The following is a 68,252-nucleotide window of genomic DNA, read 5'->3' as shown; positions in this document are numbered from 1 at the left end:
TCTCCAGTATTTTTCTAAGTTGGTATATAATAAAGGAAGGCAGTAAAGTCAGTTAACATTTAACAGTTAACATTTAACATTTCTGCTCCTTTAACATTTCTTTGGATGTTCCCACCCAGATAAAAACTTCATGGCTCTTTTGCTATTTCAATAGGCTAAATATACCCTTTTAAAAATCATTGTTTTTCACAATCTTTTACAATCTCATGTACAAATCTAAGACAGAAACGTTTTAACATTTATGAAATAAATAAACATTTATAAAACCAACATCGTTACACTGGCCTTTTGCATAGATCTTCAATGTTTTCATGATATATATGATTTCTTTGTGGATACATAGGATTATAATATCTCCTCACCCCACTGAGTAACATAAAGACATATTTGTATGACACTGTCATCTAGCAGACTCAAACAGAAAGAATTTATTCTTACAGGAAGAACTGCAGTGGGTTTTAGAGTAGCAGGAATTTTGGCTATATTTTAAAATAAAACTATATTAGCATATCACATTGTGGTGTGAGTCATCTAAGTTTCTGTGTCATGGGGAAGAAGGGATCATTTAAAGTCTGCAGTGTTAATTGTGGTGTTTACAATGCCATTTAAACATCACTTGACACTGAAATTCTTTAGAAAACAATTTCTGGAAGGCAAGGAACTCAATCTCTCATGGAGGAATTCTAGAGCTGTTGTTTCTGGTTCCCCCTGGCACAGGAACAGCTCTGCTTCTGGCACTTCATCAGACTATTTTCTATGCTATTTGGGTATGGGCTTCATTTACATTGCAGTTACATGAGTGATAAGAGAAGGAACACTTGGCAAAGTGCAGCAGTGAGTGACCTGTCTGAACAGTTCATGTGAGCTCTGGTTCATTTACTTCCTCTGTCTGGGGATTTATCAGTAGGCAGAGCAGGTATGTGTGAAAGTTGTTCAGGCTCAAACGTTTATAGGCTGGGTGTCATGGTGTTGGGGGTTTTTGTGTTTGGGTTTTTTGATCTGTAGTGATAAAACAGAAGGAAATGCTCTGAGATGAGCCAAAAGAAGCTTCTGTCTTCCTTAAGCATAGTATCTTCACTCCTCCATGCCCTAGCTGGGCTAGCTACCAAGAAGAGTACAGTCACAGCTCTGTTTGGGTTTCATGTTGGTGGTCAGCCTGAAGGCGCTTTAAGAGATTCCAGTTTACTTCTCACTAAGTCTTAAGAAGACACACAAAATCAGTTAGTTACTGCTGCTTAGCTGAGAAGCAGCTAATTTCAGCAGAGGAAAGATAATTTTTTGAAACACAAACACATTTTTTTTTTGTGATTGTGAGCATTTCTCTCAGCTATTTATACCAGAATTACCTAAGGAAATACAGCTGTGCCCTTCTTCTTATGTATGCAGTCTAAATCAAATCCTTTGTGTCTATTTTATCTTCCTAATTTTTTTTTCTGTATTTTTTCCTACTAGACATGGAAATAATGGAAGCCCCAGGCTTTCTGAACATATCCCAGTAGGAAATGAGTTGGAAGAACTGAAAGAAAAGCTAATCATTAAAGCTGTAGCAAGCAGTGTGATTTTATATTTAGAAGCCACATTTTTATTTTTGAGCATATGATTCTTCCTGTTCAGCTCTTTCATCCCACTGAAAGGTTTTATTTATATGGCAAATTCTTTTAGAGTCTTTGGATTGATAGGAAATGGAAGACTATTAAAAATGCTTTTTAACATCAGAACTTCTACTGTTCTGAAATTAATTTGCTCTTATTTTCAGAGATTGATGTGATTGTCTTATTATTGGCCATTAGCATGGCCTGCCATCTACCGTTGCTTCTAAAGTGGCTTACACGGCTTTCAAGGCATCTGACTGAGTGCTGGACTGAGAAATTGTGTGAACTGTACTTTGAAAGCCTGCTTTCAGCAGGGTAATTTACTGCTTGTTAGGATGGAATGTCAAGATAAGTTATCTTTGCTTATCATCCTTTCAGACTGTACTCTGCCACAAGGGAACAAATAAAGTGACTCCACCATTTATATTCCAAATGGCATCTATTTATTCAATCTCACAGTTCCCTAATGATTAAGTGAAGCTATTTAAATCAGAACAGAATGTCTCTCTTTTAATATGGGAGCACTGCTTGTCCATCAGGTAGGCATGCTCTAACAGAAAGAAAAATCTATTTTCCTGTTGAAGCTGTTTAGATGTCCTGACATGATGAAGGAAATGATTTTTTAACGCTGCATCTTTTGTACTGGCCAGAGGTAACAGGATCTCTTTCCTCAAGAGTCTCATGGGTGCTGCTGTGAGACTTGTCACTCAAGCTTCATTGACAAGAAGATCTGATTGAATTAAGTCAGTTACCACATTTCTAGCAGTTTGAGGAGAAGTTTTTGCTACATCTTAATGAGAGCATCTTTACAGGCTTTGGAAAGGAGTTAAATTGCAAGTGTCTACACATGAATGATTTCAATTTTCCTAAAGCTGAAGTCCTGTTTAGGTCTTCTGTGAATACGCTGTGTGTGCTCCAGAGTTAAATTCTAATCCACCACCTACTGTCATGAGAAGGTAAAATCCAACGCAGAGTATTGGGCCTGAGGAAGGGCATTCTCTGCTCATACCATTCTCAGGTGAAGACAGTTCAGATATTCCAGTAGTGCCGTTTCACTTTCTACAGGCAACGAGTTACACAGCCAGCATGGCGCACCCAACAGAGCAGGAATAGGATGAGTCAGTGTTTGTGCACCGATTTCTAATCCACTGAAAGGAGTTTATGTGTCAATGTTGCAGATTTTAGCATATGTTTGATACACTTATTTTGTGTTTCTGATGGTGCATATTTGATCCACCTGTATGTATTTGCTCCATTCTAAAAAGCTTTTGGATGGACATGTCGACAGTTCACTGTGCAGGGTAGTATATTGTTGAGACAAGGATGTTGCCTGTGGATGTAATGAACCTATACATATTGAAATACCCACATTTGAATATAGATTTATAAATATTGATTACAGAGTTTAATTTCAGCTGTGTATGGGGGTTGCCACGTCCAAATAGCTGACACTAGCAGTGCTTGCACTAATTCATAAAGGACATTTGCCATTTTCTGAGAGATTATTTGGTTGGAGACTGTGACATTCTTGGTGGGAATACCCATAACCTCTGCTGGCTTGAGCAAATATTTGAGGAGAATTAGATTACATGCTGTCAGGTTTATGATGTCAGTGCCTCTAGTCTGGTGCCTCTACAGGGAAATGGTCCAGAGAGGAGACACAGGAACAACACTGCTGTCGAGGGACACTCAGATGAATTTGATACATTTAGGGAATTTTTCCAGTGCCTCCTGATTTGGAAGTCCTTGGAACTTCTGAGAATGGTATAGCTGCAAATTTGGTAAAAGAGCTGCTCAGTGGTTGCTGTAAGAAGTTAAATTATCAAAACCCAAGAAAATTGCATAACAAATTTACAAACTAGGCAGCCAAGATAGAAAGCAGAGGGAAAGAGACTGTGTTAGCACTGAACCTCCTAACACATGATGAGTATGGCCAGAATTTATTCTAATCTAACACCTTGTTTTTCTTTATATTAAAACATTGTTCGATAAAAGAAGAGGGAAAAACTCATCTCCTAGTCACTGTCTTGATCCCCATAACAGCATATCTGTTCTGCTTTCTAGGGCAGCATGACCTGCATAAGAGCAATCAGCGCTGTTAAGCACTGCTGCAACAGAATAGCAGTTGCCTGAAACTGACAGAGGCATGACAGTATGGGGTGAGCTGACAGTGTCTTTCACTCATTTTTGGGACTGATCCCTTATTTTCCAGTTAACTTTAGAGCATTTTTAATCTTTTTTTACAAGATAACAGTTCCTCATAAAAATTCACACAACCACTATAAAAATTCTTTGAATATTTCAATTATGATTAATAGTTTGGTTTTATCAGTATTCAGTAATATACATTTTTTGAGAACTCTATAGAGATTTTAATTTCAAATACAGTATCTCATGAACACCCCTTATATTTGTTCTAACAGTACAATGAAGAGAGAGGGATTTATTTCTAATTTTTGGCTGTATGAAGTTGCTGAAAGAATACAGTTCATTAAACTTGAAATGTTTGGCAATACTGAGTACAGCTTGATGTTTTTGAATATAAAATCCTTTTCTGCCACAATCTGTGTAGAAAATAAATCTACCAGGTAAGAAGAGAGAAACAGAAAAAAAGAATGAAAAGGGAAAGAGAAAGAGGGAGGGATATTTTTCTTAGGGTTACATTATGTTTAGTCTTTTGAATGACCATAGTGTGTGTTAGATTTTAAATTCTTATCTTTGGTTCTGCTATGTTTTACATGATGTCCATACAAAGACGTAAAAGGATTAGCTTAGCTGTTGTATGCATTACAATATGCTTCATTTAAGGTAGAGAAGACCTCATCTGAATAACTGCACAGCAATAGGGCAGATGAATTTCAGTGCCATAAGGGCTGTTAATGCTTTTGGTTTGAAAAAAGAAAGACTCTCTCTAAGGATACAGAGTGATTGTCTCTGAATCAGTTGTTTTGATACATTTGATGCATTTGATACCTAGAATTATCACAGCGAGTGCTCTAAAACCATCAGAGAATGTCAAAAAGGCCTCACATTAAATATTATTAGGGAAGAAGTCATTGTGCCACTGAGTAAATGGTTTTATTTTCTAGTCTTGGGAGGAAAGACTGAGACCTAATGACTGCTGATTGGTTTCTTAATCAGATACTGAAGTCCCATCACAGGCATTCACTTCCCTCTTATAACAGTTTTACAGCAAACCCCCCAAAATAATTGCCTTGTTTCTTATTTATTTATTCTACTTAGAATTAGTCTTTATTATGTCTTGCTATTATTCTAAGCAGATTGCAAGAATAATTAATGTAGTGAACAGGATTTAAAAGTTAACTTTCCAGCATATCCCTTATACCACGTCCTGCCCTTACACTGATGGCATCTATGTTAACATCTGCCCTCTACTTCCAAATTTAGTTCATAGATATAAAATTTTGGGAAGGCCTTTCTTGCAGTAAAAGTCAATATGTTCAAAGGCAAGACTGCCTGTGTATGGATCAGATGAAAGATTTACCTTGTTAAGTGTCTTTCCAGTGATAAAGGTCACCAGCTGTTAAGTAAATAAGACCCTATCAAGTTGTCTGCAGCCCTCAACAGACCACCCTGAAGATGAGCAGTATACAGATTTACTTGCTTCCTGAGCACAGAATCAGACAGGTTCTTCCCAAATTCAGCCTCAGCCCAGACTGCCTGCAAATTGTAACCCTTCCAGCAGGAGTGGCCAGGGACTTTCATGGAAGGACCCTGTGTCACTGGACTATCTGATGTCATGACCTGCAGGACAGGTAGCCACTGCACAGAGCATCAGACACGTATATGGCGCTAGTAAGGATAGCCTAGGAGTGCTGTAGAGCAAAATCCCCTCTCTGTTGACACCATGTCATGACGTACCCTGTGACAGACAACAGACAGCAGCAGTTAATTTGGCTCTCACGCCATATGTGGTGCTGGCTGTTCCTCACAGCAGAATGTCTGTAGCCTCATGATCCAAGGTGACAAACTCATTAACCTTTCAGGATAAATTGGCTTTGTTCCACCTTCTTTGTTGCTGTACCAGAGGCAGATGACTTCAGCAGCTGTGGCGTCTGCACCTGCCAGCACATCCTGCAAGAAGGCAGGCAGTTGTGCACCCAGTATTTGTCATCACAGAGAAATGCTGGTAAGTGGAATTTATCTGTGTGACTCAGCAATGCAGAGTTTACAGCTTGTCCTGTACATCAGGCATGTGATCTTATCTCCTTTGGGTACCACCAAGCTTTGGGAGTTCTGGCCTGGTTTAAATGTTAAACCCACCACCTTTCATTATATTCAGAATACAAGTGGGAGCTGACCCAGGGCACAGGGGCCAAACACTTGCAGTGGAAAGCATCTGTTCATATATGACCAGTCAGACAAAGGCTTTGCTGATGAAAGAATGCACAAATTTCAAAAATTACGTTGATTATAAGAAGACCCTCTGTGGAGATATTCCAGCGGCAAGAAACTGAAAGCTTCTAAATTGCTTATTTTTTTGCTCATGTTCTTAATAAACTGTAGAAGCACTACCTTAGGCTACTGGATGGAAACAAGGCAACATTAGTATTTTAAAATAGATTTGCACAATTGTATACTTTAAGGCATAATTATGGAGAGCTTGTTTTGTTTGTAGGTATCAAAGTCTGTTATCCTATCTAGCCTGTCAGCCATGGGAGGTACTTTTGGTTTCTCCAAATACATAATAAAAATAAACAGAATACAAGCAGGATCCTCTGTAATACAATTTTGACCTTTCCACAAATGAGATGAAGAAACATTATCTTTTTGAGAGCCTCTGTGTAGAGAATAAAAAGCTTTTGAAAATGGCTGATATTCACACTGTCATGAAGTGTTGATTGAAATACAAGTTTCTAGAATGGTCTGTACAAGTTTCTAGTTACTGAACATGTAATGACCCAAATGGCATATTCATTAGATGACAAATGTCATGGGAATGTTTCTGGGGAGAAGCATCTGCCCTCCTGACACAAATTGCCTCTCCATTGCAAACAACGCAGACCCAGGCCATCCCTCCAACTCTCTGGTCAAAACTGTCCACTCAAAGGGTCTTGGAAATCACCAAGCATGTGAGGTGATGACGAAGGAGAAGGCAGTTGTAGCAACTCCAGGCCCACATTTGTGAGACCAGGTGTTACATACAGCGGGTGGCACCACAGCGTGCACAAGGCACTGAAGGAGGAAAGGGTGTCTCAGATGGATACCACAGGCAGTAAATATCTAGGACCAAGACTGCTTGGAAATTTGTTTATAATTAAATTTTACACATTGTGTTGGATTTCATACTGTTACAAAGACACTGTCTAGTTCATAACTGGCAGTTTATTTAGGCTTTGGCTCACCTTTATATATTTGTTGATCAACAATCAGTTATTTCTGTAATGTGTTGCCTGTGACCCATTAGTTATGAAGAAATGAATTACTATATCCTACCAAAAAATTTCATTGCCTTATCATAAAACACAGAATCATTCATCAAACTATTATATGGGTCCCCATGAGTCAAAACTCACAGAGATTTATAATTAAATGGATAGAAAACACAGATAAAGCCTTTTGTCAATAAGTACCCATAAATTAGTCAGGCACAATATACTCCCTGCGTATTAGAGAAAGTCTCTTTCTCCCAGGCACCTTTATGCTATTAAAAGAATTATGTAACATGTAAAGTAGTCAAGTTAGCAATGCGTGTCTGGTGAGTGAGGCCAGGATGGTGGGGCAGTCTGGTGTTCCCAATGTTGTTGCAGTTCTGCCCATGCACAGCAGTACCATGCCCATGCTGGTGCCCCAGCTTGTTTAGGGAAGCATTCGCTGCTCGGCTCCAGGACGCTGCGCAGAGCCTGGCTTGCAGCAGCCTTGCAGGGGTGGCTGGCGCCCAATGGCCTCATCAACCTCTGCCTGGCCTTCAGCTTGCTCCATGCACCCACTGCATCCCAACGTACTTAACAGCCAAAGGAATTTTTTTTTGATACAAAGCTCTGGTGGCTGGTCTCTGATTCAGATCCCAGGCCTGCCTTTCTAGCGCATAAGGTGTCCAGAGAAGCTGTTTCTCCAGATTTCTCTCTCTATTTTCTTTGGACTTCCCCTTTTTGTCCTACCTTTCTGACATGCAGACACATGCCAAGAAGATCCTCCCCTTACTTTCTGCACCTGCAAGAGCTCACAGTTATATCCTTACATCCGTGCAAACACAGGGATGGATAGGAAGTTGTGGGTGAAACCAAGGAAGGTCTGGGCCAGAGACAAGCTGTGAGGGATGGACATACTGCAGTTGATGAGGGAGTGATCTATGGTAGCAGAACACTCTGCTTAGGCAGTTGTGTAGGAAATTCAGTGAGAAAGTGTGTAGGGATAGAGAAGAATGTCAGCTGCCCACTGGGAGCTCATTCCTCCTTTTGCCTGTATGGCACAATTCTGGGTCTGAAAAATCTTTACTCTGTTGAGGAACCAGCCAGTAAAATGACAGTGGTACCTTTTCTGCTTAATAGAAGAACCTAGGAACTGATGCTTTTAAAACTGAACTGTTACAAACAGGAAAAACTACCAAGATTGCCAATTCAGACTCCTGATAATTAAGAAATACCAGAATGGCAGAAAAAGTCTCTACAGCATCTTGGATATATATGCATTATACTGTACCTTCATTTCCTCTTTATAAATCATTTTCTCATAGGACCTTTATGAGACTGACTGTGGCGACAGGGTATATCTTAAGGATTAACTAGGATTGTGTAGTGAAGGTGACTGCCATTTATTATCCCTGCCTTCGACACTACAGGAGCAAAATGGTCTGTACAGATCATAAAAAGGGATTTCAGAATAGGAAAGACTGATGTCTGAATTGAGTACTTAAACGTTGCCTCAAACTGGGTTTGGACGCAGAGTTCCTGCAGTTCTCTAATGCAGGAGTAATTTGAAATAAGTTTTCATCCGCAAGTGGTCACTAACTGTGTCATGTTAATTTCTGAGTTTCCATGTGAATTGTTAGGGTTCGATTTGTGGGAGTATTGATATTTCAGAGCCATGACTGATGCTGGTAGGAGCTGTGCTTTAAATATGTGAAGTGCTAGGAAGTGCAAGGTATTTTCAAAGATGAGGTACAAACCTTTCAAATTGTGCATCCACAATTAACAGGTGCTTTCAAATTTAATCTCATATTAATCCTCTTTCCCCAAAATACCCACAGTTCCATTTCTCCATCTTGAACTGACCTGCTGTACAGATTAATGCTGGTGCCACACCCTAACAATACAGGAAAAGAAATTCCATGAAAAAAGTATATTTTGTAACCATAGGAGGTTTTGAATAATGTACTGTAAATAAGACATGGAGGCCCTATTCAGCAATTAAATGAAGCAACAGTGTTCTAGATCCTAAATTCAGAGATGGTAGTTTACTCTGACCTCCAGTGTAGCACAGGTCAGTTCTTCCCTGAATTGGGTTTAGTTTAACTACAGCACCTCTTTTAAAAAGTTAGCAAATCTCCATTTAAATATTTGTAGTATGAACAAACTATCATTATTTTGTTAAATTATTGGAGTGATTAATTTTCATAGTACTAATACATTCCGTTTCTACTTCGGAATGTCTCTGCTTTCAACTTCCAGGCACTTGATCTTTTTGTGTTTGTGCTTTTGAGACTGAAGAGCCGTCAATTATCGAATTTCTATTCCTCCTAGAGGTAATTAGAAGCTGTGATCAAGACATCCTTTAGCCTTTTTGTTAAGATAAATAGTCTGAACTTCAGTTTTCCACCATGGCAGTTTCCCCAATCCTTTGATCTTTCTCCTGGTTCACCTCTGAACCAGAGAGACCTAATTTATTCCTTTTTCAGCTGTGGGTGCTGGGACTGTGAACAGCATCTCAGAAGGAGACTTGTTAGTCCCAGGTTGCATAACCTTTCTAACAGTTTTTGGTATTATTCTGCTCATTCATCATCTGATTGGCATTTTGTTTTGCTGTTATACCCTTTTTGTACTGCACAAGGAGCTAATCTGCATTTGACTGACACAATGCCCCAGTCATTTCAATTACTGTTCCCAACACAGTGTCTCATTATGTTTGGAATTCCTGAATATTGTTGAATTACAATTATCTGTATTGATGCCTATGTCATTTTTTTGCAGCAGCTTATCAATTAGTTTGTTTCCGTGTATCCTCTTCATGACTGACATGCACACTTTGATCAGAATGGATTCTCTCATTTCTTCCAGAGCATTAATAAAAATCCAAAGGCCAAGAACTGACCCTAACATGGTCTTAAGAATACATGCCCTTAATGAGACCTCACTGTTTACAAATGTGTTTTGCAACCTGTCAACAGCTTTTAAAAATTCATTTTCCGTGTACCACACTGCTTTTGTTTTAATTATCAAAATGTTGTATAGTGCCAAGGATTATGACTTTTCCACACAGCCTCTATTCCCTTTCTCAGTCACTGAGTGTGAGGTCATTAATCATGCATGAAGTGAAGGAGGCATCTGATGGGAAAAAAAGTATGTGATCTTTTAATTAAAGAGTGTGTCAAAATGCATTGAAGACAGGTGAATTAAAGATACTCAAGCCATCATAAACCCCACATATCTTAACTTATGCTGGATTTTAGGTCCTAATTTTTCTAATATGAAGGGCTTCTGTGTCTGTGTGAGTGTCGGGGTTTTGACGCTCACTAAGCGCCAGGCACCCATGACACTATTCACTTACCTTCCTGTGCTGTAGGTGAGCAGAGGAGGGAGAATTAAAAGCTTCATGAGTTTACATAAGGATTAGGGGAAAAACACTTTAAGGCAAAACAGGTTCAAAACTTAAACAGCATAAAGAAAATTTATTAATAATAGAACTTAAAGTTAAAAAAAAAGTAATGAGAACTAAAATAAACCTTTAGAACACTTTTCTTTCCCAGTCCTTCCCTCTTTCCACTGACCCCGCAGGGAGACAAAACATGGGTTTTGGTCAGTCTTTCACTTCTTAAAAAAAGATCTTTCTTTGGTACGCTTAAGGAAAATAGTTTCTTTCTTCTACTGTGCCGTGGGATCCTTCCCATGGGAGATAGCTCTCTGCGAACTTTTCCAGCATGATTTTAACTTTCACAAACAGCAGTCCCACCCAAACCTGCTATAACGTTGAGTCCCTCCTATGAATGGTGCAGTTTTCCCACAACTGCCCGATGTGGGTCATTTTAGTTCATGTGGTTTAGTCTTTTAAGGATGAGCTGTTCTAGTTTGGAAGCAAGGGTTTTCTTTCTTTATCTCTTGTAGCAAGGGTCCTCTCTCTTTGTTCGAGTTCCTCACTAGATTACAGCTTTTCAGGATCCACATGCTCCAGGATGAGCACTCTTCCTCGTGGGATGCCCGTGGATCTCTGCACGTCCCCATGAACCTCATGAATTACAGGGAAACAGTTTGTTGTATTATAGTCCTGACCATGGCTTGCAGGAGAATCTCAGCTCCAGTGCTTGGAGCACCTCCTCCCTCTGCTTCTTTTCACAGAACTCAGTGCTGCCATGTTGGCTCTCCTCACGTGTCCTCACTTCTTCCTTTTCCCTGACTCTGAAGAAAATTGTTGTCCATAGGGATTATTGTTCTCAAGTTCTATCAACTGAAAAGTTCTTACAGATCTTCGCTGCGCTGAAAAGGTTGATCTCGTCTGTGTTCTGTGTTGGGGAATTGTTTGTCACATTTTCATTGGTGGCCACCTGGCTCTGCCTTAGGAAGGCCCTGGCCGTGTGTCCCCCAGCGGCCCCCACTGGGTTGGGCCCTGGTGGCCACCTCACCATCCCTTGAAAGAAGGAAGAGAGCTTCCCATTGTTTTTCCTTTCTTAAATATGTCATCACAGAGGCGTTACCAACTTGTCTAATTGGGCTGGTAACCTGCCCATCATCAGAGCCTTCACTGGTTGGCTCTGTGTTGGACATAGTAGAAACTTTGAGCAGCTTGCTCCTGCCCACCAAAAACTAGGCTGTTTTTAAACTAGGACAGTGAGGGACAGTTTTGATATCGTTTTAAATATTTACTGATTAGGATAGCCCTCCTTCACTCAAATATAAGTGTAAATGTATAAAATAAATTGCAATGAACTGCATTCCCTGAATGCATGTTTCTTGCTGCTCATTAGAGAGAGAGAGAGAACATATAATCAGCTCAGATGTAAATGTGGATGTAAACTGTCCAAGGTTAGATGAGATGAATCCCAAAAAAAGCCCATAGAATTCCATAATGATTCTTGCTTTTCTCTTCTGATAATGAAGTCTATAAACAAATTCAATTTTATGGAAACTAAGAAAGAATTCTGAATGTTTTGTTTTACTAAACAATGTTTTATTTGTTAATCCAGCAGCTATTTAACAACTGGATTAGCTAATTAATTACTGTTCATTTTAACTACAACATTAACTGATAACCTCCCTTGCACACTGTATAGCCCCAGGAGAGGTGTGCCTGGAGAGCTCAAGCTCACTTTGATCTGGGAACTTGGGTCAAAGAAAAGAATGAACAGGTTAAAAAAATGTTTAGGAAAAAAATCTAAAGGCCACAGAATATGTGCTTTCCCAATTTTCCTAAAATAACTCAAAAGAATTCTTGAGGCAGAGATTAAAAAAAAATTGTAACTGAATATATATATCTTTGTCTTATCTGTGGGGATAATTTCCTTTCTCTAGCAGGGTTTCTGTTTTCAGTAGCTTGATTAAGGGACAATATCTCATGTGATTAAATGATCCGGGCACATTTGCATATGAATGCTAGATGGCATGGCATAGAAACTGATTAGGCCTCATCTATATCACATGCCTGGAAATTAATGCTAATAGCACTTAAGATATTAAGGTTTGGATTAAACTTGGCCAGAGAAAATGAAGTGTAAAAGAACTTTGCTAAACATTTTGGAACTTCACAGATATTTTTCCCCCTTTTAATCTGGGTGTGAAAGTTTCTTCTTCTCAGCTATTGCTAATTTACACATTCTTACCAATAATAGTCTTCTAACCACATACACAGTCTACAAATGATTTGAAGAAGATAACTGTTTATGATGGAAGACTCTGTGAACATGTGTCTGACTTTACCATTTGTGTGTTTAGATAAGGCAGGCAGTAGGAGTGAGAGCTTTCGACAACTTTTCATCTTCAGAAACACAAGGGAAAGTAAGCAATAATTTTCAAGCCTAGGCAAGAAATGCTTGGGAGTTATATTAAATCTTTGATAGTGTGATCATTTGTGTCTGACTTAAACTCTTATTATTTTACTTATACTAGAATAGTCCTAGCAGCTGATCCTGAGATGCTGTCAGTGGTGTGTACCATATGCCCTCAAGGTGCCCTGAGAGTTTGACATTTGAAAAGTCACTAGACAGGCTTCAGAAGTAAGTGCTCAAATCATGAATAAGGTAAAATAGAAACATCTTTTAACTGAAATTAATAAAATAAATTAAATTTCAGATGATTCTCAGCAGTGACCAAATTTTACCTCTGCAGTCTGGCTCATGGTAAGGACATCCTGTCTTCACTGAAATGAGTAGGACCTCTGTGACCTCTAAGGATCACCTTCTAAAGTCCAGTCTTGTGTAAAAGGCATGGCAGCCAATGACAAATTAAACATGGCCTGAGGTCAAAACACTGCATCTCATCCAGCAGTTGAGGTACAAGCCTGACATTCATTCCTCTTTCTGAATGAGCTGAAACCCTGGATGCAAACATTTACATGTGAAAAGTTCAAATGCAGACAAAACTCAGCTGCTCATTAATTCTGAGGTTTCCTCATTTTCTAGCAGAATAATTTTTGCAGCTCAGCATACATGTACCATATGTAACATTCCAGTGCTGAAATGCACTGGGCAGAAGACGAACAGAAGTTGATACAGACTGTGGGGAAAGATTATTTAAGTTTTAATTAATGCGTGCCTAGACACTGATGTTGCAGTGAAGAAGAAAATGCCTGAAATATCTTTACTTAAAGCCTTAATATCTTTAAGTTAATGCCTTCTTTGTGGAACAGAAGGCACTAACAATATTTTTATAGCAGCACTTGAGTTATTTGGAGCAAAGAAATGTATGTTATTTATTTATTTTATCCAGCTTCTGCAAGGTATATCTGCTGTAATGATGTTTAAAGTTTAATTTAGTTTTGCAGATTTTTTTCTCCCTGTTTTATTAAACCTCAGTGACTTTTTAAGAAAAATGCAGTGTTAGATGTTAATGTAACAGGAATTAATCTGGTATCCACCATAATAAAATAAATACCCTTTTTAATACCCTAAAAGGTAACAAAGATTAATGTAGTTAAAGTTGATGTATTTTATGAACATTCTTTTCATTTTAAAGTATTACCTAGCCAAAGTTTTTTATAACATAAATGAGGTTCTCATCCTGCAATGTCACCAACTGCCAAAATGTAGAAAATTCTTGCTATACTTACAGTGTTATAGAAAGGAAGTGTTCCCCCAAACATTCATCTCCTCCTTTGAAACTCATCTGGTGCTCCTTTGGCCATGAAGTAATTTACAAATACTCCACTGGAGCAGGGAAAACCTTTCAAGAGCACTTTCCTACTCAGTAGCCTTTCTTTGGGTTACCCACTGAAAGCATGTGGGCTGCCGAGATGAGTAAAGCAAGGCCTCCTTGAACTGACTTTGTGCCATGAGACCATGCTCTCACTTGGACCACCACTGTGTTGTAGCTCTGTTTGCAGATTACACAAGCAAAGGCTCTGAGCAGATTTCCCCTTGCTTGCTCCCTCTTGATAACAGGATGGTGGGGGAACAGAAAAAGCTAGTACGGTATAAGATTATGACTGGGGTTTTGGACATGCAGCAACATGCTCCCTGCCATGTGACAGAACACACTCTATAGCCGTATTTTCCTCTTCTTAGTTCTGACAATACCATTTCCCTTGGCTATACAACAATGTATTTTTTATTTAAATTTTAAATTTCATTTTGGTGCTGTTATTTGCAATAACATAGGTTCTCTCCTCTCCTTAAATACACCCAGATTTGAGGGCTCTGCTCGTCAGCATTAAATAGTTATTCATGGTGCTAAAGATATTGCTGGGAAACACACGGGAACTGTGAGCCTGTGCTGCCTTCCAGGACTACTGCAAATACAAAACTGTGGAGCTCGCTGCTGGCACCAGTGAGTACATGTGTACTGCCATGACCAGGTCTAGATTCTGCTGAACACACAGCCATCCAGGGATTCAGTAGGAATTCACCTAGGGATTTAAATACAAAGAAGAACAAGTTCTGTCCTTTGAAATGACTAACACAAGTCAGGCTTGGAAAATGACAGCAACCTGTGTGGGAGCTGTTCTCTGTGACAGGGTTTGTTTTCTGTACATTGGCTCCTTAGTTTCTGCTGTTGCACACCGAAGTTCCATCTGGGAAGCTGAATTCATGCAGTAGTTGGGAGAGTGCTGTAGCCAGGTGGGATCTGGTGTTGTTCTGCCTGGCCAGTTGTTCATTTCCCTTAGCAAAGAGGTCCTCACTCCCTGAGGAATTTCATATGGTTGTCCTAGGAAAACAGACCTTACATTTGGGGAAAAAGCTGTGCTTGTTCCAGTCTTTGAATTCAAGGTAGTGTCAAACACAGCATGTCACATGTGGAAGGGAGATGCCTTCAGATTGAGTAGTTGCCTTAAAACAGACTGAATTAAAATAATAGCCCTCTTTGTTCTGTTACATCACACTCAGAATGCAAACCCTTTGTATATATTTGGATGAGTAGTACTTGCTGCAGAGTCCTGGTGCAAGCTGTGCTGTTCCCTGTGTCTTCTTACCTTGTAGCAGTATTCAGCATTTTGTGGTGCCTTTTGTCATGGCACTGCCATGACACAAGGCTCCTTTATGATCTGCATCATGATCTGCATTCATAAAGGGCAATAGAATCATAAATTCATACAATCATAGAATCATTTAAGTTGGAAAACACTTCTAAGATCATCAAATCCAGCTGTTAACCCAGCACTGCCAAGTCCATCTCTAAAGCGTGTCCCTAAGTGCCACATCTACATGTCTTTAAAATAGCTCTAGCGTTGGTGACCACCATTTCTCTGGGCAGTCTGTTCCAATGCTTGATAATCCTTTTGGTGAAGAAATTTTTCATAACATCCAATCTAAACCTCCCTGGTGCAACTTGAGGCTATTTCCTCTTTTCCTATTGCTTGTTATTTGCAGAGATCTTCGTGTGAAACTGGGAAGTTCACTTTTTGTGTGTGTGATTTTCCTAAAACTGTAGCATAACTAGGACACTGCAGACCAATGGTAGATTGGCAAAGCTGAAGCAATCATTCCCACAGCTCAGTGGCAGGGCATGAATTCAGACATCCCTCTGGCTTCAAATGGACAGCAGCAACTGTGCGGAATGCCAGGGTCAGTATATTTTTCAGAATTCTGAGGAGGGTTGAGGATCCAGAAATATATCGTGTTTAACCCAAACACAGCATTTTCTACATTTTCCTGAAAACTTGAGATTTGGAGGGAATTAGTAGCAACTGACAGTAGATTGTATACATTGTTCTTATACTTTTGTATAACTCCCTTTGTATAGTTGTATACTGCTTTTCTAACTGAAGCACTAATCAAATGAGAATACTGCAACTGAAGCTTCTGAAATAAACATATTTATATATATGTATGGGAAAAGACAGTTTCTGGTGGATAGATAATGAGAAAATGGGAAGGTTTCACAGCAGAAATTCAGATAGTGTGTTTCAGTGTGCCACCTTCCTGTGACCCTTCTTTCTCTTTCCCTCTTTCTTCTCTCCTGCTCATTGTCAAGCAAAGTCATCTGAACAAACAAAGCAGGGACTTGCAACTTGTCAGAGCTAATGAAGGAACTCCAAACAAGGAAACTTGCTCACTTTTCCCAAGTCCATCAACTGGTTTAAAAAACGTAGTGTCTCTCCCTCCAAAACCTTCTCAAATGACACATGCAATTAAAAAAAAAAAAGTAGTATTCTTTGACTAAAATATGTCATGTGGTGAACCTGGAGCTCAATTATATTTGTGTGTACTATATCCTGTCTCTCATCATGGCTGCTGTGACTTTTAAGGGATGCCAACCCACCTCATAAAAGTTCTTCTGACGTCCTCAGCATCTACTGCCTACCTCTGTTGTTTCTGGTATTTGAATGAGAGGGAGAGGACTGACATCATCGCAGGAGGCTGGAAATATGCAGACATTTGTGAGAGAGAGTCCCATTCATCTTGCACCAGCAATTCCCAATGGTCTCATCCTTTTCTTCCAGAGGCAAAATTATCTCAGCAAAGCAATGGAAGCTCTTGGAAGCTTCAACAGTCATGCTGAAAAAGATAAAAAGAAAAATGTTTTGTCGATTCTCATATTGGATAATTTTTTTTTTGTTGGAAGGGCTATGAGAACTTACCTGCATATCTAGGATCTCTGTGTGACTAAGTTTCAATAGCAATTCTGTGAATAAGTAAGTTTCAATAATAGTTATATCAATTATGATGGCATAACGAAATAGCACAAATCATTTATAGTTAAAGCAGCAAGATTTTGGTTTCATAAAAGTATAATAGTAATTTCTGTCTTGTTTTAACTCTGTGCTATGCCAGAAGTAAACTATGAAGTAGGTGTTTATTCATCACCATCAAACTGAGCCCTTAAGGAGGTGATATTAAAAATACCTGGCTTCAGGCCATGAGTTATACGCTCTTTCCCTGAGTCCTGTGATTGACTATGGGCATAGACCTCAGAGTCACAAAAAGTGGCCTCAGATTATTCATTTTTGTTGACTGAACATACTGTATTCACTAGGAAGTAAAGAAAATGAGTTGCAAAGAGTTACATCAGGCAAAGGTGGTGTCCAGTGAAAAGCAGCAAAAATCCCTCTGAAATAATTCCTGTATAAAAGCTATGTTTCAGAAACAGGCTCAGCATTTTTTATGACTGAGGAAAAGAGCAGATAAAAGTCTTTCCATAGATACATGATAATGATACTGAAGGAAAACATTCTTGTGGGAAAACTTGTGGTCTCTGTAAATCACTGTATTAGATGTGGAATTAGCTGCTTGTAGGCAATAATGTTGTTCCTTTAGCAAGTACCAAATACCAGTAGGATGTAATTTGCACAACATGTCCCTATAATAATTCAGCTACTGGGAAGGGGGAACAAAAATAAAGGGCTTGATCCATACCTTTATATTTAAGAGTGCCACAACTGACACATCAGGGAATATGCTTGGGAAAAACAGGCTGGTGTCTGCCTTGAAATCTTCAGAGACCCACTCAATGGTTTCAGCTACTGTGGGGTGCTATCTGCACTGGGGACTGACACACATCCTTATCAACCCCTTCCCCTTGCTTGAGAAACACTGTTTTAGGTAATGCAGGCATGAATGATACACCAGCTCTTTCAAATTGAGGATTAGAAAGTTCTCTCCTGCCTTCAGGAAACAAATACTGATCCTTATGGTACACCTGAGACACCAGAGAGTAATATGTGGTAGGGAGGAAAAGCAAGTAATGGTAGTCTGGGGACAAAATGGAAATTTAGTGATTCACAGATGCAGCTTTCCTTAGAACAAAACAAAACATTTTATTGATTTCTCCATCTTTTAAAAGTAGTTCTGTTGAATTACATTATTCACAGGGCAACAGAAAATGTGCATTCTGAAATTCAATAGTAAATAAGATCAGGAAAGTTGAAGCTGTTATTCTGACCTCATTGCTCTTTGGCATCTCATTATGGATTTCAAAGCTGTACAGAGAAAGTATGCATACAAAAACGTGAAAAAAAAAGAGGGAAAAAGTAAACAAAGAAACAATTACCACAAAAGGAGGAGTGTAGCGTTTTGTACAGGCTACATAAAGCATCGTATACTGGTAGAATAATTTTCTGAATTCAGCTTTATATTAGCTAGAAATATAATTGGAGAATGAAGTGGGAGAATTTGTGGCACATTTGATTTCTACTGTCTTGAAGCATGGACTGCTCTCTGAAAATCCGGAATTCAGTCTCCAGCTCTCTGCTCAGGTGAATCTTGTTTTTATCACTGCATCTGTGATGTGCTGTTCATGACATCAGGTGTACATTTATACAGCTGCAGCTCCATATCACTAGTAACGTTGACCAAAAGCTGATACCACATTCACATAAGCAGATTTTAAATATGTTCTGGGCTTGATTGACATTTATGATAAGAGTGGACTACTGAAGTGGTTGCCTTTTTATTGAGTTTGCACGGCAAGGTTTTAGTACTGCAGGGCCACAGAGGTGGCTTCTGTGAGAAGACACCAGGAACTGCCCCATGTCAGCAGGCTCCAAGATGGACCTACTGCTGGCCAAAGCCAAGCCCATTAGCAATGTTGGTAGAACCTCTGTGATAACATATTTAAGAAAGAGTAAAAAACTGCTGAGCAAGAGCTGTGATGAAAAGAAGCGAGGAAAAATGAGAAAAACAGTTCTGCAGACATCAAGGTGGAGGAGGTGCTCCAGGCACTGGAGCAGAGATTCCCCTGCAGCCCGTGATGAAGACCATGGTTAGGCCCCTCTCCAGTCTGTGGAAGTCCGCAGTGGAGCAGAGATCCACATGCAGCCTGTGGAGGACTTCATGCCAGACCAGGCAGATATGCCATGCAGGAAGATGCAGTGAAGCTTCCTGGCAGGGGACCCATGGTGGAGAACTCTGTTCCTGAAGAACTGACCCTGTGGAAAGGGATCCATGCTGAAGTGGTTCTTGAATAACTGCAGTCTGAGGGACAGACCCAAGCTGGAGTAGCTCATGCAGGACTGTGTTCAGTGGGAAGCCCCCAGTGATGGAGTAGGGTAAGGGTGTGAGGAGGAAGGAGCAGCAGAGGCAGCATGTGATAAACTAACTGCAACCCCTATTCCTTGTCTGCCTGTGCCACTGTGGCAAAGCAGATAGACAAATTGGGAGTGAAGTCGAGCCCAGGAAGAAGGGAGGGGTGGGGGAAAGAGATTTTTAGATTTATTCTTATTTCTCAATATCCTACTCTGTCATTACCTGACAATAAATTAAATTAATCTTCCCCAAGCTGAGTCTGTTTTGCCCATGGTGGTAATTGGTGAGCAATCTCCCTGTCCTTATCTCAGCACACAGGCTTTCCATTATATTTTCTCTCCCTGTCCTGCTAAAGAGGGGGAGTGAGAAAGTGACTTGGTGGTCATCTGGTGGCCAGCCAAGGTCTACCCAGTTTGCCTGTAGGGCCCTTCTCCCCTTGCTTTATCATTAGCATCCCCTGTACAAGGCAGTGCAGTACCCTACCACATATTCTCACCGCAGCTTTGCTAAAGTCAGCCCTGCCAATTCCCATCATCACAGAAGCAAGGAGCCACCAGCCACCATTAAAGGTGTAAGTTGGAGGAACATGGTGGTAGTCGTGCACAATACTCTCATGGCTAATATCTGGAACTTATGTAGGGCCTGAAGTTAATAAAATTTTGCCTTTATAAAATTGTGAGAATTTGGTTCCCAGTGGCTCATTTGCCACTTTAAATGCAGGCAAATCTAAGGCTGTCTGATTTCAAGCTATTATCAAGCTCTTACCTCCATTTGGCCTTATGCCTAATTTATCTTTACAAAATAGTTGTTTTGGCCAAATTATTTTGTAACTTGATTATGCATAAGTACTATCCTCTGAAAAAAAGAGAAAAGAGAAAAAAGTACCATATGGTGACTCATTCCCATGCCTTTTTCATGTTTTCATGGGAATGATGCAGCAGAAAAAAGGTGCCAGAACCTCATCAAAAGGGTGTGTAGAAGTATTTGTTAAGGGTCACTTTACTGCATTGCAAAATGCTTGAAATGTGGACACATTTAGCACTGCCACAACACTCCTCAATGTATACTGAGATCACTGAGCAGAGTAACCTGTCATTTATTACAGACACAAGAAAGCTGCTACATTTCAAATCTTGTTCTCTTGTAGCTCATTTACATTGAAATTGCCTTTCAACATCACACTATCGGTTATATTTATGTCATCCATTGACAGGTAAAATGTTCTTTGGGGAAAAGAGATACAGCAACAGAGAAAACAGCACTTCATGACAGAAAATTGTAGGGGGTTTTTTGTGCCCACAGTTGTATGAAAAACACATGACATTCAAGGAGACTGTGAGAAGGACAGGGCAGTTTGAAACTAGGGTCAAACGTCTTAAAGTCCTGCATGTCTACCTTTGCAGCCTTTGAAAATGTCAGATCCACGTGGAGTATTATCTACTCTGAAGAGGAATCATTTCTGCTTGTAGTAGCTTTTTTAAAGAGGTGGGACTAGATGCGTGACCACTGCAAAGTAGGAGATTGCCACTGAATACAGAGACAGTGGGAAGATAAGGACAGGCCCCTTAGAATATTGTACAGGAAGAACTGAAAGAATTTTTCTGGCTGTTTGAATGACAGGTAACAGAGAAGCTCAGACTGCAGGGTTTGTGGTGTAAGAATCGGCTATTTCCTTGATATGCTCTGCCTTTTGGACTGATGTTCAAATAGTACTGTAAATGATGACTGTGATGAATGCTGACTTTTCTCTGGCACTTACTCTGCACTGTAAGTCATCATTAAAATACATAGCTTGAAATAAAAATATTTCAATGCATTATTTGCATTTTCAATGCACTATTTCAGTATTTCAAAAGCCTTTCTCTTCAACAATTAAAAATAATAAACAGAGCTTTTACATGAGGTGATCTCTGCTTTCTTATATAGCAGATTGTCTTACTCATTTCACAGCAAGTGCTTCATTTCCTCTGCTAACATTGCCTTTGTAGATCACCTTAAGGTTTGACCTTCGTCCTACCTCCCAAGTATGTTTTATGTATGTCTGGAGCTAGCATGAACAACAGTATTTGGGAGTAAAGCTGGGTCTCAGTTCTCATACAAGGATTGTTGTTAGAGTGGTTTTTCCAAATTGCTCTGCTGTGATTATTTTTATTTTAGTTGCTCAGCCTTTGCATTGAGGCAGTGCAGGGAAATGTGGCAATTCCTGTCCGGTTAGTCGGCTTTGGGTCCATGAACTGACCACATTGCTGTTTATCTGTCCCTGAGTAGTGTGTGGATGATAAATATGTGAACATATTCTCCTAGTCTTTTCATTTGATTGAGATAAAACACCAATAAGGATGCATTTCAAAATTATTTGGTGAGTGAGTGCTAGTGAGGACATACCCATGTTAAAGGTCAGTATTTCCAGCATGTCTGGACAGAGGTGGTGAGATGAATTCTATAGAAAAAGATGACAGGGGTCTGGAAAATTGCACATCCTGGAGGAACAGCTGTTCCACTTCCCACATCTAAGATGATGTCGTCCCCCGTGACCTTGTCCAAGGAAAAGAAAAACAGCAAAATGCCTCTTTGCAATGTTATCATAGAATCATTGAATGGTGTGGGTTGGAAGGGACCTTTAAAGTTCAGCTACAGCAACTAGTTAAAGGCTCAGGCAGAAATGAAGCCCCTTGCATCTTAGCAGGCTGCTCCATGACAGCAGGAGTTTCCTAAGTGGTCAAAAGGTTTGCATTTAATCTCAAGGAAGCAAGTTTGAAGCTACACGTAGCAACATATATTAGCATAAAATTTTGGTAATGTTTGTAGTACTTCAGAAATAAGAATAACATAGCTCTTTGACCCATCTCAGTACCTCTCCAGTGTATCAATAATGTCCTGTTTTCTCAAGTATTTTTGAAAATGGGCTGTTTCCTTGTATCAGACAATACCTTCCTAAAACCAGGAGATGGAGCCCTGCAGCCAAAGCGTATCACCAATTGCTGAGTCTGCAACCAGAATACTTTTTAATCGCATTTGAGGAGAACATGTATCAGTTCTGCTTCCTTGTGATAAGACTCCATGTGTGCTATCACTCAGCAGATTTGTGGCTACTGAGTAGGGAAATGGTCTGATGGGCTTCTGTCTTCAGAAGAGGTCCAGCAAATGGAAGACAGAAGGCTGCAAATAGTCTGTTCAATTTTATACACGTGGCTAGTGATGGTGCTAATAAATTCTTCGGTAATGTTAATGGGGCTGAGATGAAACTGTGTGCTACATGAGAGAAGGGAGCAGAGCAATTCTGCAGTGTCAGGACAGCAGGGGGCCCTGGGCTCACCTCCCTTGGCACCTGCCACTCCAAGGGTTCATCCCATCATGGGATGCCTGAGGGGGCATCACACAGCAGCAGGGGCATGGCGCAGCTGGGCTCAGAGAACCTTCCTTGTCATCCCCAGGGCTTCAGGGGCTCTGAACCTAGCCACCTGCTGCTGAAGGCTCTGCTCTCATATGGTATTTATATTGGGCCGTGCCGTGACAGTTTAATCCATTAACAGGGCAATGAGGAGGGGGAGACTGCCTGTGAGCACCTGGCATGGCCTAAAAGCCCTCTGTGTACTCAGTGCTTGATTTACGCAGCTTGTCAAATTCTGCCAAAGCTGGCCACTTCCCTTTTCATGTTATTAGTCAGTTATTAACAAAGACAGTGCTTAGCAACTTAATTCAGCAACATTAGCCACGATCTTCCTGGAATACAGATGTCTAAGTTCCACCTGCCACCTACGCTGCTTGATTTCAGCACAAGCCATGCACCTCAGTGGAGTCTGCTGCCTACCTGGTGGGACAAGCAGGGGGGCTGTTCATGGTGAATATATACCTATAAAAGCACATGCTCAAGCAATGCAGGAAGACTGTTCACTTCATTGCATACACACATGCAAAAGAATATGAGTCTTGCAAAACCATTTGCTTCCCTGGACTACAAACATATGCAAAAAATGCAGAGCGGGGAAAACCGTTCACTGCAGTTATTTTACTTTGTTTTGGCAACACAATACGCTGGATGCTGGCTGGCTCTCTTGCCAGTCCAGACAAGTGCAGGGCTGCTGGAACAGCACAGAGCAGCATTTCCAATGCCAGTGACCTGCAACTAATTCTGTGGGGGTGATTTCAGGGCAAAGGAGGGAAAGGACAGCCCCAGTGTCAAACTCCAACTGGCAAGATTTCAGCTTGAGATTTTCCTTATTTCAGTAAAGTCTTGGATTCATAAGTTTAGAAGTACACTTTGAAGATTATGCTGCTATTGGATAATTCATCAATTCGTCAGACATACTGATTTCCTGAATGCCAGTTTCCACTGTGGTATAAACAGAAAACAGTGAAAAGTAGATTAAAAAATGAGAGTTTGAGCTGTGATGCCTCCAAAACCCAGAACTGGAGCCTTGTGAGCTTGATGGCAATGAGCACATTCTGAAGCTTTTCTAACATGTTAAGAAGGGACTCAACTGCCCTAACTGCACTAGGGTTTCCAGCTCCTGCAATGCTCACTGGCACAGTATGGATAAAAGGATCTGTGGTGCAGAAATTCTTCTCAAAATCACTCTTTTAAAGGGCAATGAAATGTTACACTATGTCTCCTGGTTCCCATGCTGGGTATGGAGAGCATCAGATGGCACTGATTGGCTGCACTTCTCCACACCCTGTTACCCTCTTCTGCAGCCAGTGAAGAGGGCACATGGCACAGGGAAAAGAAAAAGGATGCCATCCATCCATCATTGTTAATTAAGATATCAATTTCTTGCCTCTATGTGAATGAAAGATGTTTTAGAAATTTATGGTACCCGTTGTGCACAGAATCAGACTTGATTTTGTCATTTGGTTTTGACAATTTAACCTAAATTTACAGCCTGTAAAGGGCACTTCCCCTGCAGAGTCCTTGTGAAAGACACCCTAAATTTTGAAACTGATTCTTCTAATGAATTTTGGGTGTGGAATTGTCTCAAAAAACAATGCTTAAAAGCAATCAGGACATCAGCCTTCACATAACAACTTGTACTGTCTGGCTGTAGAATAATTAACTCAATAATTGGCTCATGACTGCAAATGCCAGAATGACATCTAGAAATGACAAAGTGTTTGCGGGGCTCCCTAGATAACTGTTAGAAACCAGGAGGAGTTTGTCCTCCTATTCCCTGTTTATTTTGGTGTTAGAGACACCAGCCAGAAGGATAAAAGTACCCTCACAAAAAACCCTAACACAGGCTGTTATGTGTAAACAGTAAATATTTATTGCAGGTAGAGGTTGAGAGCATCTCTCAAAAAGTGCATTTATCATATGTTTAGTGCGGTTTGGGTTGTGAAAAGTAATATCTCTTATTGGGTCATTGTAGACATCTGGGTAAAAAAGATGAACTTTTGGCATACAAGACCTTTTTTATTTGACTGTTCCTAAGTTTTGATGTGTCCTTAAGGAAAAAATAGCAGCTTATCTTCTAAAAATAGATATATACTGTATGAAATATGTACTCTAACATATTGAAACAACCTAGCCTCCTCCACCACTGAGAGCACATTTCATGGAAATACTAAAAGTGAGAGGATGCTTTCATTTTCTGTATTTGTTGGGGCTTGTGTCAGATGACTTAAACCTGCCTTGCCAAATGTGGGGTGTTTCTATTAGAAATAATTGGTCCATAAATGCAGCTTCAGAGCATATGGATTTCTTTGGAGAGTGACAGAAGTTCACTGAAATTCACTGTTTTGCAACTGAATAATTAAAACTTGTGCTTTGAAATGATGATCTTGTCATCAGCCAAGAGAAAAAAAATGACATATTAGTTAGTTGATACTATGATCAAATGCTTTTCTGTTGCTATTTATAAAGTGACTCTAGCCCTCACTTGAATGTTATCAGGGAGGATAAAAAGAAAGGCCTGACACCCCCCTTGTGATTCCCACAGCTTCTGAACGAACAAAAATTTCCCTTTGCCTGCCTTGCTGTATTTTCAGCACGAGCACATTATGTTGAAGTGAAGAGCTTTCAGATGGAAGTTGTGGATTTAATGTATTTAGCTGCAATGAACTCTGTTCAAACAAACACAGGCAGTGAATAATGCTGTGCCATGAGGTGTTATGGATTATCCCTAATGTACTGAGAACAAAGCTCTCCTCCTTTTGCTAGGTGGTCTTTGGACATCAATTACCAGCTATTTTGCTTCATATTTCAGAATGAACTGAACACGGCTCTTTACCATCTCTCTTTGAAAGCCCTACAAAAATCTCTGAAATTATTTTCTACTCAAAATCATATTTAAATTGGATAAATTTCAGTGTATAAAAGATAGGTTTTCTGTACCGCACTATCAGTGATATTACTGGTTCTAACTTTCTTGGCCAAATTCCTCCATACATCTTTCTGAATTACTAACGTCTGTATTTACATGCATTAGTTAAAATAAAACCTGAGCATGAATATTTTCATGTACTATTTCTGAAAGGAGCGTGCTAGGAAATAAAATGCAAACTAATGTAGCTAGTACGTGATGCTAACAATAGCACTCTGTGACTTTTCAGAGTACTCTGAAGGAAGATGCAAGCCTCCAGCTGAGTTCAAGGTGAGAGTTGATATTAGACAGGATTTTCATCTTCAGGGACTCATTTTTATTAGTTGACATTGATTTTTCTGAGAGAAAAAGGAAGGCATATTCTGGCCAATAATAATTCAGCCCAACAAAATTGATTATTTATGCGAAGACACTGCTGGGAACTGAAGTAAGGAGTCCAAAGAAAGGTAAGATGAAGAATGAATAGCTATGGATGTGGCCCTGGGTAGCTATATGTGGTCCCATTATGGAAGGACAAGTGCATGTGTTTGATGGTGGGTGAAAGTTTATCTGGGGTTGATTGGAATTACTAATTTTAAAAAGTCTTTCCTTATTATTCCATTCACAGTAAAGGTCAGTCTAAATTTTCTACTGACACAAATTTGGGCCAAGGATATTTGTAAAAAAATATTTTTGAAATTTTATTCAGTTTCTTTGTTCCTAAAAAATTTTCCCCATACCCCTACTTCACTTCTGTTGCTGCTGTGGCTACTGGGCAGGAAGCAACTGGTCCCAAGGACAGCTGAAGAGCTTGTCCTGCTGATAAGTCTCTCAGCTGAGTGAAGTTCCAGTGAGACTGGGTTAGATGAGTTGCCTCGGGTAGCTCTTAGAAAAGCAATGAGTATGGAAATCCTCCTCAAAGCTTGTGGGGCTGAATGCCCAGCCCTGCATCTGAGAAGGAGCTGCTGCTGCCTCACTGATTTCTCCTGTGACACATTTGTGCTGAAAACAGACAGCTCTGAAAGCAGATGTTCCAGGGGACTAGTCCTTCACCATTAAGGTTAATTTCTAGGACACTGTTTGTTATTCTGTTGGGTAGTAGGGACTGTGAGAGAGCATCCAAATTGAAGGTCTGTCCCTTTGTATGACAAATGCTTCAGGGTGTTTAATCTGTTCATGTAAAGACTTAAAAACCCTAAATCACATGTATCTGGTGGCTTGATACTGTGCAAGGGATGGGATATTTAGCAGCTCTTGCTAAATAGTACTTGTGTACCTTGAGGAATAATGTACTCTGTTTTGGAAAACTCTGCTAGTGGAAATGTGGGGTTTTTTCGTAATTATAAGAATAAAAACAATCTATCTACTGTGCATTAGATGACAGGATTCAGAACAACATTTTTTGTCGATAACCAGTGTGGTACACATGGTGTAATTGTTATCGGTAATTTTATTGATATATTAACTCTACTTTTGTTGATTTCCTTCTTAGTTTCATTTGATTTATTAACATTGCTGAGGCACTTACTGTAGTATGAAGAAAAATGTGTCAAGTGATATGTGCCTAGGATTGATATTTAGCTAAGTTTTCTTTTAAAAGAGAGGAAAGGAAAGAAATCTCTACTTCTTTTGCTTGTCCCAGCCTGCAATACTGATCCTCTGAGTTTGGGAGAACACACAGATAACAAAGTTTGCCAGTTATACTTTCACAAATCTACTGGCAAATTATAAAGGCACATATAGAGATTAGGATGGTTTAGTTAATTGCCTTTTATATGTTTTTTTATTTTATCTACCCTTTATTGAGTTCAATAGCTGTTAGATTAGAGATTTCATATTTGGAATTATTTCCTCCCAAACTGCTTGGATATTTTTTTGAGATCTTTTTATGTATGTAGTCTGGAAATATTTTTATTGTTTTAAGGTAGGACTTAAAGGTCTCACTGATGATTAGGCACTGAAGAGTCTGCCTGCATTGATTTCAAAGCCCCAGAAGATCATTTTGTCATCCATCAAATGTAGGTGTTAAGGGACAACAAAATTTCCAACAGGAAGCACATGGAACAGTCAGAATAATTTTGCTGTGCTCTGAAAGTAAATGACATAAGGCTAACATCTTGAGGCTGAAACAAATTAAACATGTCATTGCTTGATAAAATATGCTAATGGTGTATTTCAGAAATTAAAATTATTGTTTCTCATTTCTATTTGATTGTACTATTTCATCTTCTTGTGGCTGGAGTCTTCTTTGAATCATATGATCGATAAGGCTAAATAAAAAGAAGTGTCCCTGTGGACCACATATTGAAACAAAAAAAATTCAAAAGAGGGTTTTTGTTGGTACCCACTATGTTTCCCATTAGGTGTCATCAGTTAGTGGTTGACTAGACAGGGTCTAGACTAGAGGTTATATGTATAGAGAAGGGATTACACATACATATTTCAACATTAGCCCACAAACCATTACACAGTTAAAAAAATACGTTTCATACCTTTTACCTCCTAAAAACATTACTGAATAATGAAACATCATGTCCTTCTACTTTGCCTGTAACTTTTATAAAACGTTAGTAGGAAACATTTTTGCAAATTATGAAAACCTAGCATATATGAAAATTTTTATGTTTATGTTTGTATGTTAGAGAGCATAAAATATTTTAAAAGCTTAAACTTTTACTTTACCAGTACGCCTTTGTCCAGTTTTAAAGTCCATTTTGAAAATGACTTCTCCAAAGAGAATATACATCATAATTGGATTTGCCCTGTCAATTACAAGCTGACTTTCTTAAAGCCGACATTGGCAAAAAGTTGATAACTAAATACACCAACTTAGTGAAACCACAGGTTAGCACTTATTCTGCAGGTCAATGATAAAAGTAATTTGATCTTAAAATACTGGGAGTCTCATGCACAATAAAGAATGATGAAACAAGATCTTTCACATATGAAGTAGGATGGTGTAAATTTTATGCACCCCATGATTAAATGCACAAAAATCCCATGTACATACAGACCTCGTCTTGGACTACCAGTCTTAGGTGACCTTTCCTGAAACACTCAAAATGACATTTAAAGTGCAGATGGTATAAATAACCCCTTCTGTTTACTAAACTTGCTTAGTTTTCTTGTAAACCTGGAGTTTATATCCAGTCTGCAGCTGAAGCCCAGAGAGACTCCCTGATAACTGGAAAACCATGCTGAGAAGGCAAAGGAGAGGAGAGAGAAAACTGTGTCATTTTTTGGCTCCCAGTTACAGATGTGACTTGCATAGGAAAGATATGATAGAAGAAGGAGGAACATCTGTGGTTCAGAGGGATTTGTAGGAATAGGGCAAGGCTCAAAATTTCCCCATTGCTAGTGATGCCATGATGATTTTTTTGCCTTTTCTTTTAAACCCCTTTTACACCCTTTTACAACTTCTGTATTCTTAGTGCCTTTTCCCTACATTCTTGGACTTGTTTGTCAAGCTGAGAGACTAAACATTTTAGAAGCTTCGTAGCTAGGGATCAGTGTGCCCCAGACCCCAAGGTCCTCTCCAGAACACATTCTGTAAACCAAGATAGAACCATCCAGGGGAAGGTTCCTTGGGGAGGGGGGCTCGTTCAAGCCTCTCATTGGGGAATCTTTGATAGATCTGCTAATTAGTAAAACCTTTAACGTTATACCAGATCTTTTGGGGTCACCCCCAAAATGCATTGAGGTGGGCATTGAGGTGCACTTGACCTGGATGTGTGCACCTAAGGATCCTTAAAACAAATACCAAGGTAAAATCCCTTTTTCCCTTCTAACCATGTTTGCCTCTTGATTTTAGGACCAGGAAAAGGCATTACTAGCACTGTCCACACAGTGGAAGCAGCTGGAGGGTCTTTGCACCCAGACAAATGCCAGGGCAGACACCCAGGACTTTCATCTGTCACAACTCAAATATTTTTGACTTTAGCTGTTTTGAGCAATTGCTTGCAACTACCCCTGGGTCTGGCTGATAAATCTTGGAGATGTTTCTCAGTGAGAGACTGGTAAGGGTAGGCTCTTCCCTCTTCTCTCTGTTTCCAGCAAAAAATAACTTTCACCATTTCCACAACATCAATTCCAAGTGATTTTTAGTGAAGTAGGTGAAAAAAGGCAGCAGGCATATTTTTAAAATACCATTTAAACCCCCCAACCCAACAAACAAGCCTAGAACTGTACACTGCTGTTGTATTTTGCCATTCTGCTTGTAAGAAATATTGAACACTTGCATGGTTGCAGACACTGTCCTGTTATTGGACTTGATGTTCTCATTGCTGTGGTTTTCTAGCACTGAGAAACACTTACAAGTTGTCCTGGAGGAGGACCAGGTGTCTAGTGTAGATATAGGCTCAGCTAATCCACGGGGGCACATATCTCCAGATGGTTTTCAATGGGCAGAAGCAGCTTATCCAAGGTCAAAATGCCAAGAGCTGTCACTGTCAGCAGTCAGCCAGGGAGCTGGGCTGGTGGACATAAACCTCCTTTGGAGTCTGAGTTGCAGCCAGTTTGTGGTCAAGCACAGCAAATGAGCTTTGGAACATCTTTACCAACACTTCTCTTGCTTCAGAGAACCTTAATCAAGGAAGAGATGTGATTTTCCTCTGTGCAATAGAGTTGTTAATGCTTGATTATATATTCTGAAAGATGAGGACTTCAGTTGAATTGTCTGTTCAATGAAACAAGGAAAATAAATGGACACAATAGAGCAGGTGCCAAGATAACCAAACTAAGTCTGATGACTTCCAGCCTTTGTGAAAAAGTTGTATCTGTTGCTTGCACAAAAAAAAATCTGCAAATCCTTCCTTCAACTAGCAACAGTATGGCTGAAATGAAGTAGTGGTTCTCATTAGAAGAAAGCTGTTCAGTTTCTTAGAATATTCTTTATACATATTTATGGCAGAAATCCAGTCACATGCATAAAAAAATGCTGACAAGAGAAGAATCAAACATTATAATATGTTGCAAAATCAGACTTGTGCTTGTAAAATTTGATGAGAAATTTAGTTATAAATTTAAGTGGAGCAAGAAGTAGATCTTACAAACCCTGCTGAGAAGATCTGCATAATTTCTAATGTAGTGGTTATCATAAAATCATAGAATTGTTGAATCATAGAATATTTGTGTGTGCAAAGGATCTTCAAGATCATCTACTCAAACTTCCTGCTGTGGGCAGGGGCATCCTTCATTAGACCAGGTTGCTCAGAGCCCCATCCAACCTGGCCCTGAACACTGCCAGGGGTAGGGTATCCACAACTTCTCTGGCAACCCCTTCCAGTGCCTCACCACCCTCACAGTCAAGAATTTCGTCCTAATATCTAAGCTAAATCTACTCTCTTTCAGTTTGAAGTCATTCCCATTTGTCCTGTCACTCCAGACCCCCATAACAAGTTCCTCTCCAGCTCTCTTGTAGCTCCACTTAGGTACTGGAAGGGGCTCTGAAATCTTCCCAGGGCCTTCTCCTCTCCAGACTGAACAACCCCAGCTCTCTCAGCCTGTCTTCATAGCAGTGCTCCAGCCCTCTGATCATCTTCATGACCCCACCCTGGGCCAACTCCAGCAGATCCCCGTCCTTCTTATGTTGGAGGACACAGAAAACAGTATTCCAGGTGGGGTCTCACAAAATCAGAGTAGAGATGTATCTAAACTTCTTCACAAAGGAAAACAGGTTAATTTTAAGTAGTATATTGAGAATCAGCTCAATATATGACTTCAGTGATTTATTATTTAACCATTATTACTCAGAAACACGTCAGAGATAATGAGGCGTTTTCATGTTCAAATAATCTTTTAATCACATTTTTCAAGCATAGTCCGCTATCTTTTCCTTACGGGCATACTTGAATCAAATTAAGAAGCTGTCAGAACTGTGTACAATTTGCTTAGTGCAGAATTATCTAAAAACTGTATGTTACTAAACTCAAAAGACACAGATACCATGTTCTGGTACAAGTGTCATCTATTCAAAAACAGAACATTAAAGCTGGACCAAACAGTGAGATGTAGAGCCATGTTTTACAGGGCTTTCTTTTCCTGTAGAAATTGAAGAAAAACCATAAATAAAGCACCTAAATCAATACTTCTGCAAAAAAATTAAGTCTGAAAAAGCAGAAAAATGGTGGGTTATCTTTGTTTGCTTGGGTTTCTGAGACAATAGGTTACAATATAATAATATTTGCAAATTCCCCCAATCAAATACTATTATGTTCAGAAAACAGAACTGGTAATCTTTCCTGAATGGTTTGAAAGCTAAGATCATCAGGCAGTCTCTTTATTCAACAGCTGAAGCTTTATGAAGACTATATGATATTGCTGAAAGAGTGAAGATGCTACCTCCAGCAATGAGTCCCTTAAAATAATAACTAAAAAAGCCACAATAATAATTTGGCATGATCTGGTTTTGTGCAATTCTGTGTTTATTTTCTTGCACTAGGAATAAAATCTTGTAACTCTGGGGTAGCTTTCTATCCATTGTAGTTTTTATTCTCACCTGTGCTGATGATGATTTAAAAGTCCAATGCATCTTAAAATTATGTATATTTTATTATATATATGTTTTGCCACAAAAATCCAATAATCAGTGTTAGGTCCGATTTGACACTTAGGCTGGAATAGTCAATAGTCCTTAAAGACTTACTCTTAACTCACACATCTATCAGTCCAAACTTTGAAAATACTGGCTGTAAAAATGTATTCTCTTCAAAATATTGGTGAATGAAAGAGGGGGAAAAAGTAAACTAGAAATTTATGTGCTTCCTTTGGAAAAAGAGAAAAAAATTGCCACATGAAAAGATTACAGCTGCAATGAAACAATAGAGTAATTTCAAATTTTAAAAGAGAAATTAAGGGGCATTGTGATGGGACAAAAAATAGAAAACAATATTCAGCAGCACAGTTTTGCACAAATGTTCCTTGGCAGCCTGTGTTTTTACTTTTGCTAGCAAAAGTAGAATACAGAGTTCAGCAACTGTGATTTTTTAGATACTGGCATAAACTATTGCTATTGAGTACTACTTCAAAGACACTGAACTTCAAAGTTATAGATTTTCAGCGCCCATTCTGGCATCCTTCTTCTGCACCATCTTCTGCTCTTTGCTTGTTCTGTTTTTGAAATAAAAAATAATTCAAAAGTAAAAGGTGGGAAAAGAATCTTCAAAATGTTGCTGTTCAGATGAATTTGCAGTTCTCTTGACAGCCCAGACATAAAGTCTAGAGACAGTACTTTGCTGTTTTAAGACAGTATTTTGTAGCTCTTTGAAGGCTCTTAGTCCAATCTGATTAGCAGAGTTAGTTAGAGAGGATAAAAACATAGCATGCGTGAGTACTGAGAGACCCTTAATTTTCCTTGATGAGCACGTAAACTGCTCTTCCTGTGTGCCAGAAACTCTTGCATAACTTGTCCTTTGCGGACTGTGGTCCCTATAAAGCAGCTGGAATGGGATACAGATGCAAAGATATGATCAGATGCAAACACATAAGATGATAAAGTAGAAACATGAAAGCAGAGAGGACCATAACACTGATATTTCTGTGGCTAAATACAAGTGTCTTCTGCTAGTCAATAAACATGTGAAATCCCAGACATCTGCTCTGTCCTTACCTCCAAGGAGAAATGCAAACTACTGCAGCCCTTACTTCCCCTACATCTACTTCTGTATATGCAAACATTTGTACTTTAGTACCAAATGTCACAGGAAACTCAGAATACTGTGGCACGGGAAAAAATGGGGACCTAGGTGTTTCTAATGCCTCAAATCCTCCTGTCCCTACAGATCAATGGAGTATAACCTAACTGATATGTGGGTTTATTATACCAATACGTACCTCATAAAGGATTGTTGCAACATGGCAAAAACTAGAGTACACTACGAGCTATCTAAGCACCAACGTGTCTGTAAGTTTCTGAGTGAATGTTAAGATCCTGGCCTTAAAATCACATAAGAACAATAATCCCACCAGTATGAATGGGATTTTGAAAAAACCTCAACATAAAAAGGATAGAAATAAAATTGTTTGAGGTATTTTTGCACTTAGATGGTTATAATGAAGAGGAATATTTTAGTACCTGAGAAGGATTATCATTATGCTTTGTGCTAAGATCCACAAGGCTATTAATTAGGGTACTTCAGTCTGTTTACAGCTTGAGATGAAAATGACCTGCCAGTCATTATCAGCCATTGTCAGAATTTGTCAGCTGTTGCCTCCTGCATCCACTGTGGCTACCAGCTTTATCTACCTCTGCTGCTACACAAGCTTTCTGAGTAAAATGCCAAAATGTATTAATAATATTTAAATTAATATTTAGCCCAATATTTTGTTTAATGCTAGCCCAAATCCTGAAACTGCAGGACATTTTAAAAAAAAAAACATTGTCCCCACACCTTTCTTCTTCTTTTCCATGAGGACTATGTGTTGGCAAAGGCCATAAAAGCTCTAGGAGCAGAGCCAGGCTTATGGCAAAGCTTACGAAAGCTTATGGCAAAAGAGAAGAGGCTTTGCATCTCCATCCCATGTTGGAGGTTGAGGTGCTCTACATGCTCCACAGCCTGACTATGCAGCTTCCCCTTCTGCATCCAGTCTGGAAGACACCAGTTTTGGTAAGCAAGGATGGAACCAACTGGGTTAGTGGGGACATACCCACCCAACGGGGTACAACCAGCTCTGAGATAGACAGCTCTATTTCCCTGAGAGGGAATAAATCAAGAACAAAGGCTTGGGAAGATCATGCCTGAGGCCAGGTGCTGTGGCCACATCTTACTGCTCAGGCACCAAGTCAGCTGAAGGAGAGCATGAGGCCCTGGAAGGTCCAGCCTGTGGCAGGGAATACAACAAAGGCATTGAATTAAGCTCAATCCTCCTACTGCCAGCTGCACCACAGATATTGCTGTATCTGGGATTCCCCTGCTTGTATATTGTGGTGACACCTCTGGGAAAGTTCAGTCTAACTTTCTTCTCATGAGTAAAGGATCAGCAGCTCAGAACTGGAGATACAAACCATTGAATGTAAGTAATGTAAAAGTAAAGTAAAGTAAAACAAGAACAACAGGACAAAACAGAAGATAGAATATACTCTCTCTAACCAGTCTGGTGATTGAAAAAATCTGCTTAAGAAATCTGCAGAGGCTGCAATCAAGCTGTGGCTATATATACCTCCATTTTGAGAAATTGTTTTAGAAGAATGGAGTTTTCTGTCTTTAATTTTCTCAAGATATTAAAGTGTTGTGCTGTTGTCCTAGTTCCTGCAAGACACTGCTGCAAACTTAATGCTCCCAGTATTGGAAATTGCCCAGGCTTAAGTAAAATTAGTCAGTAAGGAATGTTGTAGACCATTTGTCTTTTTCTGACCCTCTCTAGGCCCTCATTTTGTGAGATTGAAAGATTTCTCAGAGTGCATTAGCTGAACCATATCTTGAAATTATGAAGTACCCACCTTCCTTGTGCTCATGACTTTTTATTTCAAAGAGGAGAACTTGTCTAGTTGTAGAGGCTCTTCTAGGTATCTAGGTGTCTAGGTGTAATTCATCACCTGAAAAAGGGAAAAAGATATAAGGAAATGTAAGCTTTTAAATTTTTAGATATGTGTTCTCACATATTTTCGCAAGTGAAATAAATTTGAGTAATTGGTAATACAAGTTTGATCCATCCCATCAAAAAAAAAAAAGAAAAAAAAAGAAGAAAAGAGCATGACTTGGGGGCTTCTTGAGAGAAAAATAAAGAATAAAAAGAGGATCATTTTTATTTCTGCTGCAGCTATGAGGACAAGCTACTCTAAGCTGCTTTAGTGGAGTAGGGAAGACAGTCAAAAGTCAGGCAATTTGCTAGCGATCCTTCCTGGCTTCTGCTAGGTACCACAGAAGATTACATAGGTCAGATGATAATTTAGATCAATCCATGAGCTGAAATGTAGACAATTACTCCAACAGCACTGTTAGTAATTATTCTGCATTGTGCACAATCTGACAGCAACTCTCCCAGACACCCCCATCTTCACAGTGCTAGGTACTCCCAAGGAAAAAACCAGAAAAGCCAGCTCTGGTTTGAACAAAGAGCTTGCTGGTAATTTCTGAGCTTATCAAGAATCATGGAAACTTCAGGAAAGGCCACAAGATGTGCAAAATAATCTACCATTTATTTGTTGTTGGGACTTAACAGCCTGCTCCATACATTTTCTGCAGCTCTGAAAAACTGAGGACAGAGGAAGTAAAGTGCATCTGAACATTCAAAAGGACACATTAATTGATACATCAAATCAATTAAATACTACCCCAAAGCCCTTTATCTGGGCTGTACCTTGGGCTTAGAGCAGTTTCCAGTTAAAAGCATGAAGTGAACACTGACAGCCCGCTCCCCACAGTGAGCACAGTGCCCTACGTGGTTGGCTCTGAAGAGAAACACAGGCTGGGATCTGGCAGATGGAGGTTTGGATGAATTTGTTGATACGAAGAACTTGTTAAACTGTGCCCCAAGAGAATGAGCACCTTTCCACTAGATATATTCACTATTATATCTAGACAGTAGTGAAGCTCTGGGTATCCCTGCCTGCAGGCATCATCACCACTGGAAGGATCTTTTGGTTTTGTTCAGTCTCCCTACTAGAGAAAGGGTGACTCTAATTAACCTTAGACTCTAAATACTAAAAAACAAACAAATAAACAAAACCTCAAACAAACAAAATTTTAAAAATATAAATTAGTTGAGATCCCATACAATCATAAGAGCCTTCTAAAGTCCATAAGGGTTTGTTTCTGCCACAGGATTTTTAAAAAGTCTCTAAGACAGAAACAGTCTGAGGTTTATGTGTACTGCCATGAATGCCCAGTGGTCTAGTAGAGCTCCTGGATGGTTTTATCTTTAAGAGATATGGTTTGCTCTGACATTCACAGTGGAAAGGTCAAGTGTCTGTCCTGCAAGCACAGTCCCACTGGATACAAAACTTAGAGTACAAATTGCAGTTTTATTTGATCCAAGCACGGATGCAGGTGAGTCAGAGTATCAATGAGGAGAGACAGTATGTAGTTTGACTGTTTGCTGCATTTATTTCTGACATTCAAAAGGTGATAGCTTATCTTCTTACAAGGGCCTACTTGTAATCATAATTCAATAAGAAAAGGGAAAGCACCAACCCCATTATTTGTATTTGCTACAAATATCTTGGCCCAAGTTAACAAAATAGTCAGTTGGATATACAATTTTTCAAATATTAGTATTCACAAATATTAATATTACAATTTCTAAGTACTGTGTGGGATATGGTAGGGCTTCTCTCTATAATTAGACAAGAAAACAGCCATAACAGCTGACACATAGATAGCAATACTTAGTCGTGGTTTTAAATTTAAGTAATCTAAGTAGTTAGATTGAATGGAATTAATGGGCTGGTGCTTATCAAAATAAATAAGGCTTAAATTTTGAGTTATCTTACAGTGTGCAGACAGTATTTGTTGACTTGTGTAGCCACTGAAAATCTAAGCTGCTACAGCTACAGCTACTAGAGAAAGGAAACTTCTGAAGGGTTCAAGTTGCAGTCAATATCAAAGGCTCAGGAAAAGCACCTGAGCCACTACAAAAGAAATTAGTTACTTCACTGAGTACAGGAGTAAGGATTCTGAATGTGACTGTCTGCACCTGCCTTTATCACCACAACCAAGAAAAAGAGGGATAATGAAACTTAGCCTAATCACAAATAAGGGTGCAGACAGCACTCTTGTGATACCCTGAAAAGATATAAGTTACAGTCTTTAACAAACATTGCAGTTTATTTCAGCTTAAAGGTCAGAATAAAGGGTGTATATTTCAGGGAAGAGAGAATATACTCTTTCAAATGTCTTCCATTGCTCTATGCTGCAAGATACAATAATCTTGCTGCTCAGTATGAGCCTTCTCATATTTTTTTAGACAAATCAGTGAATGGTAAGAAAACTTTATACTTTTTAGTACTGCTTACTGCCCTTTAAAAAGAGGAGGTGATATATTAGCAAACTGCCTGTGTGTTGACTGTTCAATACTACACAGCTTTTTGGTGATTGATGGCACAGGGAGCAGGTTCTTTGGGCAAATGAGGAAAATTTTCCTGTACTAAGTAACAGTAAGAATTTATAGTGGATCAGTTTGACTGTAGTATGTATGTATGCTATACAGAAATGAAATTACCGTATTCTATTTCCAATGCAAAAGCCAAATTAATTCAGTTTACCTTATTTCATATTAAAAGAACAGTCTCCCAACAGGATTTGGTTTCGTTAAATCAGCATATTCTAAAAATTGATTCTGATCAACTTTGAATATCTTCAAAACCCTTTCTTACTAATGAGTAGGTGTATAAAAACATTGAATTGTATTCAATGTATCAAAATCAATAGTGAAATCTCTCTAAGTAATTAAAAGCAAGAAGTGTTTATCTTAAAATCATATTGGATGTAGGAATATACAGGTAGCAAATGTTGTACCAGTTCAGCTGCTACCTTCAGCAGAGTTTAGGCCACCACTGCCTCAATGACTGAATGTGAAGAAACTTGGTTTACTGATAAAATCTCTCATATGACTGTGCCACTCACAGTCTGTGGAATAAAACTGCTTTTTCATTTGCTCCCTGGTGGTGTCTGACCTCCGCCCATGGCCTGGAGAGAAGCAAATATGGTGACCTGTTTGCTGCCTGCCAACCAGTTCATTGACAATTGAACTGTGCAGGGAAGTTCTTCCCATAAAGGACGAATAATTCTTTTTTTTAATCCATTTTCTCTGAGGTTTCCTTAGACACCTGCTAATCTTGCTTTACATGTCACTGTGTCTTTGCCAGCCCCTTGACCTGGCCTTCTTGCACAGCCTGACAGGAGAGGAAAGTGTTTGGCCATGGGGACTGCTGCTCTGCAGGGTCAAATAGGCTCTACCACTGCCTTGCATATGTTGCATTAATGTATTTGCTTTGGCTCTCTGCATATAATTCAGGATCAGCACAGAAAACAGCTACTTAATATCACCTTTTTTGCTGTTTTTTGAGAGTAACTTAAGAGAAGTTTCCTACTTTATCCAAATTAATGCAGAAGTCCCTATAGTCATTTTTCTCAGTGTTTACTTCATGGCTCACAGTCTGATTGATATTTCTGCCCTACGAACTTACTCGTAAAGACCGATTACTATTGCATACTATTTTGCTCACAGTAAAATAATGTATCACCTGCTTTTAAGAATACTTTGTTTAGGTTGCACCCTGGTGGTTTTGTTCTTGCTGCTTAAACTTCTCCTTTGGGTGTAATATTTCTGGACTAAACTGAGTAACCTTTTCATAGTTCTAATAAAATTTGAAAATACAGAGAAATGACTTACAGCTAGAAGGTCCCAAGTGTTTTCCTTCTACTGTGGTGTCTGAGTCCATCATAGCTGTCAGTCTGCGAGATCAACAGCATCACAATTATGTTACTGGTTTCCTAAAAGAGATACTTATAAAATAAATTATCTGCTGGGGAAAAGGTAACCAATGCAAACCCTTTGATCAAAATTAACACTTTCCAGTTCATACTTAAAAAGTTATTTTCATATTTTGATCAGGAAAACTTTGAATTGGAAAGAGTATTGGGACACTTACCTTTTAACTGATTTTGAATTCTAATAATTTCTGGCCGAACTGTAGAGGTTTCATACTGCTTTCTGCTAAGGTATGGACCCCTTCCAGAGACATGTGTCCTGGTTTTATTTCTCCAAGACTCACTTGTTCTGACATGATCTTCAGAAGTATGACCATGTCAACAAGTTTGACTTGCATTCAGTATATGGGATGGGATACTTTTATACTTTGCACCGAATGCAAAGTTCAACGTTTTTATTAAAGCAGAAAAATTGTCAAGACAATAAGAGAGTTTAAGGAGTTTCAGTCACCAGGATTTTCTGAAGTCATCTGCCTTTGTACTCTTCTGGGAGCTGCAACCTATGGCTGCAGTTTGAGAATAAAGCAGGATTGTTCCTCATCTGTGTGGCTCAGGAAGACACTTCAAATACCTTGCCTCAACATTTGGGTTATAATGATGATTGATCCCTATTATTTGCTCGTCTTGCTGAGTCACATGCTGCAGCTCTACAAGAAAGAAGTCTTCAGATACTGGGAAGGTAACTGGATTTTAATTTTTCAGAATGTTTTCTGAATTTTTTTCTGTTGGTACCCATGCTTTGCCAGGCTTTACATAGCCCCATTTTGTAGTCCTGTGTGAAGAAGATGGCAGCTCATAGGTAATGACTCCTGTTAAATGGCTGAGCCTTCACTGGGAAGCTGAGATTACAGAGAGATTAAAGCCAACCAAGTGAAGAAAGAGGGGAGGGAAGTTCTCCCTCATGATGAGTAGGGGACCAAACTGTTGCTGCTCTAACAGTGTTTGGTTGCTACCCTCTTTCTGGAGAACTGTGTCTTCTTCACTGACATTGCAAGGGGTTTCACCATAACTGTTCCTTGTTTTTCCAAGAAGACAGTAGGTTTGCTCCAGTGCATACTTTGCTGGGCAATGGGCTCTGCTCCCTCTGCTGCAGAGGCTGGATGACCCTGCGGACATCCAGATGTTGAATGCAGTGCCCCAAACACAGCATCAATGCTGTAGAGATGCTCAGTCACAGAGAAGCTCAGTGGAGCTGTTAAACTGGTAGAAACTCCAGACAGATTGTTTTTTGGCAAAGCTACCCCCTTAACATGTACTTTTGCTTGTGGCTGCTGAAGTCTCCAAGTTCTTAATTATTTGTTATTTCTTTCCTCCTCAGAAGAGTTCTTCAGAGCATTACACGCAATAGGTTTTTCCCGTTGATTCTGTTCAAACTCAGAAGCAATCAGAATGTAGTAATCAAATTTACTGACTGCCAGGCAACATAGAATTCTGCAGTCAAGTAAAGGTTATAGCAGTCTCTATATACAGCAAGTACTCTAATACTATCATTTCTTTTATAACTTCTGGATGAACTGAACTTCAAGAACTTGTTTAAAAGTGATGAATGCTTGATTCCTTTGGGTATCACACCGTGGCACAACTAGTCCAAATGATGTTATTAGTCCAAGTTTCGTTCTTTTTTATATCAGTGTATTTTAATGCAAATAGTTTTTTCGGAGTGTCTCAGAAGACTTAACTGTGCATGTCTATAAACCAAAAGAATAGCACTGCATGCTGTTTTGTAAAAGAGGCTTGGACCAGAGGTTAAAGTTAGCCATAAGGAGATCAGTTTGGTGGTTGGATTGAAGGTATTTTAACAGAAATCTTGTTGTGAAAACTAGGCAGGTGATACAGAAATTAAGGAGGGGACATGGAAGGTTTTATGGTTTTACTCTTTCAGCAACCACTCGGTGTACATACAAGGCATAAGCAACTGACACAAAACAAACCAGGGTTATTTGAATTTGAAGATGGAGATTTTTGTTTATTACAAACAGAACTAACTAGATGTTTTACATAAGACAATTCACATCAAGTATTGGAAGTCTTTCCTATCATGATTTTTGATGAAGTATCGAGAAGTATAATAAATATTTATACTTAGACACAGCAAATTTTAGAATTATCTGTGCTTCAGGGCTGACTGAATGAGAATAGAGTAATATTATAAATGTCTGTTTCTAAAAATAGTCATGTGTCTTAATGATTCCTCTTGCAAAATATCTTCATCCTCCCTTACAAGGTCTTCAAACATTTTAACTTGTAAATGATAATAGATATAACTATGTTCTTGCAAGGACAGTTCAATAAAACAACCTATGAAGTCTCACAGAGCTGGTCATCCACAGTAACTTTTATGATGGAAAGATTTATCATATGTCTAAGTAGTCATCCCTTTCTATTTTGTATGTTTTACCTCCTCCTAAAACAAGAAGTACATACTTGATATGTATAGATAGTGACATTGTAGCAGCACCAGGTAATAGGTAGCAGCCTGTGAACATACTGACTTTGTAAATGCTAATAAGAAACAGCCTGGTGCCAGCATAAATAGGGTGATGAGGAGGAGAAGGAAAAGAAGAAGGAGAAGAAAGAGAAATAGGAGGAAGAAGAGGAGAAGGATGATGATTATGATGGGCAAGTTTATCAAGTTGTAGGCTTTGCTTTCTTTTCTCCTGTGCATTACAGACAAAGCAGATTCTCCTCCTTTGGTGGCATGGATTTGGAGGTAGGGTCTTGGCTTATTAAGGTTATAAATGGTTTATAAAGAGATAAGCAGTGATTAATAATTGTTGATAGCAAGCTGTGAATTTCAGCAGTATGTTTTATGCACCTTAGTGGAAAATGGTTAAAGTCTGCAATAGTCAGCCTTTCGGCCAAGAAAGTATCAACATTTTTGAGTAGCAGAAAATGCACATGCCCTTTTATGTTCCCACTGTGGCAGGAGCAGGACCATGAATGTGGGCATATGCTGGTCCATCCAGTGGAGCAGGGCTGCCACCCTTCCCTGGGGCTCTGGGCAGCTACAGGACCGAGGCTGTCTTGCAGAGCTGGGTTTGCAGTATGGGTTTTTTATGTGCTGCCTACACCAGGGAGGGAGGGTGTCTGGGGAGAGGCAGCTAGCACCCAGCAACATTCACATTTTTCTCCTGGTCCCCATCCATCCCGGGAGACCTCCGGGAGTGAGCAGGATGGATGCTAGACTTGCAGAATTCCCTGTCAACAGCAGCCCAGGTTGAGACACTGACTCTTCATGAATCCTTTGGGATTTCCAGTGAAATTTATTGCTGCTGATTATTCCCTAAACCAGACAGATTGTTTGCTTACTATTCTTTAGAACCAATTGTAAATACACATAAAAATAAAAACTTAAATATGACCCTTAGTTGCTACAGCATTGTCTTCCTATTCCCACAATATATAATACATTAATCAGATCAGTCTGCTATATTATGATTCATAAAATCACCTGTCAAAATGAATGCAGAGATAATACTTTTTGGTTATTACACTTGTTTTTTTTAATTAGATTTTCTACAATGATTGTAAGGCCAGTTTAGACAGGATTTTGAGCAACCTGATTTAGTGGGAGGTGTCCCTGCTCACAGCACTGGGGGTTGGAACTAGATGATCTTTAAGGTGCCTTCCAGTTCAAACTATTCTATGATTTTATGGCTCAGATAAATACAGTGTGGCTTCTAGTCCTTGCTGCTAACTATACTAAGATCCTAATATTCTTTTACATGAAGACAATTCTTAGAGTGGGTAGTCAAAATAATCTTAAGTGATATTTTCATATATAAGCAGAAGCTTCAAAAAGTTTTTACAGAATAGCTCCTGAAATGGTATAATGAATAATTCAATGAAAACTGTAGCATAAAACAAAGAGGTATCTGTACTACCTGATGAATTACTGATTTGAGTCTAACAAGAACTACTTTGCTATAAATCAGAATGAAAGTGTCAGCACTGTAAAATTTAATTTTGAAATAAACATCTGGATTTTAACTGTGCACAGAGGCTCCACTAGGCACAGTTCACTTTTGTGGCAGCATTGAGCTTGGTTCTGGGAATGTGAATTACAGCACAGGATCCTTATCAAATGGGTGGATTCTGCACCGAGTGTCTAGACATGAGACCCATTAGCTGTATTTCAAAGAAAGAGAAAACATTAAGTGCCAGTATCTAGCAGATTATGGATGAAAATATTTTTATGTAAGTGTCTGAAATTTAACTTTCATATAGAAAATTTCCACCCAGAAATACATTAGAGACTATGCTTAAATTTAATTTACTTGTATTACTCAATTTAAGCCCACAAAACTAAACACTTATTTACATTTTCTTCTGAAAAAGAAACTCTAATTTTTGCCTTTTTCCATGCCATCTATGGTTTCTCAAAATATACTTGTTTTTCTGCCTGTTGGTGATACTTATATCCAAACACAGACCTGACTACAAAACTACCTCTGTGGCTATTACACATAAAACCGAAACTGGTTATTTCAAATCTATCTTTGGCTTAGTTTGGAAGAGATGTGGCATAGGCATTAGCACATTTGCAAAACTAGATGTGGCAGGACAAAATACAAATCCAAATAGCCAAAGCACAGCAAAGTATTTAAGCATGTGTTTAAATATAAGAATGAATTTAATGCTTTGCTGAACTAGAATCAAAACTGGAGCTGTATTAGGTACTTGCTAGATCAATTCCTTTTATGGTGAGTGTAATATAAAGGCAGTGTAATCTTTATATTATCTTCTTGCTGACCTAGTAGTTACACCTTCTTTTCCATATTAAATAAGCTTCTCTTACTTAGTGTTTGTTCACCATATTTGGCTGAACAACCCTCTCCTCTACATTCCCTATTGAAAGGTTTGGGATTTCTTGCCCAGGAAAAAATTTCAGACCTACTCAAAATCAGGGCATAGTCATTGTATCACTACAATTTACAAGATGTTCTACTGCTGAAAATTATTTTCTAGTTTAATCACCTTAAGTAGACTTAGTTTCTAATGAATGACAACATAAAACTCAAGGAATTATTTTCATTAATTATCTGCATCTGTTTCCCAGTTGGTGACCATTATTGACTCTTGCACAGCTTTTCAGACAGATGACTCCATAAACTTTTCTATGGTGAAATTGTAAGGATATTTTTAATACTTAGTGTAACATCATCCCAATGAAAATATTTCAGAAAACATTTTATAAATATTTGTTCTGCAGTCCCACAGCTTAATATTGTGTTATATGTACCACAGTTTTTGCTTTAGGTTTATCATCTTGTCCCTTTCTTTCTCAAAGCTGTTTGGAAATTGTAATTGAAACAGTTTTTTCATAGCTCAGGACCACTTTTGAAACCAAATCATAGTCTCCATACACATATAGTCCCATTCATTACATGGGTAGATCATGTTTTCAGCAAACTGTTGAAATTACTGGAGCTGCTCTGGAAAGATTGGTCATAAATAATTCTTGGCATTTTATAACATTCCATACAAAACTATCCATGATTTTTTAAAAATCTGAACAGGTCACTGTGCCATATCAAAGACAAATGTGCAACACAGTACAGAGGTCTTCTATTTTATTAGCATCTTTCTAGAAATGGCAATGTCTTGAAATGTAATTCTTTTATTTCCTGCACAGTGGGTTAATTTTTTTATTGTGTATATTAAAACTAAAACAAACAGCAGTGAATTCCAGTGTACACACAGTTAGACAGACCAACATTGTAAATCCTGGATTGGGCTAGTTCTTAAATGTAACATTTTTATGAGTGATGACTATCTATTTCTGTTGGGGAAAAACTGTGTCCTTCTGATGTTTGGTCAGCTAATTCTGTTGTTTCACCTGCCTATGAATGCAGATGGTGGATGAAATTGATTAAATGCATTATGAAAAGTCTTTCCCCTAAGCCTCAGCAAAACTGGACCAAGAAATTACTTTGTTTTGAGCAATTACAGAGGTGATGTCAGTATCTGCTGATCCTGTTCTGCACATGTAATGGAAGTGTTCACCCAGACTTCACGTGCAATTATCATGCTCAAACACTGGAGTCCTTCCAGATGCCGTGGGTTTTATTCTAAGGGATGCCCTCCTCAGCAGAGAGCAGGGATGTGTTAAGGTGACATATGGGTGGTGCTAGTCATCCCTTATGTCTGTGCACATTCCTGGGGGAAGGCATAGCAGCCCTGCAGGATGATGAAAAAGCCATCATCACAAAAATGGGTGATGTCTTCCCTCTCCTTTTTGACCCACTCCGAGCAGTGGGAGCTGTAGGTGCAGACACACGACACTGTCTGGAGGAGGAAGCTGGTTGCTCCCAGAACCAGCTGTGCCCCACCTCCCTGCCTTGATGTGTACCAGAGATGGGCCTCCTGCTCTGACCCTGTGCAGATTTATCACCTTCTGACACCCCTCCCAGAATAGCACTGAAAAAAGAGATTCCTTTGCTCACATGCCACACATATCACACCAAACCTGGAGAAAGGAGGTTGGTGGAGTAGGTAGGATGTCATTCCAAAAAGGTTTTATTCACTCCAGTGTTTCTTTCTGATAGTCATTTTTATGTGTTGCTTTATAATACTGGAATGATGTGAGATCATGATGGGAAAGAGCAATGTTTGTACATTACATTAATAAAAATGTTCTGAGATAATGCAGGTCGGGCTTGTTTCTGGTGTTTCTCATATATCTTGTGTATATTATTTATTCATATATAGCCTAGGCTGAGGAATTTTCTAAGTTTCTTTCTTGGAATGTGAAACAAGATCATGAAAGTGCCATTTATTTTTTATAACCTCCTTTTAATGTAACTGGAAAGAATAGTAAAAAAAATGCTTCACACCTTCTACCTTAGGGACAACATTTTTGAGCAAGGGAGGGAAGCAGGGGTATCTGCTGCTCTGCATTGATATTGTAGGAATCATGATTTCACAAGCAATGCCAATTTATGAAGAGTTTTCTGTAATTTCATTATTGCCATTGATCAAAGAAAATGCTTCAGATGAGCACAACTATTTTAACTGAAGCTTTTAGGGCTGTGAATATGATTTAAAACTAAGTAAGGGAACACTCCTAAAATGAAAGATGAAAGAATTCTTCACTGAAAAGCAAAGAATCACACACATTTACTCACTGAAAGAAAAAAAAGATAAAATTACAGAAACTTATATCTGCTATTCTATTGCTAAAGATGGTAGTGCCTTTGCTAGGCCCATCTTCTGAGGCATTTGTAATGCCTCAGAATACAGCAGTAAAAAAGGATAGATAGAGCTGGATAAACTAAATGGAAGACCAGAATCTCATAAAAGAACTAAATGTTCTCCAGACACAGTTGTGAAATTTCTGTGCTTATGTGTGTAACAGAAAACAGGCTCCAGAATTTCTAGAAAATACCTGGTTGAAAGCTTAACTGGCTTCACTTGGTACAGTGACCTAATCAGTTGTTCGTCAAATCTGTGTTTTCATTTCAAGTTGACATTAAACTTCAACTTGAAAGTATGGTTGAAGCATATAGAAACTTGTGGTGAACTAGTGCAGCAGCCAGAGCAGCTTCGTGCAACTGGAAGCAAGACCTCAGTCCAGGAGGCTTGGGTTGGTCTGTGACAGAAAAGGCCTCTCTTTGCAAAGACCTTTATTTTTCTAAATATCCTTGACTGTGAATGAACTCATGGCTATAAAGCTTTGCTTTAAAAACTCAGTGAAATTTCTGTAAATTCTCAGCATTGGTCTGATCATACTTCTGCATTTTCTGAGTTCTCCCACTGAATTAAAGACCCATAGAGCAACTTTGGACAGCCTAGCCCTAGAAAGATAACAATACTTTCTTTATAAGGTCCTGCACTACCTGCCAACTTTCTTGATAAAAGGTTTGTGACACATTAAATCTGGGATTCTCCTTTGAAGCAGGAAGTACAAGCTACTGGATTTTTTCAACAGTTATCTGCTTCATCTTTGTTCTCCATGCTCTGTTTCCAGCATGCACTTTGGTGAATCACAGCACTGCACAGTGCATACACAGCATGCGAGGGGCTCTTGCTCACCCGAGCTCCTGCAGTACTGCATTTAGGTCACACTTCTTGGCTGTCTCACTCCTGGGACCACCAGGGTGCTGCTTCCACAGCCAAGCACTAAATCTGGACAGAGCTCTGGCATCTCAGTGGGGTGATCCTATTGTACCAGATCATGTTTCTCTGTTCTAACTCAGTAGACGTGCCTTACCCTTCAGCTAGAGGGGGATTTTTGTGCACTGCATGCACAGAAGAGAGTCTCCAGGCTCATGCAGAGAGATGTTTGAGATGTGCAGTAGCAGAGGTCTGCTCTCAAAGAACCTGACATGCAGAACTCTTTAAAGGAGAGCAACACATTTTGCTAATGTCAAGTGTCATTTTAGCAGAATTTAGTAAGTTGTTTGTGGCTACGCTGAATTTGTCAAAAATACTTGCTACCTCCAACTAAAATTGTCATGACTGGAATATTCACAGCAAAAGGTCAGATCATTAAATCAACTCTTGTGCTTGTAACTCTCACTTGTCAGAAGATTATATAAATGAACATCTTTGTCACAGAATAAATTATTAAAAAAATAAAATAAACCCTTAATTTTCGCTAACAATTCAGTAAGTTAATGGATTGTACTTCTGTTGTTTTGCTGGTAGGGGCATAGGGTTATTAGTCAGAAACAATAAAGCAAATGAATAGTTTTTGTGCTTCTTTCTCATGCATGGGAAAGTTAAGAAAGAACATCCTTATTTATTGTTGGAATAACTTTTTTCCAAAACATCGTATTATTCATTCTCAAAATATCAGCCACATTAATTATCCGGAGACATAGAAGGGTTTCACATTCTTTGGATTACTACCTAACATGACTTTAAAAAGAACAGTTTACTGGTGTTCTGTGGTATAAATATTTTGATTGGTAAGTCATTTGGATTTCAAAATTGAACCAGTAACAATTCTTGTTTCCCTTCTGAAAAATCCTGTTGTGCTAACTGGCTAACAGCTAGGAATTCAGTGGGACAGAGGACTTCCTGGGGTGTTGCTGGAGGGCAGTCTCAGGTGGCAGGAGTGAAACATGATGTGATTTACTCTTGAATACCAGGTTTTGGGTTTGGGTACTGCTGGGTTTACAGGCAGATTTGGGTGATCTACCACTGTGGCAGTGTGAGTGAATAGGAGACCTGCAGTAAATGGGAATTGAATCAGAACTAGTATCTAACACAGATGTTTCTGCTTTCAAGAACAGAGATATTGTACAAAAACTAGCAACTATTTGCCTAAAACTGTGATCTTGGTCTGATCCAACATTTGTTCCTCGTGTGGTAAGATCTAAGATTTTACTTCAGTAAGAGTTGTCATGGTTCAGATACATGCCCTGAATGGGAACAGAGAGCATTCTGCCAGGTACCTATTATTAACTTAAATCTATTTAAGATCATTTCACTCTTTAAAAGATAAATTCTGCAAGACTTAAGCAAGGCAGAAATTAAAATCCTCAGTGACATTATTTTCTGCAGTCCACATACTACCCTTCCCATTCTGCTTAGTCAAGAGATTTTTTTTCTGTTTTGGCAAGAGTGCCTTTGTGTTTACTACACATATATGTATACCAATATGCTTTTGAATAAAAATCAGCTTATCATCATCTTCTCAGTGCAGGAGTTTTAGACATGCAGACAGAGCCTAAAATAACCTAAAAGCCTTTTATTCCCCTGAAAATTGTGTGTTGCAAAAAGGTCTTCTTACTGTACTCCACAAGAAGTCAGCAAACTTCAAATCCTTATCTGGCTGCACATAACACTGATATACTCGTCTTTATTTGTCAAACATATTGGCAAGAATCTCTGTGTCAATATTTATTAATAAAATCAGCTCCTGTGGAGAACAGCTGGTCCAGTTTCCCTCCTCTTTAGGCATCTGAATCATCCAAGCTGCTATTAAAGAAGACTTGAGCTACTCCTTGTTATTTGATTTCATTAAATAAATAAATGAATGTGCACATTAAAAACCTTGTAAAAGCCTCACTTTTCTCTTCTGCAGTACCAGTAATGCAAATTTATCTATATTCTGTTCTTAAATAAAGGTGGGTCTTTGAGGTAGTTATTTTCTTCACTATTCTATTATTAACTTGAATATTACTCTACAATACACAGGTTTTTATAAATATTTTCAACTATTTATTTCAACTGCTTTCTCTACCTTGTCTGTGCTAGCTACCAGCTCTCCCTCATCCTTATGAGCTCATCATCCTATGAGATTTTCTCTAGTCTGGTTTTTGTTTTCTCTAACCTCTTATCTGCCTTCTTTACCTTGTCATGATTTCATGGATGTTTCCATTTTCCTTGTCTTCCATTATTTTCTCATGAAGTTTGGGAATGTGTATTTTGATGCTGAATTGAAAAACTGAAGGTACCTTATTTCTGTTTCATTCACCAAGATGAAAGCTTTAGTAATAACGCTTTGCATTATTGCCTTACTTTTTCTTATCTCTTGTGTCTTTACTATTTCCTCCTGGACTTTTAGATGTCTTTAAATACCCTAAGTAACTGAAGAAGTTGCCATGTGTAGGTTGATACCCAGATGAATAATGCTGGATACAGTGATGATTATTTAGACACTCTCTTGAGTCTTTGAGGTTGCATTTGATTGATTTTCCAAGGTGCTGGAGAAGTGGAGTGTATTGATCCTGGTATGTGAGTCATCTAGGCTAGCAAACACAGTCCTTATGTTCAAAATCTGATGGCTATTGAAGTCTGCCTTTATGCTTCATTCAAATTCTCTTCAAATTCTTTTTCCAGTGTTTGCTATGGCTGCCCAAAAACGTTAAAGGGTTTGTCCTTGTATGTGGGTGCATATGGAGGTTATTGTTAATGTTCTCTTCAGGGTACTTTTGGTACAAATATACCTGCTCATCTTTTACAAAAAAGGGCAAATGGCAAAAAATGAAAACTTTTCCCCTTTCTTACTGACAGGACTCAGAATAAATGTAAGGGTTGTGCATGTGTCATCTTTGGCTGTTTTTCATCACTGGTCTAAAAATTGGTTTATTGTAATAGGATACTGCTCTATTTATCTTTGCTCTTATTTATTACTGCTTTCATTTTAAATCCTCTTTCTGTCAGGGTCCCTTAGTCCTTTAATGTTTATAGAAATAAATGTATGTTGACTGACTCACTGCACTGGTTTTTACTAGGTTTTCTGCTCTCTGGGTAGAATTCAACACTGTTAGTCAGCAAGGAGGGTTATATGTCGCTGAATACTGGCACATGTGAATGTGCTGGTACTTAAATTCTTAGATGCGATGGCCTTTATCCCTTCAAAAGAAAAGAGATATTCAATATACAAGGCAGTTTTTGGTCTGTTGCAAACACTGATATGACTATTTGGTCCCCAGTTGTTGAGTGTAAAGGAATGTTTCGCTCTTCCTTACCGTGTTTCACCCATCTTTACTGTTTTCCTTGCAGTGCCTGCCTGAGTTAACTTGAGGGAATCTGTCTGAATATTCATAATAGATTCACTCTTCAAAACCCTTGCTTTGAGACATAACTCAAGTCACCTGAATTATTAGCCCAGAAGCACAAGTTAAAGATAGAGCTTTCAAAAAGGACGTGCTTATATATCCTCAATTAGTATAATGGGGAAACAAAGGAATGAATTATAAGGAGCAATAAAAAATAGAAAAGTGTAATAATTTTGTTTCTATTTTGAGTTATGTGCACCTTCACCAGGTCCAGATTTTGTGTGAAGAGAGAAATGAACATCATTCTGTGCACTTTCTTTCAGGTATCTCGGTTCACACAAATCTGATTCCTTGGGGGCTGTCTTTGGAGTTTCTGAAGAGCTTGTGAAACTCAGCAAAATCCCAGACTTGACTATTATTACTAAGACAATGTAACATTGAAACTTTTCTTCTTTTCCCCCTCAGAATCCTTCAGGACTGCAAACCTGGCTGCCAACTCTGCAGGGAATCTTGAGAGTTCCATGCTTCTGGGCTGGCTGTACATGCAGCAACGTCTGTTCACCAGATCACACAGGGGACCTCCTTGGCACATGATCCATTGATCCAGATTGGGAGGGATGTCCATGCTGGTTTGGGAGCTGGTGTGGAGCAGGGCATCCTCTCCTGGATCCTGCAAAAATAATTGAGATCCTGTATGTGGAGACAGAATTTCAAAACAATCCAGGACTTCCTGTTTATGCTCACCCTTGGTCTGAGCCACTAGAGTATCCCAGACAAAGAAACAGAATTTTCCAGGATTCAGAGGCCTCTAGATCTTCACAAAGTGCATAGTGGATGCTTTTTAGTTTTAGCTGTAATTAATTGCATAGTGTTTATGCACATACACATTATTTATATGCATTATTTTTAGGCAGTAATATGCATATTGCATGTATTTCTTTGTTTATCTAATGTATACACTGTTATGAGATATTCAAACTGTAGTTTTATGGAAAAAAGAGAGTAAGAACGTCTGTATCATTTTTAATTGAGTATCTGAAAGAAGAGTCTTCAGTTTCTAATTAAGAAGATGAAAACTCACTGGGGTTAATTAATGGTTCCAACTTCACTTACCTGACATTCCTTGCCTATGTCTCACCTTTAGCTTTATCAAAGTTATTTTTATAGACTACATACAGTCTTCTTTTTTTGCTTCCACTTCAGCCAAGGGAGAGCAAGATAAGGCCTTAACTCCCTTGTCAAGAATTAAAGAAATCACAGCTGTTTGCACTATATACTTTACTGTCAATGTAAGAGTTTTGGAGCAGCAGTAAGGGCCTCGTTACTGTATAAAAGATGATTTTATACCATAAGGATTTCTGATTTGATTTGTGTCAAAATGTGTCTGCAGAACCAGAGAAGAGGGTGATACACAACAAAGTCTTTACAAGCTTTTGATTGCATTGAAACCAACCTAATCACTTAATTTAAGGAAACTGTGAAAGATTAGGAACAGCTGTAGACCCTTACAGCTAAGACAGATTTAGGGTGGACATTCCAGAATTGTAAAACAGTATGAAAGGACTTGCATATCTTCTGTGTGGGAAGTGAAGAGAGTAATATAGAAAATAAGTTTGTGAAAGAAGGTAAATTCCCTGCCACAGACACATGCTGCAAGCCTTCAAAGCAGGGGTTCTGAATTTGATGTAAGAGCACTGGGGAGCTGAGTAAGGTCTAAAGACAAAGATGGGAGGGTGTTTGATGCTGTGTGGAACGAAAAGGAAGAATGTTTAGCATGAACCTCTGGAAAATGTATCACTTCACAGGACCAGAATAGCTAGATAAACTAACCTTCATCCTAATCACAAGGCCTGGACTCATTTCAAAGGTGACTTTAGGGTAATATAAACAAGTTTCTGGTAGTGTACAAGCTAGCTTGGATGGTGTAGTCCGTTACTGCAAGTCACATATATTAATATTTGAATTATTCCTTTTAACCTGACATAGGGTGCTGTGGTGAGGTGTTTTGGATTTACCTTAAAAATCCCAAGAGAACTTTTCATATTCTTACCTGTCTGTAGAGCTTAAGAATGGCCATACATTACATCTGGTTTATGTTGTAGGGTGACAAGGTATGGCCTCAGGAGTAGCTGTAGATACTTTCTGACTTGGAACACCCAGACTTCTAAAGCAGCCTCCCTTCAGGTCTGCATGATGCTGACACCAGGGTACAAGTGCTGTGGAGACTGGAGGCTGCAATTAGATGCAGTACAATTGCAGAAAGAGCTTGACCTGGCATGCCCTATTTTTTCCCATTTTGAAAGCTGCTGTCTGTGTTGGGAATTGCAGCCTTGTATTTACACAGTGAAATGTCTTTTCCATAGGAGCAAAAAGCAAAGAAGGATCTCTCAGGGATAGCAGTGTACCTTCACAACGGGGCTATGAGTAGGTGACACAGGGAAAAAAGCAGTGAATGAAAATACTCTGGTGGCTATCATTGAGCCTCTCATTGATTAAATAGTAGGATGAGAGCAAAGATGTTTGTCCAAGGACTGCTGTAGAAATATTCTCCAGAGTTCAGAAGAGCTCTTGCTCCTCCAAAAGAGCTATCTCTTGGGATTATTTAATTTGTGCAGACTTTGCCATAAGAATTTCTTGTCTTTTTCCAAACAGCATCTCTCTGTCCTTCCTTTGCCTCCCTTGGCAAAGCACCAGAGACATGGGGTATGGTGACCATCACATACCAGACCAGAGGCATAGTGACCAGAGGCATTGGAGCAAGACAGAAGAGAGGAAACTTAAAAATGCAATTGCACAAGCCTCACATTTAAAAATACTCAGTGAATTTTTTGCTGTAAAATGCTGCGGAATGATGACTCATTAATTCAGTAACTATAGTGCAGAACTGACCAAATCTGCTGCCACAGCTGCAAAATAAGCAGTGCAACAGAAGTCCATCATTCTAACACATCCAGCTCAATGCACAACCCTCTATTGGAGAGATGTTCCTTGTCAGACCCTAAATCCTTCCCTCTTGGACAGGTATAATGACTTTAGTGTACAATTAGAAGTAAAAGGCTCCTGATCAGTGATGTTTCATTTATGCTGGAAGATTTCCTTGTGGAGGAGAATTGTCCTGGAGTTAGGTTTGAGAAGCCATATAAAGAGCTTCAGTTAGGAGGTAGAGAAAGCAGGAGCTATCAGGAGAGACTTCCCATTTCAGTTTTGGTGGACACAGAGAGAGAGAAAGCAAATTGGAATATGTTTGTAAAGAAAGTAACAGCTGAGGTCAGCTGGGAATGCCTAGTGTTTGTGTAGAAACTGGGAGAAGCAGTATATAGTATATACACTATATATAGTATAGTGTATATATATATATGTAGCTGGTAAAGAACTGTCCTGCTGCTTAGAAGTTAGGACTTTTTTTTCTTTTCTTCTTTGGGGAAGCAACAGTTTCTAAGAAACTGCAAGAACAAGTACACAGGAACAAGATCCCTGGATTCTTAAAAATGTCAGTTCATATGTTTTAGCTGCAAGCTTTTTGTTCAAATCAATTGGTAGGTTTGGGGTATGAGCAGAGATTTTCCCCAAGATTAGGTAAGTAGGTGTCATGGTATGTTTCTTTCTTATAAAACTCATACTGTAGGTGGTGGCCTGGCTTGTTCTCAAGTATCAAGTAGGAAATTTTGCTTGTCAAAACACCCATAAATACACTTCAATATGTCAAGAACCTCTCTCTCCCTATAACCTTACTCTCCTCTCATGTGCTCCCACTTGAGATTTTGTGAAATGGTCTTGCAAGAAAAGAATATTTTATTTCAGTTTAACAGTTTCAAGACTATCTTTAGTGTGGAGGAGACTGCTGTCGTCCAGGTGGTGGAATTCTTGGTATGCTCACTCCCCCGAGGAGCAAGGCCCTGGTTCAGCTCCGAAGCTCGCCAGCTCCCTGTGCCAGTCAGACTGCATTTCACTTCATTCTGCAGAGATCTGGCTGCAGCCCTGGACTCCTTAGCAAGGTGAGTTGTCTGCTTTTAGGTGGTATTCCTTGAGGAGACATCTTCCCAAGTGGAAAGGAGTAGAGCTGGCAAACCAAGGAGAGGCATTGAGGTAGACTTTCCAGGGACCCATCCTGCTCTCCTAAGCAAGTTGCTGCAGTAAATGCCATTGTTTGTCTCAGAGCTGAGCAGGAGAACGACTCCTACTTGAAAATCAATTCCTGGACCTTGATGGCACCCCATTAAGCTGTATGGGAGACCACGGAACAGAGACATTATGACTGTGTTTTGGGACCAACTAAGGAAAAATGTCACTACCATCACTGTGCTACTGCTGTTTCCCCTAATGGCCTACTGATTTAATAATGTTAATGGTCTTCTACCTAAAATAGGATTTACTGGAATTTAAGTCAGTTTCTGCTCAGGATGTATAGGCTATGTTTTGGCCACTATACAGGCATTAATAGTGGTTGCCTTCGAATATATTCTTAAAAGGGTTGTTCAATTTTTGCTTTTACAGATGAATTGCACCCTCTCAGAATAATACAGGAAAGGGTACATCTGAAGCAACGTGTTTCAAAAGTTAATGGCTTAAAAATGGAGGATCACAATTCCTTCAAAGCATTTTATATTTTTGGCTATCATTATGAAATATCCAGGCAAGGTAAAAGAAGCAAGAGATATTCCTACACCTTAATTGTACACCAATTTATTTCTCTACCGATTGAACTTTCTGCTTGCAACAGTTAGTCCGACAACGTAAGATTTCTCCATCAACTTGCAAAGGACATTAATATTGTATTTCAATCACAATATATGCATTCAAAATATGTTTATAAATTAGTTCTGTATTGAAGTGTCAAGCCTCCTGCAACTATGTACAGAAAGCTACTAAATCCAAAATCCCAGCAGCACTGGTTTTCATGTCTATAGAAATTACTTTGTTGAAGTACTCTATTGAAGCAAAGCATAAAATTTAATATGCAAAGTTAAAAAGAAATTTAAATTAAATTGTGTGTGAACTGAAACATCATATATTAAATTACTTTACTCTTGTTTCCTCCATATGTATATTTAGTACCTTCACAATTTTCTGCTGGCTGAATTGATTTTTGGTGATGGAAAAAATTGCATTTGTTTAATTATGTTGAGAACCATCTCTGGTTTTTGGAGTAAGGCAAATGATTCAACGTGACCCTTTGTGCTGTTTGCTTTCTGTTTCTCCCTAGAGAGACTGTCTTCACTTGACAGTACTGCGAAACAGATGTCTAGTAGCATTTTGGTTGTCACTGTCAGCTGGCAGACTCCTGCTCTGGTACTTTTCTGGCCTAACATTTCTCTCTGCAAAGCTACAACTGGCTATAGACTCTGGTTGTGGACAATGAGATGTGCTGCACTTTCATTTTGCTGTACTAGGCTGGCTGTCCTGCCAGCAGAGGCACTCTGTAGGAAGCTCTAGCCAATCCCCTCATAAAAACACCCTCTGCCAGGGTCAGGACACTCTGGTGATAGAGATCATAGGGCCAAGGGGCTGTCAGGAATGAGGTGACCAGTAGGGTGAATGTTGGCTGGTCCAAAGACTTTGTGTTGATGATAGTCACTATTATTACAGGTCCCTCCATGGGGAAGTTTTGGATGTGAACAAGAGAACTAATACCACCATATGTAGAAGAGATCATTCACAGTGGGTCCAAAACTTCTGTAGGGAGAACTACAGTTTAGGATCTTTTCTGAAGCACTGTATTAAATCAGCCCATTCCTGTCACCAAAAATATAGCCACTATTTTATAGAAACTTTAAAACTAAAGCTTCTATAACCATAGAAAGAAATTCATCTTGATCTAGGGAACACTGCAATTACTGCAATAGTAGGATGAGTGTTGAGAAATATTATATATTGACTCTACTAGCAATTAAATAATTGCTGTACTTCACAAACTGTAAAGCCAAGTAGCAAACCATGTAAAGATTTCTTAGTTTTACATTTATATTTCAATTCTACTGTAATATGCTATGTAATTTTTTCAACAAAAATGGTTTGGTCAATCACTTTATTATTGCAAAGGAATTTTAAAAACTCAGCTCTGTGGTGTATAGTCAGTCTTACTTAGCTGTGAATGGTTCAATTATACAGGCAAGACTGCTCAGTATGACCCTCACAGTCTAGAGGTCTTTTGCAGACAGCATTTCTGTGTTAAAAGTTATGACTATGGCTCCTTCAGTCGAAAATTACTGGAATTAAATTACTGGTCCAGATAATAAAAAATTTACTTAAGAAATATAGCCATTTACCATCGGAATAATGGATTTTTGAATGGCAAGTCTAATGTAGTGAAAAAATAAAGAAAACAATTTTTTCTAAGAGATTTTTAGATAGGATTGGTCCATAGCAGATGTTTTCAAAAAGCTCAGTCCAGAGAGTTTTCATAGAGGTCCTGAAAGCCTGTTAAAGATGGCTCTCGTATTTGAATTTGTTAATTTCTCAGTGGATTTGTTGCTGTCTCCTTAAGCGTCAGCATTCTGCTCTTCCTCTCCCTGTTGCATCCTTCCCCAGCCCCATACTGCCCCTTGGCAGGGCTGTTCTCAGGGGATAGTGTGCCCTGGCTGCTCATCTGCCCCTTCTTTAGCTTCCCCTGTCTCCATGTTTGCCTGCTTGGCTGGAGGCTGTTTTGCACTGCTCTGTCAGTGGAATACAGTTGTGCTTGCATGGGTGTCTTCTTACCAGTGTTTTGGAATTAGTTGCTTCTGAATAAGATACCTACAGTATGATACTACACCCCTTGTGTGCACTGGGCTCCTGGTGATGTCCTGTATTCACCTGCCTGATGCTCAGGACCCCATCCAAGAGATGGGATCTAAACTGTTGGATTTAGATGGGACTGCTTGATAAGCACTGTCACAGGAAACTCAGGATCTTCTATGTTTATGAAAGAGAGAGAAAAGAAGATGAGATTCAGAAAGTACAGGAATGCCTGGCCACATGTGGACTTTTACTGTGGCAATGCTGAATTTTGTAATGAGAAGGGAGACAGATGTGTGATGTGCATCCATGTGTTTTGTCCATATATGCATGATATCTCAATACTGCTGCTTCTTTTCTGAGCTCTTCCCTTGGCTCTTTTCTCTCTCATCACCCAAATCTCCTGGTTTTCCTTCCCAAAATCTGGAAATACTAGTGAATCTCAGTAGTGAGCATGTGCAAACAAACAAACAAACATAAAAAAAGTAAAAAAGCAAAAAAGCAAAAAACTAAATTCAGTCCTGCCAAAACCAAATCAAAATGAGTGCTTTAAGAAAAAGATAAATGCTCAATGCACACGTTTTCATTTAGGACTCTAGGGAAAATTTCCAGCTAAGACCCTCCCAAGCACAGAAGTATGCATGAAAGGAGGATCTATATAGCTGATTACTAAGCCTTCAATAAGATGGATCACACTACAAAAGGCTTATTTTGCTTTATTGACTAGAAAGGGATCCAAAGTCTCTCTGCAATGAGCCATGATACATAAAATTTCCTATTCTTCATTCAAAAGAGTGTGAAATGAGTGTAGATGGTTCCTTCACACTTGCATCTCTTGTCTGAAATGCAGAAGAGTGGGTCAACTCTGGTTTAGCAAATTAAGATCTTTCATCATACATCTTGCCAAATGGATTACTAAAACACTTAATGACCAACAGTAATAAAAGCTAATACTAATAAAAACAGATTAAATACTCCCGATTTCAGAACAACTTTTGCCTAGGAACAGAAAAAGAGTGTCTATCATTGAATATACAAAAATATTTTTAATAAGGATAGAACATTATCAGTTGGTGGCTGAAATGCATTTGAAATCCAAAACAAGTTGGATAGCAACACCAACAGGAAATTACACACTTTAACACCTTAATTGCAACACGCTGCCCACTAGTTATATATCTCAAACTAACTGTTGCTTTACAAGACTTTAGACATCAAGAAGTGTCTGGCTGAAGTGTCTGAGATTCAAAAGTTGCAAGCAATGGTATGGAAAGACGTTGTTCACTGTTAGTGCCATGGTAGATAAAAAGTCTTCCCTGTTCTTTCAATTAGGAAATGTTTTTTATGCTGTGTGACTTTCTGTAGAACTCAGTAACTTATAAAAGTTGTTTGTTTCTGTTTCCCCACAACAGTTTATAATCAATATTGATAATTATAATGAACAGTATAGATCTTATTACTGTTGCTGTTACATTTTATTCTCTAATAATAAAGATAACAACAACCTAAATCTCTGTAATCAGGGATGGAAAGAATTTTTGGCATTAATATTCAGGGAAAAAATGGAAGGGAATTCTCCTTTTGCTTTCTTAAATAGAGAACATGGTGGTACCCTGAAGAACATCAGTGTTATGCAGAGCAGATGAGGCCTGTGCATATATTCAGAATGGAACTGTAACAATCTTATCTGCCATATGTTAGAGATTTTTTAAAACCTTTCAGGAGTCTGTAACATACAATCCCATAGTGATGGGAGGCAGAGTTTACCTGCGAAATTAAGATTTTGGCTTTTAACATGGTATGTGGTTTATTACAGAAATCTGATTCAATATTAATATCTTCTGTGTTTCTACTAAAAAGATAGATTTGTGTCTCCATAGTCTGACATCTGACAATGTCTAGACAAATTTTTATGATCTGATTAACTTTCTTTGGCTGAAATTTGATGTTTATACTGTATTAAATTTAAGCGAATTGTAGCCTGTCATAACTCAGTTGTATTTGCTTATCTGGTATCTTCTTTGTAAAATAAATATAATAATTTTTTATTGCTTCTAATAAAACCTTTAAATTCCACTTTTTATGTTTCTAGGTGACTAGCTGTTTCTGTCTTGGCTAAGGAGAGAAAGATACCTCAGGGAATGCTGAGGAAGTCTTGGAGCCTGAATAATTCTGGAGTCCTGAAGTAGGTGAAGGGAGGCCTGGGCTGGCTCAGGTATCTAGCATGGTGCAGCATGATCAGGAGGAAAAAAGACCATGGGACCAGCTCTTCTCGATGTATGGGTTAACAGGATGGTAACTGGTGTGGTGCAGCTTGTAGGACTTGGGGAAAAGGATGAGGAGGACCAGGTAAATCGTCCATGTCACTTCCTTGGAGCATCCGTCAGCATTTCAGATTTCAATGTTCTGCTTGTCTCCCATGTATCAAAGGTCAGTTGGGAGTTTCCTGAACAAAGAAGATGACAGAAGCAAAAGTAGTTTGTTTCTTCCACTTGAACACAGCATGTGCTGTCTGAATGGTCTTTACATCATGCTATTTTCTGCTGGTTGTGGCAGCCCTGGAGGAGTGTACAGGCTAGTGCACTTCTTGCCTCCATGGCCAAAACCCAAATTCAGTGGAGGCAAGACAGTTTGTGCTAGCTCCAACAGATGAGATCATCACAGCATCTTGCAGTGACTTCTTGGTGATTCCCAGGAAACAGATGACAGAGGGATTATCACTCTAGCCACACAAGCACAGTCCAAGTCCTGAGTCTTGACAAACATAATAACTAACCCATAGGACTTATCAGAGGCTTCTGAATGAGATTCATCTGCCCTAACTCTGGCAGCCAGAGATGGACCCCTTAAACTGGTCCTCTGCATTATTATTCTGTGTCCTCTGAGATCAACAGCAATTCCTTTACTTGTTCACCAGGGCCTGTCCCAGTCCCTCATCCCTGTCTTTTCTGGGCCTATAACCTCTTATATCAGCAAAGGGATATTACACACAATTAATGAAAGTGTGGGTCAGCAAAAGTTACACTTCACCCAGACCAAAGATATTCCCTTCACATCAAAACCAGGGAGGTGATGAATTCTCAGAGAGGACAGCTAGAAGAGATATTTCTTCACTGTCTCAGACTGCAATTCAGCAGTATAGCTCTTGCTGTGTAATTGAGGTTGGACACAGGAGTAGCTGAGGTGAAAGACATGGGCTCTGTCTGGATCCAATTCACTGGAAGAAACTCTTTTCAGAATATAACGACTGGTTCTTTGTTTGTGTCTGCACCTGCCTTCTTGCAGATGCTGCTGTAAAACTGCAAATTGCAAAGTGATCCTCTTCCCTTGCATGATGGCACCCTGTTTGCTTTTGTGACCCTGAGTATCTTCTTAGGGATTTTTTTTCCCATTCAGAGAGTCGATTCTCAGGAGCACACCTCTCCCCCAGTGGACTCCATTCTCATTTTCCTTCTGTCCCTTGGTATTGTCCATGGACAGAGGCATTTCCCAGAGGCCCACAGAGTGTCTGTTGTTTGTTGCATGCCCATGTCTTGGCAGCCACAGAGCACCCTACTGCTCTTAGTCATGCCCTCAGGGCACTCACCACAACCTTGCCCAGTTTGTAGACCTCTGTAGGGAAGTCCCCAATGTCACTGAAGTAGTACAGTCAGTAGACTCTTAATCATCCAAGCAAAACTTGCATGAAAGATGCTCACCTTGGAATCTTAGTAGGCCCATTACTCTTAGATGCAGTTGGGAATGCAGGAGGCACTATTTGAGAAGGATGACCTCTGAGAAGGTTTGGCTGATGTTTGGTGTTCCGATGGTTGAGGCGGGTAATTGGAAAGCAAGTGAGGAGATGGTCAACTGTGGTGAGCACTAAAAGAAGGGAGTGTGTATGTAGCCTTCAAAATGAGAGCTTCTACTCTGTATTACAATACTGAACTCAGAAATATCTTAGTAAAACTTCTTGCCCCAGTTCCAGTACTGGCAGCATTATGAGAAAGCTCCCTTCTCCCTCGAATCAAGTTAATATTTCTTCGATGATTTAAGGAGGTGATCAGTGCTCCAATGGTTGTGTGAACTTCTAATATTGTGAGACTTTTCTGAAATGGCATCTCCTTTTAAACTGCATTTGTCACACATTTTACAGGAAAGCAGCATTCCACCATCATCTGTCCCATTCAGACACACTTTGGTGTTGCAAGCTTTGGTAATTCCTGTGTTATGTAGGTGATTTAGACACAGTTTGTCAAGTTACTGGATTTGTCCAAAGGGAAAACATTTAAGAAGGCTGTTTGGAGGATGCAGTTTTACAACTGACCTAACAATCTAAGACTGCTCTTGGTACTGTAAGTGGGAGATCCTTGGCTAGAAGGGTTGGGGAAGGTGAAGCTGCCCCTTTTGATGGCAGATCAAAGACAGTTTCATAATTTCTCTAAACTTAACAGATGAGAAGAGCAGACTTACCTTCTTTGGCCTGGTTTATCCCAGCACTCACAGTCAAAGCATGATGGGATTTCTTCAGCATTGTGCTCTATAGACATAAAAATAATGTGCACAACTACTCTTTGTTTTTTTTTTTTTCTTCTGGAACTTCAGGTATAATTTCATTTTATTATAGACATGATACTAGTTGTAATATCTTGATAGTTTTCTGCTCTGGTCTGTGTCTTAAGGGTTGTTGTCTGATCAAAATTCTGTATGATACAAGCATTCTTTTATCTGTGTTATTTATCACGCATGATGGAATTCCTGTTTAGTTAGGTGCACTAGTTACGCCACTTAATAGACTTCAACCATTCTTTTTTTTCTCCTCTAAGAGTAACTTTTACTTCTATCTTGTGCATAAAAAATCCTATGGTAAGTGTTATGGCTATGTGATGAGAACAGACTGTGATCATACGGACTTTGTTGTATTTTATGTGAGAAATATAGCCCTTTTTCTAAAATACATTAATATCCTACTCTTCAGAATTTGAAATTCTGATACTGTAACTAAATGGCAAAATAATGCAGCCAAAACTTCCTGCTTGCAAATGTCTATTTTTGGACTAACAGATGCAAAAATACTTAATACTTGTCTGAATTTCTTTCAGATGAAGGCTTACATAATTGCCTTTTTTTAAACTTTCTTATAAAAGTTATTCTTGTAAATGCATTTCATATATTTGGTTTGTATACCCTTCATTTTTCTCCAAACTGTGTTGATTTCTCACTATTTTCCTGAAAAAAATGCCTAGAGCCACAGCTAAAGCAGAAGAGGAGAGACAAGTCATATATTAGCTATCACAAAATACTTTATTTGAAGAGGAAAAGTGTTTCTATTTTATAAGGCATGATTAAATTTCTTGTGATTCATTTTCAGTCTGGAGCTTTTTAACCAGACTGATGAGAAGTCTGGCTGAATGCCTTACGTCTTCTTACAGGATAAAATAGCATCTCTAACAGATGTGATAGAGGTCAGCTGGAACCATCCTACTGTACCACTGCAGAATACCTTTTGTGTTAAACAGAGACAAGTTTCATTGCATTGTCCCAAGCCCAAGCTAAAGACTTATTAAAAGAGAAAAACCCAATTGTAAGTAAGTTCTGTATTTTAATAAATTGTTAGGTTTAGGAAGAAGAACTAACTTTCTTTCTTTCTTTTTTTTTTTTTTTGGTGGATTTTCTGCTAATCTCATTCCAAGCACATCAATAGAACAAGAATTAAGAGAAATTCTTGGCTCCAAGCTTATTATCAAGGAGGAGTATTTCAGGTATACACAAAGGGATGATAAATACTCATAAAATTCCCCTCTAGGTGAAGACCATTTTCCTACTAATTTAGTATTTTCCTGCTAATGAAGAACTGAGGGGTTTCTGCACATCTCGTTTTTCAGCCTGTAAGTCTGATTACTCACAGCAACCCCAAGAAACTAACAAACAATGAAAACAGGGAATGACTGTGTTCTGTTTCCAGTCATGCCCTAATTTAGAGATTGTAAGGTTGTTTGTAAACCTTGTTAAGGATATTCACAGTGGTGAACACAGTTAAACAACCAAGGTTATTTCCAATGTCCCAAAGTTTTTTTCCTCCATAGACTGTCACAGTTGTCTGGAAGCCTTAAATTCTGGGCCATAATAAACTGCTCAAACTCTGGGAACCCTTGGCTGTTAGTTCTGTGTGGTGGTGACTGGTGAAGTAGTTCTTACCTGCATTGCCAATGGGTAGAAATTATTTGCAGACACTGGAGTGGACAAGGAAATCAGTATGGAAGTTATGAACCAGAAGGAATATCTTGTGTATTCAGCCTGAAAGGCAGCCTAGGTGTGTGCAAGTTGAGTCTGTCCCACTCTGGGTACCATTCTTAAGTTCTAAAATATGGGTTTGTGCATCTTCTGATAGCCATCCTAGCTTATAAACTTTCTGTTATATGGATGGGGTTCTACGACTAAGCTGTCCAAATATACCGAGACGTATGTTCCTGATGCTATCCATTTTGCCTGAATTACAGACTGTTGGGATGATGAGCCATCTCTCTTTCCCAGTCCTATGCGTCTTCTTTCTCTTGCATAAAAAATACATGCACAGTGTCCATGGTATGCCTATTTGTCTAACATGCAATGTGAACATTGTTGTATTTTTCATCTTCTGTTGCTGTTCCAGTTTTGAGAGGCTCCTGCAACAGCCACAGTTAACTTCCTCCAGAGAGCTTGGAGCATTTTCCTCTGGATCCTCCTAGTTTCCTCTCCCTGAGCACATCCTGAATTCACCCTAAACCAGTCTTGAACAGTTGCTTTCAGCAAGGTGGGAAAGGGAAAACTCCACTGTACTCACTCCACTGTTCTGTAATAGCACTGCCTTGTCCTTGTAGGACTCCTCCTCCTGGTGAAGCATCCCTCGCACTGTCCCAGCCTTCTCCTCTCTCTGTGAACCAGCCAACAGATTTTCAGGAGTATCCACCTTCAGCAGTCAGACTACGTCTGCAGTCATTATCACTGTGACCTGCTCTGTCCTGGCAACATTCTTTCCCCAAAAGAAAGTAGGCAGAGAAATGCATGGACAGACAAAGAGGTTCATTGTCAGATGAGGCCAAAGAATGTCTTGTACATGTCACTTGAACACCAAGGAAAATATTTGTACATTTGGGAGTTTTTTGATAACTTGACTTTTCTCTTTCAGGTTGGCTGGTTCCCTCCTGAATAGTTGCCCTTTTATCATTAATATACTTAGTCTTGATGATCCTTTCTGATGACATATTGAAGTCTGAGAAACATAGGCTCTGGAGCAACCCACATGGACTAGGATTTATTTGGATCTCAGATCTGGAGGCAAATGACTGAGCCTGGAGTAGAACTTAAGTCAACTCCACCTGGGTGAAGACACAGTGACTGAATTACCTGAGCGCTGGGGGATTACTATGGATGCTTTACCTACTTTAAACTTGGTGAGGAAAAAGTACATGCTTACCCTTGAAGGAAAAGTTATTCCAGAATACAAAAGCAGGGTAATGTCAAAGCTAATGCAGGGAAATGTCAAATTTAATACAGGGAACACTGGTGAAAGTCAAACTCCAGAAGAGGAAAAACTCAGCAGACAGACACCACAATTCCAAGAATGGCTAAGGAAAGCATCGGAAATGTTTTTAAAGATGGGCCATAGAACCAACTGGCTTTTTCTTATGCCCTATTGGGGAGTGTGGTTTGATATAAATTACTTTTTATGATAACCATTTACTGACTCTTCAGAAGCTGTGGCATTCACCAGTACATCTGTTGCAAAGTTGAACATTGTCACTGCATACAGATAAAAGGGAAAAAGAAATGGACAGGGTAGTAAGATTTTTGGGGCATTAGCCATCATTAAAAGTGAAAGGTGCTTGTTGATTTTATGCTTAAAACTCATGCATGTACTGTGCTTGTCGTCTTGCCACAGAGACCTCAGGGATATCTGATGTGGTTCTGCCTTGTTTCAAGGAAGAGATACAGCTCTCTGAAAACTGACTTGTGCATGAGGTACCAAATGTGCTGGGAAGGGGATGTGTTTACTCTACTGTGGTCATCTTTCTGTTCACACTAACGCAGGGGAAGCTCAAAGCTCCATCCTTTACAGAGCTGTGCCATGCTGTATCCCTGACCAGAACATGTGAATAAGAGTTCATGTGATACACCATGGCTCAAGAATTCACTTTAAAATTCCCTTCTTGTGCTGGACCTTGGTTTAAATTTATATCAGAAGAGGGGAATCCATGATTATAGGGGCAGGTGTGAGGCACTGAAATGGTTAATGGCTTAAACATTGTTAAAATCTTTGAAGGGCTTTTGCCCACTGTAGCAAACTGCGAAGAAACAGGGGTTCATCTTTGACCACTGAAGCCCACCCCTCAGCAAATATGCCTACTAACTGGAATTTGGACTGTGATGGGAACTTAAGAAGAAGGGATACCACTTTTCCAGTCATCCCTGTTCCAGGGAGGAGCATGCCCTGTCTCTCAAGCATGGTTTTAGTCTTATAAGTGTTCATAGAAAACTACTAGGTTAACAGTCAGGAGCAGTGAAAAACCCTCTTGTATATTAGAAGGGATTAGAAAGGAGCATAGCAAAGCAGTTACACCACTGTGTAAATTGATGGTTTGCTCTTATCTGAAATTCCATGTCTCCTTTCTTCCATTTCAGAATGGGTGGTACCAATAGAAAAGTTATAAAGGTAGACCACAAGGGTGATCAAAGTATGGAATATATTCTGTGCAAGGAATGCCCAAATTGACTGGAAAAGAACTATCGTGAGGGATGAGATACTACAAAAGTCTCTGACATCATGACTAGCATTGAAGAAACAGTCCTTCAGTGTCTGTTTAGTACAAAAATGAAAGACACTGAGAGAAACTAGTTGTTGTATGCTCAATATAAAAGAGAGTCCTTGTTCTGGTTCTTCCCACATACACAGGTGGCAGACATGTGGCCACCTTGGAACTTCAAGGAGTTCCAATGGCAACTGAACAAAACTCCCAGAAGAACCCATGACAGTCATTAAACACATTAATCCTCTCTGGGTCAGTAAAATCCTTATTCTTCAAACTGCTGGAAGGAAAATATTTGTAATGTACAATGATACACATTTTTCTCTTTGGGTGTTAGCAACTAGCAACTGTGATAGGGTACAGATTCAGAGAGCCCCTCTTTCTAACCAACAGAGCCATCCTGACACAAGCTTTTTACAAATGCAGGCTTGTGAAAAGAGAACAGAGAGGACCTTGCAGTACAAGCCACCAAAATGGAAACTGTCCTCCTGGCTTGGAGAAATGGCTTCCTTGAGGAATCACCAGAAGCCCTTTGGACATCCAGTGTAGGAAAGATTAATTGGGAATGAAAATGGCAAGATAGATTCCATTTTTCCATACAATAATGACACATTAAAAATAAAAGTAAAATAAAGCAAGCTGCCAAAAAATATCTCCTTTAACTACACTCTTCATTCTCTTTATGAGACTATGCAAAAGATACAAAAAGGATTCCTGTCAGGGTAGCACAGTAGAAGTGTCCACTTCATAAGTGTTTGTACAAAGAACAGTGTTTTGTGAATATTAGGCCATTTTTTGTTACAAGTGATGTGAAAAGGGCCCAGAGCATACGTAAGAAAGCTCTCTCCTATCCTGCACACACTCCCCAGATGAGCTACTTGCAGTAAGGAAACAACAATATTGTGTTGTCTTTAATAACTGGGATTTTTGCAGTCAATGAAAGCAACTGGGGCAAAAATTACTAAGAGAAATGGGCAGACCAAGGCAGAAGGACAAATTATTTTAATCTATTTTCATAACATACCTTATAATCTGTTTAGGTGGTTACTAGGGCCTCACAAACTGTTGATCTGCATGAACTCCTGTTGTGCTTTCACACAGGAGAGTGGAAGTGGTATGTGTGTAACATGACATGTGAGCCTACTACTTCTGAATGAACTGCATGTGTTAGTACTTACAGAAATTAATCAGAAGTCCTTAGGTGGAAAGAGAGAGCTGGAGATATGTGATCCAACTCACCTGGTCAGGCAGGGTCACCTAGAGCAAGTTGCCAGAAACTGTCCAGTCACAATTTGAGCCTCTTCAAGGATGACAACTCCACAGCCTCTTTGGGTAACCTGTTTGTTCAAGCTCACAGCAAAAAGTGGTTTTTTTTGTTCAGAATGTGCACAGATTGCAGATCCTGGTGTCATGTGATGGGTTTCTCTGTGTTTTGTGTGTGTTTTGCTGCAGTGCATTTGTTTTGTATCCAGTTGTACAGATGTTTCAAATATAAACACTTATGACTGAGCTATATTTAGCTTTTGCATGTGTCCTCCTGTTGTAAGTCATCAGGTAACTGTTCTGCTAGCAGACAGGACAGGGAACAGATAGTAGGAGAAAAGGTTCTGAGTTTTTGTGTGCAGTAGGTAACTTACCACCTAATTTCCAAATTTCTATCACTCATTTGCCTGGAGATTGATAATATATATATGATCTTCTCAATTCTAAGTTTCTTTTCCCCCTTTAAAGTTTTAAGTTAGTAAATCATACTTAGTTTTAGTTTCACTCCCTTTTGAAAATAATGTATAGAGGAGCGATGGCCGTTTCAGAAGAGTAGTGATAAAAATGCTTATCCTTCTTGCTTGGTCTTCTGTGTTGGCTTGAGAAATTCAGCTGTGGTGTGCTGGTTCTGTTTCTGACACCACCTGCTCAGTACAGGCAGGTAGCCAGGGAGCTCCATTTCTATGAAAAGCCAGGTCAAATTCAAGCAGGCAAGTCTCTCAGAAGTAAAGTAATAATTATTTCTTCCAATGACTGGGTCTCATAATTCTCTCAGCCACCTTTCTGAACTTCCACGTCAGGACCATCGGTCTTGGAACAACGTGCTTTTTTCTTGAATCATTCTGTACTGGCAAAATTTAGAGCATTTAGCTATATTTTATTTTAGACACAAAAATGGTCCTTCATGCCAGAAGTGTGGTGTCAAATTTACCATCTGTGCTGAGAGTATTGAGA

At 39.2% G+C, this 68,252-nt stretch overlaps 1 long non-coding RNA gene across 5 annotated transcripts; it reads left to right on the top strand.

Moving 5' to 3' along the window:
- Window positions 1–41,697: 41,697 nt before the first annotated feature.
- Window positions 41,698–67,511, top strand: LOC138100461 (uncharacterized). 5 transcript variants are annotated; one of them, XR_011146823.1, is made up of 6 exons: window positions 41,698–41,813; window positions 51,022–52,181; window positions 54,358–54,551; window positions 59,363–59,700; window positions 64,418–64,682; window positions 65,171–67,511. It is a non-coding gene; the product is annotated as an uncharacterized lncRNA (long non-coding RNA). The 5 variants fall into 5 exon arrangements; XR_011146826.1 differs by having other exon boundaries at window positions 64,418–65,250; window positions 66,462–67,511; XR_011146824.1 differs by having other exon boundaries at window positions 59,363–59,455; window positions 64,418–67,511.
- Window positions 67,512–68,252: the final 741 nt, after the last annotated feature.

Source organism: Aphelocoma coerulescens, chromosome 1A (genome assembly GCF_041296385.1).
Source record: "Aphelocoma coerulescens isolate FSJ_1873_10779 chromosome 1A, UR_Acoe_1.0, whole genome shotgun sequence".
In the NCBI taxonomy this organism is placed as follows: domain Eukaryota; kingdom Metazoa; phylum Chordata; class Aves; order Passeriformes; family Corvidae; genus Aphelocoma; species Aphelocoma coerulescens.
The sequence above is the reverse complement of the archived record's forward strand: the minus strand, read 5'-3'. Positions and strand labels throughout refer to the sequence as shown.